This window comes from Ochotona princeps, chromosome X (genome assembly GCF_030435755.1).
Source record: "Ochotona princeps isolate mOchPri1 chromosome X, mOchPri1.hap1, whole genome shotgun sequence".
Classification (NCBI taxonomy): Eukaryota; Metazoa; Chordata; class Mammalia; order Lagomorpha; family Ochotonidae; genus Ochotona; species Ochotona princeps.
The window spans coordinates 55,194-123,134 of NC_080865.1; the positions used below are offsets into that span (position 1 = coordinate 55,194).

General features: G+C 45.7%; 2 protein-coding genes across 3 annotated transcripts; both read right to left on the bottom strand.

Moving 5' to 3' along the window:
• Positions 1-825: 825 nt before the first annotated feature.
• On the bottom strand, positions 826-29,455 carry ASB9 (ankyrin repeat and SOCS box containing 9). The gene is made up of 7 exons (XM_004597496.2): positions 28,964-29,455; positions 19,416-19,495; positions 9,070-9,177; positions 7,520-7,670; positions 6,165-6,299; positions 5,236-5,427; positions 826-950 (listed from the first exon to the last, which is right to left on the bottom strand). The coding sequence occupies exons 1-7, from the start codon at positions 29,055-29,057 to the stop codon at positions 826-828; spliced, it is 885 nt and encodes a 294-aa protein (XP_004597553.2). The 5' UTR covers positions 29,058-29,455.
• Positions 29,456-40,630: 11,175 nt separating this feature from the next.
• On the bottom strand, positions 40,631-64,260 carry ASB11 (ankyrin repeat and SOCS box containing 11). 2 transcript variants are annotated; one of them, XM_058658957.1, is made up of 7 exons: positions 64,094-64,260; positions 56,777-56,856; positions 51,383-51,490; positions 50,069-50,219; positions 49,205-49,339; positions 43,751-43,942; positions 40,631-41,211 (listed from the first exon to the last, which is right to left on the bottom strand). In XM_058658957.1, exons 1-7 carry the CDS (start codon positions 64,209-64,211, stop codon positions 41,087-41,089), a joined length of 909 nt encoding a protein of 302 aa, XP_058514940.1. In that variant the 5' UTR covers positions 64,212-64,260; the 3' UTR covers positions 40,631-41,086. The 2 variants fall into 2 exon arrangements, with proteins under 2 accessions (XP_058514940.1, XP_058514941.1); XM_058658958.1 differs by lacking the exon at positions 64,094-64,260 and adding an exon at positions 59,289-59,535.
• Between the last annotated feature and the right edge of the window lie 3,681 nt (positions 64,261-67,941).

Consider the following 67,941-nt stretch of genomic DNA (forward strand, 5'->3'; position numbering starts at 1 on the left):
TGGCAACTGACCTAGCAGAACAGGCTTGGTAAAATGGCTTAATCTCAGTGCACTTAGATTTTCCTAAGCAGCCCCGATGCACTAGTGCAGGGCTTCTCAGGTGTGGAGGCCACCCTGTGCACCGCAGAACATTGTATACAATCCCGGCCTCTACCCACAAGCAGCCACTAGACGCCCTCCCAGGTCATGACAATCAACGTGTCCACAGCCATTGTCAAGTGTCCCCTGGGGGCCACAGTCACATCCGGTTGGGAAGTGGTGCACCAGTAGCTGCTGCTTCAGGCACGCAGCCTTCTGTGGGAGGCAAGGAGCCTGCCCCTTCACCACAGCAGGGGTGCTTCTGAGACACAAGGAGGGGCTAAGCAACTAGACAACAAAGAGACATCTTTATCTTTCCTTCTCGTGCAGCAGAGATAGATCCACGCCAGTGACAGCAGAGCCTCCCATAGTGGAAACTCCCCAGGTGGGCCTCAGAAAGTCAATATTCCAATCTACGCTTCTGTCTTTGCGCAGGATAATCGGCTATATTGATCTCCCTGTATGCCCATGTCACGTCTGGAGGACAGTGGGTAGGGCCTACATGGTGGAAAAGGGACAGAATCCTCATGCAGTTCTGGATGCACACATGTTCCAAACAAGAGTTGTGACTGTGGACTCTCTTCCGTGCAAGACGCAAAGTCTTTCTGCCTTCTACCCAGTAATTCCACAGTAGCCACCGTGGGTCTATTAAAAATTAACAGCTCATTGAAAAAAACAACCAGGCTTGTACAACTCAACTTTATTTTTCAACTGCAGTGGCTATCACTCTCCCCAGCTCTGATGCACTCAGAGGTGAAGGAGAAACCGTTTCAGATGCGCTGGCAAGAGGAGCGTGCTGATGCCGTGATGCTGCCCAGCGCGGAAGCGCCTGCGGATCCGCAGGCGGCACAACTGCACCAGCGAGGGCGGCCCTGCAGGGAGACCCGGAGGCAAGTCACAGTTGGCTTTCGCCTCGCTCACACTGCTTTGCTGCTGCTTTGCTTTTCCTTTGGGGGGGGGGGGAGCATACAAGGCAGAATTTTGTTTTACCAGGGGGAGGGGGTGGGCAGAAAGAAGGGATGGTGCATGTTGTGGTATAACTACCACCTGCAGTGCCAGCATCCTGCATGGGCAATAGTTCATGTCCCGGCTGCTCCACTTCTAGTCCAGCTCCCTGCTAATGCACCCTGCAGAAGCAGCAGAGGATGGCCCAAGTCCTTGATCCCCTGCCAAGTGGGAAACTCACGTGAAACTCCTGAATCCTGGCTTACATCTGGCCGAGCACTGCACACTGTGGCCATCCGGGAAGTGAACCAGCAGGTGGAAGATCTCTCCCACTTTCTTTGTCTCTCCTTCTCTCTAACACTGCCTTTCAAATAAGTAATTTTTAAAATTTATTTATTTTTATTGCAAAGACAGACCCCCAGAAAGAAGGAGATACAGAGAGAATAATCTTCCATGTACTGGTTTACTCCCCAAGTGGCAGCAATGGCTGAAGCTGAGTCAATCTGAAGCCAAGATCCAGGAGCCCTCCCAGGTCTCCCACACAGATACAGGTCCCAAGGCTTTGGGTCATCATACACTGCCTTCCTAGACCACAAGCAGGGAGCTGGACAGGAAGTGGAGCAGCCGGGACACAAACCAGGCCCACATGGGACCCTGCTGCACGCAAGGCAAGGATTTAGCCACTACGGCATCGCACTAGGCCCTAAATAATCTTTTTCTTTTTTTTTTTTTAAACAGGAGATAATATGGTACTGCTTAAGAACTTCTGCTATATTTTGGTTAGTTGGTCAGTTGGAGGAATTTTTAGGCCATGTTCTCTTTTCTGGGACTTGTTGAAATGAAACTGTTGTGTTTTAATTTGTAACAAGGAGAAAGACATGTAAACTCTGGCCGCCCTAACAAAGGCCTAAGGAAGTAAACCTGGGAATTTCACAGCCAAACAAAAATTTCAACAATGAAAAAAAATTCATGTTTAATGGTATTTCTTGCATTTATTCTTAAAAAAAAAAAAACCAAGGGCCTAGTTCTAGGTGCAGCTTTTTTGATCTTTTGACTTCATAATTAGAACAATCTTAAGAAACACGAAGAGCTCTCAGTGAATCCTAGTAGAGTTTCCATCCTGGATTCAGAGCTATACCGTGTGTCTACTCTCTGGTGAAAAGCAACCAGCACATACAGGCTTTGTGCAAGCGGCTACACCCACGAGTTCACATCAGAAGACCATTGTTCTAAATAAGGGGCTCTGGCGGGGAAGGGAAGGAGGCCAGGGTATTTTGCTCCCTAGGGGATATTCAGCCCTGCCTGGGGGCCCTTTTGAGGAGGTGGTACATCTGCTGAGCAGCGGCAAAGATCAGGGGCACCTGCAAAACAGACTCCAACAGCTGCAAACACGGAGAGTGGCCCGACTGCAACACTGTGTTCGGGTGAAAGGATGGGGGGAGGTTCCTGTTCCCACCACCCTCTGAATGGGACTGTAATAGAAGTTCCCTTTGGATTATTTCAGACAATAGCAGCAGCAAAATTCTATCCTTCAAAAATTCCACAAGGCAGCAGCCCTTGGTCAGGTCATACTTCAGAACCACCAGGGGAAGGGTCCCCTTAGATGGCACCGTATCAGTCCCCACCCCAGGGATGCTGCTTCCATTACTGCTGGCTGGCGCCTGAGAACCTGAATTTTTGCAAGGCATGTGCCCTCTGTCATATTGTGCAGCCAGGGCCAAGGATACAACTGAAAAGCTCTCATGGCCTCGATTCTCTATAACATCACCGCAGGTGACAGGTGAAACTGAGTTGCATATTTCTTAAGGGGCTGAGGTATAAGGAAAGGTGGAAATACAAAGGAATACAATCAAAGACAGAAATGCACAATTTCTTTCAGGCCATAATAGTATGCGCAGAAGGGCCCTCGTCAGTGTTTAGGACCCCTTCCGGATGGTGTTCAGGGTTCTCAAAGCCTGTAGTAGTGGACTGCTTCTCAATGTACTCAAGCCATGTACTAACCTACCGACCTAAGGTACTCCATGGGGAGACTGAACTTCATCTGATCTCATTAAGGAACACTGAAAGGAGTGACTCACCACCGATGCTCCATCTAGCCAAGCGCAAATGTGAAGAGGCAGGGGCTGATGAAACACGTGGGGAGCAAGACCTCACAGCAAGTGGGATCAAGCATGACAGGAAGCAGGCCATCCTTGCGAGGCCACTGTCACTGGCCGGCCGGCAGGCTAGCTACTGTTTACTGCAATCAGGATGACATACAGCAGCCATGGAACCCGAGCACAAAGCAAACCCCAGCTTTGCAGGCACCCACAAACATTTGGCAGCTCGGACCAATAATTAAATCATCGAACTGCATATTTATAAACTCACATATTCCTCTGGGTCTCAGTTTCTTTTTGGCCCCTACACACTCACAGTGTCTGAAGGTCAAAGTGTATTTAAGACAATCCTGCTGTGCTGGGCTAAGACATTTTTCACTCCTCATTATGTAAAACATTGCTTTAGATTTTATAAAGAAGGGTGGGGTGGTAATACTAAAATCCTTTCTCCTTTCCTCTAAAGCAGAAAAAACCCTGCCCTTCCTAATGCCCATGCAAAAGCCAACACACACTGTGGTTGGGTCTCACCCAATGTTCTGTCATTTAATCTTAAGTCCCTTCCTTGAGCACAAAGAAACAGATGAAGTGAATTGCCAGGAGCACTCAGCAGCAGAAATTGCTGTGTTAAATCCACAAGTTGGGCTTTGTGCACCTGCCTGTGCCCATTTCCATGGGTGGGTGTGCAGCCTGTAGAGAGGTAACCACACCCAAACTCGAAATGCCACTCGTGGAGGCAACAGAAGTGGCACTTAATAAAACATCAGGAATCCTTATCTACCCTGTGCCAGTGTAACCTGAAGAAATGCAAAGTAACTCTTGGGAATTCACATGCAAGGCAAAAGCCAGTGTAGACAACGTGCAAATCGGAGGACTGTGTGCTGAAGAAGGGAAAAGAGGCAGCCCGTGTGACAATTTGAGGGGGCCTCGGGGTCTTCTTCCTTTGTAGATCCCTTTCCCAATTCAAAAAAAATGAAAATTGTATTTTACAGTGGTGTTGGAAGAAAGATGGATATAATATAGGTTGAGCTTTAGTTACTTTCTGCTTCCAATTTTACAAGAAATGAAGACATTTCTTGTGAGCCCCAAGGCACTGTGCCATCTGTGCCTGAAAGAGAAATCAACCCTGTATACATAGAGCAGTTTTTGAAAACAGGAGATCATCAAAATGTACAATTGCCCAGTGATTATTCCACTGCTGGATAGAAAAGGACCCAACCGGTCAGCTTGTTGGGTCCGGGCCAGTCTTCCCTGTACTCTCCCATGGCCTCACAGGGGAACATAAGCCTTGCCTGGCAATGCTTCAAGGCAGATGGCCACCCACAAACACTCTGGGGCAGTGGGGGATCACAGAAAAGCCCAGCTGACAGTTTTTGCCTCCAGCCAGCTGCACTTCTCAGCAAATAGGGAGAAAATAGGCAGATTACAAGACAGTGGAATCCTTGCCATAGAGCAGCCTGCTCCAAGCATCCTAGCAGCCCTACCAGTTAGTGCAGCCTACAGGCTGGAAAGAAAGCAGGTGTGGAGCTGGCTGCTCATGCGCCTCTATGGGCAATTAAGACAGCAAGTGAATTTTTCTTCAACCTGAGCTGAACCCTCAACACCCAAAGAATTTCTAGTGGCTTCTGTGAAGAACAGCCATTTTTTACAGATGAAAGAGTTACTGTTGGTTAAGCAAGAATCATACATTTCTTTGGATTGGTGTGATTCCTCAAAGAAATGTCTTACACTCTTAATTGGCTGCACTTTAATCTCAGAAACCAAATGCCCAAAAGTTTGGCCCATCTGTTAACATCCAGGGGTTTCACATAGCCCCCGAGAGGCTTCTCAATTCTTGGAAAACTGATCTACCCCAGGTAGGAATATTAGATCATTCCAAACAGCCTGTCTCCAACAGGCTAAACATCAGGACAGTCATTTACTACATAACTAGTGTTGTATCTCTTTTTGTTGTTGTTGTTGCATTTGTGTTGTATCTCTTTACTCAATTAGCTCAACTGCCCCATATTTGGTGCTAACAGAGAACTGGAAGTTAGAACTCAAAAAGTACCTGCCTCCTACTAAAGTCCATAGGCATCTAGGGTTGGGACTTAAGGTTCAGACAAGGGAGAGGCACCTTCTCTCTGCAAGAAGAGCTGCATCACTGGACTCCCCGGAGGCGCCAGCTCTGCAGGTCGCTTGCCCTCAGCGTTCTTGGCCTGGGGGTTTGCCCCGAAGTCCAGGAGCAATCTGACTAGCTCCACACTGGATGCCACGGACGCTGCATGAAGAGGAGACTCCAGACCTCGGCCCTGGTTCACATTTGCTCCTAAACAGGCACAGGAATTAAATGAGTCAGCGAGAAGCAGAGTCTAACCATGTACCTTCCCAAAGTCCCTGAGTCAAGGGGGTCCCTGCAGAAAAATGGAGATAACTTGATTCCATTTAATAATGTGGGCTTAGGCTACACATCCAATCCAGTGGTATTTTCCCCATATTATTAAATGCACCTTTGAGCACTATATACATAGACATGACAAATACAAGCAAAGTTGTGGTGACATGAAAGCTGAACATTTAATGGAACCAACAATGAGACAGAACCCAGAGTGAGACTTGATGGTAAAACTCATCTATGAGAGCAGCCAAGTTCCCACGCTGAGCAGTTGCCACAGCATTTACAACTTGGCACTTGGGATTCTGTGCTCTGCACTCTGAAAAGCAAACGACTCAAGGGGCAGCTCCTATAGTAGGCGGCTGATCCCAATGTCACAAAGCAAGTGGGCTTCTGCTCATCAGCATCCCCACCTAACTGTACCAACACACTCAACAAATTCTCCTCCCAGCCCACATCCTGGCTCTCCGTGGCATCTGCAGGTATGTGCTCTTCACCTTGCACACTGTCCCTCTAGGGAAATAAGAATCTGTGTGCACACAAATATAAACTGGATCAGTCTTCCAAGCTCTCCACTCCATGAAAGATGACAAACATTGAACTTGCCTGGGTAGGAGTTTAGATAGTGCTGTGTGTGTGTGTGTGTGTGTGTGTGTGTGTGTGTGTTTTACCTGACTCCAGGAGTTTCTTGGCACAGGCTAGCTGCTGGTTTTCACAAGCCAAATAGAGAGGAGTTCCCAAGTGACTGATGTTGTGGTCAATGTTGCCCCCATGAGCTACGAGGGACTCGATGCACTCCACATGACCTGCAGCCCCAGACAAGAGAAAAATAGTCACCATCCAAATTCTCTTGAAAAGCAAATCATCATCCCTAGGTTTTGTGTGCTTAAATTTGTTAGCAACTTTTCCAGGGACAAAGGCCATTTTCTTTACTTAGAACATGGAATGACTTCAGAGTACATTTGAGCTTGCTAGCCTCAGCAAAGAGCCAGCAACCACTGCCCTTTATCAGTTGTTGGGCTTTGCAACTGGTACCAAGTACAGAAATGGAAGAGGGAGTCGCAGAGGACTGGAAGAAAAGGGCCTGAAGGTACACTTGCTGAAGACCTGGGGGGACAAGGGGGCTGGTGACTCCACACCAAGGGCAGGCCTGGGGAAATGGACACAAGCCAGCCTTAGAAGGGCCTGCTAAGCCCACCACAAGTAGAGCCCAGTTTACCCAGTCAGGCTCAGTAAAGGCTGACTCACTCTTTTTAATCCAGACCATCACTGCTTCCAGAGTTCTTTTAGAATTCTTCCATCATTTCTAGGTGCCCAGCGAATCAGTGGAGTTAGCATGGCTCCTAATCAATAGCTATCAATGCTGTGGGAGTTCGTCACCACCTGCATTGGGCCAGTGAGAGAGGAGACCTTTCTGTGAAAACCCTCTGGCAAGGCATGGGGAGGACAAGGAGGATGCTAAACATCAGAGAAACGCAAAATTTGCAATTTTGTTTTTCATCTCCAAACTAAGAATATATATATATAAAATGGTGGCTTTATGAAAAGAATGATCTGAAAGTGTACACAATATCTAATGGTTCCAAAAGCTGAAGGTTTGTTTCACTTGGCAAACTTACCATGGCCCTTCAACAATGCTACTTAAGGCCTGAAAACAGAAGAATATAATTTGTTTTGGAAAAAAACAACTTGATTTTACTGGACTCCTAGGTTCTTCAATATGTTCCACAAGTACTGGTGGACAGTCTGCTCTGTTATGGCTTGGCCCAGGACCAGTATTCTCAAAGGAAGATTCTCAAATATACTGTGTGTCCTAGTCACCTGGAGGTTGCTAAATCCAACCCAGGTGACCTGCCATGGTGACTGACTCACTGCAGCTTGAGTGGGGTCGAGACGTGTGCATTTGCAACCCAGGTCGTGTTGAAACTGCTGGTCTACTGAAGTAGTCCACTGACTTCTCTAAAATACGTGTGCTGTCTCCCAGCCCTCCTGTCCCTGGTAGGTGTCCCTGGAAGGCAAGACTCACCTCTCTTAGCAGCTTCGTGGATCGGGGATGCCAGATCACTCTTGGGCTGGGGGCTGGCTCCATGTTGCAACAGCAAATTCACACAAGCCAGACTGCCACTGACACAAGCATTAAACAAGGGAGTGTGCCAGTCCGTGGTGATGCCATTCACCTGCAAAGAAAAGCTCCAGGAGGAAGACAGGCTGCAAGGGGTCCTGCCTTCAACCCTCAGTTCCCTCGCCTAGGAGCTATTAGGTAGCATCTCTGGGCCTTAACCAAATGACATATAGACTGCAAGGTGTCCAAAGCATCACCACATACTGTTTTTTCTTTATCCTTCCTGGGATCAAGACTCTGAAATTAGTTAGGATCATTTTAATAGCATATAAACCAATGTCTTTATTTCTAATTTCCATCCTAGACCTATCCCACATCAATGCAGTATCCTCAGCACAGCCAGAATCATCCAAAACTGCTAACAATTGTAACTTTTAAAGACATTGCTTAGATACAGCTGTGGAGTTTATACTTGTGAAAGATTTTATTCAACTCATCCTTTAATGGAAGGAGCTGGTAAAATGTCTAGGCACTGAAGTCCATTTTCAAATATGAGACGTTTTCAAGAAGTCGATGGAAATGTGTTTATTAAAATCTGTGACTAGCTTTCATTTCTTCAGCCAAAAGTAAACTTATCAAATAAATCTGTTTCTCCACGAACTTCTTGAAGTGCCTTCATAGATGCAGAATGGTTAATATCCTAGGACCAAACAGCCATGTTTGGGGCCATTTCTCCTAAGCTGGAAATCCTCAACACTTGTAAGCCAACATCTGGCCTCACAGCCTTAGGTCTATCGTCAAACCCTAACCAGCAAAGCAGAATAAAGGCGTATTCTTTAACGTCTTTAATTCTTTGGTGGCACTATGAAGGCTCTCTTGTGACCTCAGAACAAGGCCCGTTTCCTCAGTGTGCATGAGGCCGCTGGTGCTCTGACCCATCTAACCCACTCTACTCTCCTACCATAAGGGAGGAGTTGGAATTTGCTCACTTGCACTTCAAAGTATTTTCATTTGCTGTTCACAGTAGGCAGGCAGCCCACAATTGCCCCGGAACCACCATTCAGCACACCAACTTCAACAGGTTCTTTAAGCCTCAGCCTAGACAGTGGTTCTTCTACCCCAGGAAACATATCCCTTAGCAGCACACTGTGCGCCTCCTCCCATCGCCTGCCAATCCTCGAATCTGGGCATGCCCACATGACTTGCTGTGGCCAAGCAGTGACAAATGTGATGCAAGCAGAGCGCTCGTCCCTTTTGGCTGCTCTTGCAATCTCAACTTTCATGTGAACAAGCCTGGGCTGCCTACTCACAGATGAAAGACCACACAAGGATTTTGTTTTCCCAGACATTCCAGGCATCCCAGCCACGTGTCACATGCTTTCCGCAGTATTTTAATTCTTTTCCAGTCATAACAGTGAAGGCACAAGTCTACCAGCTATTTAGTAGTAAGTGCCCAATAGAAATTTCTTTCTAGCTCAAAACTCAGTATTTCATCTTATCCCTGGGATACTTACCTGGGCTCCATGCTTCAATAAAAGGTTTGCACACAGGAGATGGCCTCCCAGGCAGGCTTCGTGGAGGGGCGACACGCGATCTGCGGTGATGAGGTTCACAGGCCAGCCCTGAGAGGGGGAATGACTAGAATGAGGGGTGCGAAGCAACAGTGCCCTGCAACTGCGTGCTCTTCCGTCACAATCACATCTAACCTAGCTCCAAGTCTGACAGTAGGCTCAGGGAGCGCAATGAAAGAAAAAAAACAAAGGACCTGTCAGACACACAGCTTGGCAGGACACATTGTAGATCCCTTTTCAAAATGCTTGGACCAGATTCTGGAATATTGGCGTATACATAGTGAGTTACCTAGGGGACGCGGTGCAAGTCTAAACATGAAATTCATTTATGCTTATGCATGCCTTATTCCTATAGCCTGAAGGTACTTTTATGCATTGTTTTTATAATTATGTGCATGAACCAAAGTTTCCCAAGGTGCAGCTTTCCATGGATGGGCATTGTGTTGGCACTCAAAACATCTCCAATTTGGCAGCATTTGGGATTAAGGATGCATCAACAGGACCATGTGGATGCCTACAAACTGAAAAACTGGCTCATCAGTATAGGCATTCAATAAGTACTTTAAAAATGTAAGAGAGCTTCAAAACGTTTATGGAAAATATGTGATACGAAAAACCCTAGGGTCCAGCATGATGGCTCAACTGGCTAATCCTGCACTTCCAAGCAGAATTCCATGTCCCAGCTGCTCCACTTCCCATCCAGCTCCCTGCTTGTGGCCTGGGAAAGCAGTCGAGGACGGCCCAAAGCCTCGGGACCCTGTACCCGCGTGGGAGATCTGGAAGAGCTCTTGGCTTCTGGTTTACGACTGGCTCAGCTGTGGAGTGAACCAGCAGATGTAAGATCTTTCTCTCTTTTCCAAGCAACAAAGCAATTTTGTGTATATATAAAAGATCTTTCTCTCTGTCTCCTATCTGTAAATCTTCCTTCCCAATAAAAATAAATAAATCTTTAAAACCATCACAATGTGTGCATTTCAAAAAATTTTCTAGTAAAATATCAATTGAATGAATTTTCTGAGTCACCTTTCTATACAAGATATTCATGGAGGGCCTGGTGCAGTAGCATAGTGGCTAAGGTCATCGCCTTGAACATGCCAGGATCCCATATGGGCGCCAGTTCTAATCCCGGCAGCTCCACTTCCCATCCAGCTCCCTGCTTGTGGCCTGGGAAAGCAGTCGAGGACGGCCCAAAGCCTTGAGATGCTGCACCCGTGTGGGAGACCCGGAAGAGGTTCTGGGCTCCTGGCTTCAGATTGGTTCAGCTCTAGTCATTGCAGCCGCTTGGAGAATGAATCAATGGATGGAATATCTTCCTCTCTGTCTCTCCTCCTCTGTATATCCAACTTTCCAACAAAATAAAATAAACCTTTAAAAATTATGTAAATGCATCAGACAGGTGGTTGGGAGCCATGTCTGGGTTTGGATGTTGGGCAAAAGACAACCACATGCACAATTGGTCAGTGAGGCAAAGCAAGTGAGTGGCAGCCACAGCTGGGGAGGAGCACATCACCTCCAGAAGTGCACAGCTTCCCCACCCATCTCAGGGTGGCAATTTCTGCCAAGATTCCTCCCAGCTCTCCCCAGCCCAGCCAGCTCATCGAACATTGGGCCTTGTCTGATAGTGACATAGACGATGCGGGAGAGAAGAAAATGAGCTTCAATGACCTGCCTTGCATGTCTCTGACCTGGGAGATCCAGGTGATTCCTGTCGTCTTAAATTCACAGTCCCCCCACTGCTCCCCCACCTAACCCTGGGATCAACTTCTGAGGATAATGCGCTCTCCAGGCGACAGCTCATAGCTCAACCCCAGCAACACATGAAAGCCCTTGGAACACATTCTCCTTCGCTGCAGGACACTTGTGCAATAACAGTACTTTTCCCTGGAACTTTAATTGCATGGTTAGTTTAATTAATAATTCAGTAATATATCGCACCTTTTCTCTCCAGAGTATTTAAAAGTTGTCTAAAACCCTTCCAATACATTGCCTCACGCACCATTATCCCTGACACACATTATTGTACTTTTGTGAGCATTTATGACTCAGACCCCTAATCATCCTTTGGCTTTTGCCATGATTGGCAAGTTCACACAGTTTGAGACACCCAGTCATTCTGGCCCCTCACACCTGAATCTATAGGTGCTCCAATGCATAGCCTGTCCAGGGTTCTGGGAGCCTCGCCATATCCAGCTTGTGAAGCAAATTCCAGTGCTATCCACAGGGAGGGAAGAGACTCTTCTCCACCTCCATTGCCCCAGATCCCATGTATACCTGATGAGCAGTCGACAAATGCTGCCTGGCCCCCTGGGTGACTGCACTCATCCCTTCCCGAGCACTACACCCATGGAATCCGCAATGTGGCATCTGCTATCTTATTTTATTCTAGGCACTATTATTTTATGGTTTCACCAGAGACAGACCCTGCAAGATTTGTTCTCAAGTCTTTTTCATCCCCCTCACTGCTCTGTGCTCATCCAATCTCTTCCCCTCACTGCTAGAATACACACAAAATTCACACACGAAATGGTAACTGCATTTTTTTCTCTGTACAAAGGAAAATGTCCTTTAAGGAGCAATTTTTGTTGTTATTCTACTGTGAGATGTGTCCTCCAGTCATGGCCGCCATGTGTGAACCAACATTTAGATGTTTATATATATATAAATGCAGATGAATGAAACACAATAAAGAAATTATTCACAACAGATATCATGTTCACCTCACATTACATATTCCCGTTACAATGAGGCTCTTTTCAAGCTCCTTCTAAAAATGCAGGGCCTTATTTATAGTTCCCATCAAGCTACAGCTCTACTTTTTTATAGCTGTACTTTAAATGAACTTTGGTGATTTGTCTAAATTATTGACAAATCTAAATAATCATAAGGTACTCTTTAATCCATAGCTTCACACAGCATCCAGTCCGCAGAGGGTTCTCCGTTAAAAGCAATGTTGATTGACAGCTTATCTAATCTCATCCAATGGCCAGCAACTCTCTTGGATGGGTCGCTGGGGCTGGGAAGTATCGGAGCACCATGGGTAATATAGTGCTCATTCCACGGCCCCTTTCTTTCCCAACCTAAGATTCCACAACCACCCAGACTGGACCAGCTGACCACGAGCAAGATCAGGCTTTGCCCTTTTCCCAGTCCACAGCTGCTACTTCCTTCTGGAACTCTCACTAGAGAGGAAGTTTCTGGGCAGCTTCTCACTCACATTCTTCAGATGGTCCCACTCTTTCCACTTGACCAAGATTCGAGCCGTTTGATGTCCCATTGCTGTTTTCCTTAGCCTCACCTGCAAAATCCCTTCATATTTTCCCCAATCTTCTTTTTCTGTTCTCATTATTTTTTCTCATTACTTTGAAGGAGAAATGCATGAGGATGAGCCTTCCCAGCCCCCCTTCCCCGCAGTCTCTCCTCCTCCCCATGCTCTTCTGTAACCCATGCTCCCATGTGTTGGTGCCCCACACTTCTCTTCAGGCACAATTCACTATCTTTTCTTCCTTTCATTGGCCTTTCTTCTCAAAAAAAGAAATTGCCTAAACCCATGGTGTCTCCTTTCACCCACTCTCTCCTCATACACCCATACAAGCCTGCCAAACTGTGTTTAAAGATCACCAGTGAACTCCTCCTTGTCGAATCCCACCCACCTTGCTCTGCCTCTGGCTCCTTCTACCTCAGTTAGCCTTCTCTCGGTTTCCATGTTCTTAAACCCTGAGAGGTCAGAATCCTAGAATCTTTCCTGGCTTCCACCCAAGGATTCTTCGTCAAGTTACTAAAAAAACAGTTCTCACAATTCACTCAGCGTGAAGAATTTACTGAGAAACTTCCTAGTCTTGGCTATGCATTGGAACTGCCTGGGGAACTGTTAAAGTCCAGGTACCCAGGCTGTTTCCCAGAGCAAATGCAATGTAATAAAGGAGGCAGAACTTAGGCACAGGACGTCTCGGGCTTCCAAGTCTTGAGGAGACCCACCAAGCTAAGATGGCAGTGTGCTCAGGTGGTGGCCCACCGGCTTTCTGCTGACCTGAGACATCTCAGTATCACAAAGAAATGCACCTGTGAAATTACTCTACAGATAAAGAATAAAATGCTACCAAGCGAACGGGTTGTGTTCCATCCATCACGACCCATCTGGTTCCCAGTGGTGTTCACTAACTTCTTCTTTTTTTAAGATTTATTTTACTTTTATTGGAAAGTCTGATATACAGAAACAAGGAGAGACAGAGAAGAAAGATCTTCAGTCCACTGACTCACTTCCCAAGTGGCCGCAACAGCCAGAGCTGTGCTGGTTCGAATCCAAGAGCCAGGAGCTTCTTCCAGGTCTCCCACATAGGTGCAGGGTCCCAAGGCTTTGGGCCGTCCTCCACTGCTTTCCCAGGCCACAAGCAGGGAGCTGGATGGGAAGTGGGGCTGCCGGGATTAGAACCGGCACCTGTATGGGTTCCCGGCGCATTCAAGACAAGGACTTTAGCCGCTAGGCTACCATGCCAGGCCCCACTAACTGACTTCTAACACCAGATATTCAGCTTCTCTGGTTTTGAGCATTATGTTAATTGAAGCAAAACGTACAGGCTATTGTGTCTGTGCTTGGCTACTTCTATACATCCATTTTCATTGCTGCATAGTTTTTTTTTTTTTATGAAATAACGTACTTATCCATGTTACTTTCAGTGGACATTTGTGTTGCTGTTATTTTTTTACAACTGTGTATGTACCCAGGTCTATCATTTGTATTACATATGTATCCATACATTTATCAAAATATGTGTACATAGGTGTAAGGTGACACAGTGGCATAACACAATAATCCTCTATCTGCAATGCTGACATCCCATACAGGCATCAATTCATGTCACAACTGATGCATCCCCCGTTAATGGCTTGGAAAAGCAGTGGACGATGGTTCGAGTGCTCGAGCCCTGCACCCAGGTAAGCTCCTGCCCTCTGGTCTCCTGCTTCGGATTGGTTCAACTCCAGCTATTACGCCATTTGGGGAGGGAACCAGTGGAAAAACTTTTCTGTTTCTCCTTTTCACTGCAAATATACCTTTCAAACAAAAATGAAATCTTAAAAAAAAAAAACCATAAGTACATAAAGCTATTGTATATAAGCTTGGAAACAAAATCACTGAATTAGAGTTATGTTTTTGTATTTGTTAGCTTTTTAAAAATAGTAATTTGGGGGCTTGGCGCAGTGGCCTAATGGCTAAAGTCCTTACCATGCATGCTCCAAGGATCTCATAGGGGTACTGGTTCGTATCCCAACTGCTCCATCTCCCATCCAGCTCCCTGTTTGTGGTCTGAGAAAGCAGCTGAAGACAGCCTGAAGCCTTGGGACCCTGCACCTGCATGGGAAACCTGAAAGAGGCTCCTGGCTTTGGATCGACTCAGCTCTGGGTACTGCGTCTACTTGGGGAGTGAACATGCAGACAGAAGGTATTTCTCTCTCGCCTCTCCTCTCTGCAAATCTAACTTTCCAATAAAAATAAATCTTTAAAAATATATATTTATTTTTATCAGGTCCATTGTGATGCTGACATGGCAGACAGAGGCTTAGTCCACTATGCCATTGGGCCAGCCATGGTTTCTGTTTTTGTTTTCATTTTAAGCTTTAGTAGATGTAGTTTAATAATTTCCCAAGGAACTGGTGTAGTGGCATAGCAAGCTAATCCTCCACCTGCAGTGCCAGCATCCTATATAGGTGCTAGTTTGAGTCCCAGCTGCTCCAATCTAGCTCTCCCCTAAAGGCCTAGGAAGGCAGCAAAGGATGGTCCAAGACCCTGGGACCCTGTACCCACATGGGTGACCTGGAAGAAGTTCCTGGCACCCAGCTTCACAACAGCCCAACTATGGCCTCTCTCCCTCTCTCTCTGTACTTTGTTTAAGTAAAATAAATAAACCCTTTCAAACACGAATTTCTCAAACTGATTTGCATAATTTCCAACGTGAGAACTGCAGTCGCACTGCATCCTTACTAACACTTGTGTAGAAGCAATCTTTCTAAACACAACCTTGCCAGCAGCACAAAGGGCTACAATAGCTCAGACTTGTATCTTGTATTGCCCCAATCACTACTAAGCACATCTTGGCAGTTAATGAACATGTGGCTCTCCCCTATAAGATTTATTTTTTTTTATTGGGAAGTCAGAGATGCAGAGAGAAAGAGAGACAGAGAGGAAGATCTTCCATCTGCTGGTTCATTCACCAAGCTGCTACAACAGCTGGAGCTGAGCCAATCCAAAGCCAGGAACCAGGAGCTTCTTCTGGGTCTCCCACATGGCTGCAGGGTCCCAAGGATTTGGGCTGTTCTCCACTGCTTTTCTAGACCTTAGGCAGGGAGCTGGAAGGGAAGCAGGGCCACCAGGACACAAACCAGTGCCCATATGGGATCCCAGCACATGCAAGGTGAAGACTTTAGCCACTAGGCTTCTGCACTGGGCCCGATCTCCCCTCTTAAGAAGTACTAGTTTTTACGTAGGTGATAGAGGGCTAATCTCCAGAGTATACAAAGAATTACAAACAACCAAAACACCAAAATAAACAAGCCACTCAAGAAATGGGCACGGGAAATGGGCAGACACTTCACAAAGGAACAAACCCAAATGGCAAATAAACATATGAAAAAATGCTCAAGTTCCCTGGCAATAAGGGAAATCCAAATTAAAACATCAATGAGGTACCACCTAACGCCAGTAAGACTGGCCCACATGAATAAAAGCACCAACAACACTTGTTGGCGAGGTTGCGGGGAAAAGGGAACCCTACTCCACTGCTGGTGGGGCTGCAGGCTGGTACAGCCTCTATGGAAATCAGTATGGAGAACATTCAAACAACTCAAATTCAACATACCGTATGACCCAGCTACAGCACTCCTAGGAATATATCCAGAACACTTGTTCTATGAGAAACCAACATGCACTCCTATGTTCATAGCAGCACAATCAGTAATTGCAAAAACATGGAAGCAGCCAAAATGCCCATCAACAGAGGACTGGATAAGAAAGCTATGGTTCATCTACTCCATGGAATACTACTCAGCTATTAAAAAAAACAAAATGCAGTTCTTTGTGGCCAAATGGGCCAAACTGGAAACCATAATGCTAAGGGAAATGAACCAATCCCAAAAGGTTAAATACCACATGTTTGCCTTAATTTAAGATGATATGATGTTAAGCATAACATGTTATGTTATGGATATTATGTCATTTGTAGTATATAAACTAAAATTGAACTGTGAATGGGGGGTCACAGAAAGTGGTTAAGAAATCGCATTTATTTTTAACATGTTGACTGCTCAATACCATGTCAATTAATTCCAAAACGATGTTAATTGTTGCAGATGGTATATTAGTGCTTTTATTTGACCGGGATGATACTCTGCTGTCTCTGCCCTCAGACCAGAGAGGGTCTACCCAATAAGTAGTTGGACTTGACTGGACTATAAGATGTTGGACTCTATGCTTGGCATATACTTGCTGAGAGGGAATCTCAACTGAACTTGAACTATGGTTATGCAACAAGGTGGAGGAACCCACCATGGTGGGAGGGTGGGGGGGAGAATCCCAGATTCTATGTAATTACAACACAATGTAATTAATGAATAAATTTAATTTTAAAAAAGTGCTAGTTTAAGTATCTTGCTCATTTGTCTGTTGAGTTGGCTGTACTAACTGTAGACTAGGAGTATGAGTCTCATATGAAATTACTTCAAAAAGTTTGTGGAAAAGAGATTTTGAAAGGTAAGTTTATTTTGCTGCAAAAAATGTCCTACACCCACACATACGTATATATAGGATTCAATTATTGCAATTTTTTCCTCCTAGTCTGTGGCTTGTTTTTCCACTTTTTGAAATATTTTTCTTGAACAAGTTCATTTTACTTAACCTTTCAGTCCTTTTCTTGTAGTATTCCTTTTGCATCCAATGCCCCAATAGCTCCCAGAACGTTTAAGATGGGCTTTTGTTAAAACTGAACACACTGATTCCGAGGGAGCTTTTCAAATATCAATGCATGAGACCTTCTTGGCCAAACAAGGGTATCTGGGAGGTCCCAATATTGTTACTTTTAAAAAGCATTATGTCATGATATGCAACCAACAGAGGGACAGACTTTTCTGACCAAAGGTTGATATGCACAATACATTATCACTCCAAAAATTCAATCAAAGCAAGTGTGGTGTGCTGAAATGCACAAACACGCGCGCGTGCGCGCGCGCACACACACACACACACACACAGCCAATCCAGGTGAGAAAAGGGTAAAAGACCTGAACAGAAAGTTCTCAAAAGAAAAAATACTAATGCCCCCCAAATACCTGAAACCATGCTATTAGGAGCCTTTAGGAAAATACAAATCAAAGCCGCAATGAACTAGCACTTATCCCTGAAAGCATGGCTGTGAACCAAAAGAATACTTCTAAATCCAGCTTCTCCCTTTCTGGACTTAATCACATTTGGATATTTTATCTCTCTCCTCTTACTAAAATGTGCATATTTCATTTACTAAGTGTTTCTCAGTATTCTTTCATTATCGAAAATGCCAGATAAATTAGAAAAACATTAAATGCCATTTATGATGACAATAGCTAAGTAATTTACAGATGTTGTCACTTCAGTTACAATTCCTTACTCTCCTATAGTAATGCAATACATTCTATGACCTAAGAGTTGGCCAAATACATGGCTTTGATCCTTGACTCCGGATTTCATCACAACTTTGCTTTGATCAGTGGGTCATTAGCAGATGTGAACGAGGCACAGTGTGAAAGCATTCTTGCAGGGTTAGGCTTGCCCTGCTATATTTCAGTCTTTGTGCAGGACGGGAAACTTCCTTAGGTGCCAGCATCCCACACAGGGTGTGTATGCATCATGGAGTAATGTTCAGCCTCCCTCCACTGACCCAAACACTCATTAGCAAGCAATAATGGCATGTCACATCACTGAGTTTTGAGGTGATCTGGCTCCCAAGTTTGGAGGTGAAGCGAAGCACGGAGGTGTTAGACTGCTCATGTTATACTAGAATCATTGCTACACGATCTTACTTAAGGAACTACTTTTAAAGTCCACATATTATGATGCCACACATGTGTTATAGTGGATGGATAGGTTTCATCCACATTGTATTTTATACATTAAAACTTGACTCTAGGAGAGGCTCAGGGGCACCTCCAGAGCCGTAAAGGGATTCTGACACACAAACGGCCAGACGGCCCTGGCTTTAAAAACCACTGTCTTTTCAGAGAGCAGAGTTACGTGACGAAAAACTTTATTAGGATTTTGATTGGTGATTTAAACTGTTCCCTTAAAAATACCTTGGTTCAGGTCTCCAGTAATTAAAAACCAGCATAACTCCAATCAATGTGCGCTTTTATACCCAAGGAGCAACGAAATGAAAATGGAACTGTTCAGAGCTACTGCCAACTAGGGACCCAGCACGACCACAAATGGCTTTGAAATTATGACTAAATTTTAAAAAAGACATTTCCATGTATTTCTTTTACATGAGAGGTTTTTAAACTCAGCACTGCTGACATTTGGAACTGAAATATTTTCAATGCGGGGAGCTGTCCAACGCGCTGCAGCTGCGACGGCCCCAGGCTCTCCCCACAAGAAGCCAAGCCACTGCCACGCACCTCCCAGCGCAACAACCAAACGCATCTGCAGACATCTGGCAAACGCCAGCAGAGTCATTGTCGCACAGCTATTTTTAAAGACACAGTCTGTTGAATAAAACAGTGGCAACATGAATGCACTGACTTACAGGCCATTGATTCAACTGGTATAGAACGTGTTCTGTGGCAATCACTGTATTTTTTTTTAATTTTTTATCCATTTTAATTATTCATATAGTGACTCTTTAATGGAAACACCATGATTCTCTCCACCAATCTTGAATTCTTTCTCATTTCCAACTCTGTTACTTCACCTGTTCATTCTAGAGACTTACTTATTTTTTTTAATCTTTATTAATATTTTGCATTATGTGACAGTTTCATAGGCTCTGGGAATCCCCCCACCCCTCCACTTCCCCTCCCCCCTGGTGGATTCCTCCACCTTGATGCAGTATTACAGTTCAAATTCAATCAAGATTCTTTCCTTGCAAACATATATTAAGCATGGAGTCCAGCTACTTATTGTCCGGATGGGTTGAACAGTTTCTTGGGGAGACCATTTCTGGTCCGAAGTTAGAGCTGGTAGAGTATCATCCTAGTCTACTTTTTTTTTAAATTATTCACTTAAAAGGCAGAGTTACAGAAAAGGGAAAGAAAAGAGGGAAACAAAAAGCTACCTGGCTGATGAGGTTCCTCAGAGAGAGCACACGTCCGTGAACAGCAGCTTCATGCATAGGAGACCAGTCAGACACCGCATCTGCAGGCAAGCGGAGGCATGGTTACATCCTAATGCAGCTAGCCCCTGTCCCGTCCTGAGCTCCTGCTGGGTCCCAGCAGGACACCTGGAGTCAATCAGCCAGAATCCCCATCAGAGCCCCAGCATCTCTCCCCTCTGCCACACTGTCGTGCACTTCACTAGCCGTGTATGGATACTCAAGAAACAACAACCCCGAACTGAGGACAAAAGAGGTGGAATGGTACGACAGATGACTAAACTACGTACATGCTGGTTTCAAAGGCAAATGAGCCATGTAATTGAGTGTGTCACCAATTATTGGCATGAATGCATTTGGCTGTGGTTGCCAGTCTGATTTCCTGAATGAAACACACTTTGGCATTCTCAGTAATCAGTACCGTACACCAGTAAGTAGTCATCATGTAATTACATAAATCATTAGGTCTGGAATCAACCCTAAACAGAACCATATCTATTCATAAAACAATAAAATAAATGCATTTAATATGTCTTTTAAAAAGACAGATACTAAAAGAACCATATCTATTTATAGATTACTTCCTGTCCTAACATGAAGTGCAAATCAGAGTTCATTCTGACCTTGAGGCAGGGTATTATCTACCCCCAAAGGCAGCATGCCATATGGTTAGGAGACTGAGCTGACTTTTAAGAAAGCCCTGGTTCTCACTTACCTCCTCTGTATAACGAGAACAGTGATATACTTACCCATGGCGCAATACAAGCTAGCTACTACCATCATTCAGCTCTAATTCAACTAGTCTTGAATGGAGTTCATAATCATTGCTATTTCAAATTGTAAAGCTGTGCTACAGCCGTATGGAAGGAATACAAATTCTCAGCAAAGAGCCCTGTAACCCTATCTTCACACATTAAGCTCGTGCGCTCTGTGTCTCTCTCTCTCTCTCTCTCTCTCATTGGGTGTGGATGTAACCAAACGCATCATAGACTTGATTTTTTTCTTATCTCACACTCCGTCTAAATTCCTATACAGATAGATACGGAAGTCGGAGTGTGAGCAGGCTTGCCTGGTCCCGCCTCAACGCTCACTCCACCACTTTGGTAGAGACAGAACATACAAGTACAAACAAGGCAGCCTGACCCGAAACCAGCCAAGCCAGCCAAGAGCACTGAGCACTCCTAAAAGCTGGACAGCCCTGGAGCAGCAGGGCGACCACTACCACTGTCACCAAAAGGCCGTGTGTTTAATGCCTGCCTGCCACCCTAAGCCACCAGTGCCCTGCAGTAGTGTCCTAGTGAATAAATGCACATCCTTCCAGATGCACTCCAGAAACGTTGAGTACAAAGCACGAAGTGGGATGAGCCTGCCCACAGCACACATGGCACACTTCATGCTGAGGCCTCAAGGCAAGGCACCTTGAGCAACATGGTTTTTGGCCACTAGCCAAACCTGACGTCCAATACTCCTCAGTGTCCTCACGCTTCCCACTGCTCTCAGAAACAAAGTAAAATACTGCTGCTCCCAGAGAATGCACTTTATAATGCAGCCTACAAATATGGCAAGGTTCACCTCCCAGTCAGAATTGAAAGAACAACTAGTTCCACTCTGTTGGTACTGATAATGCAAAATACAACTCACACCAAATCGGTAGTGACAAGAAGGAGCCACGAATGGAGAAAGCTTTCGAAAACCAGTGTGAAATAAATGTGTAAATGTACCTTAATGGATCACCATATGTGTGATGATTAAGCCAATTCTTCTTCCAAGTGCTTAATGTCTAAAAAATTCAGCTGCCACATTCCCCAACCTTTCTTTAAGCATCCTGAGATTATTGAAGTTGACAGTTTAGGACCCCAATTAGCTGCCTAGATTATTTAAAGTGTAGCTCTGTTCAGATTTCACACACACACGCAAAGATGCAATTACATTATCAAGTACAGAAAAAAATGGTGCTTACTCTCTACTCATTCACTATGCAACAATTACTTCCTTTATTCAGGGCAAGAAATGAAATTTTCCAACCACAGAATACAGTCTGCCTGAGGCTTGGCATCCCCATGCAATGCACAAACCCCCAGCCTCTTATGGAAGTCAAACATTGCTGTGGTATGCGGAGTAGGACGCTGTGATGCTAACACATCATTGAGATATTCAGATGCATGCAACTGGCTCGTTTAAAATCTGTAATGCAATGGTTTCCAATATAGTCACAGAGTTGAACAACCAACATCACAATCAATTTTAAAATAATTCTTTCACCTCAAATCCCGATTAGCATTCACTCCTTAGGTTCACCCTCTCCAGCACTTGACAACCACCAATCTCCTTACTGTTTGGATGCACACATTCTGGGCATTAAATATAATGCATAAACTTTTCAGACTATTTTCCAAAGTGGCTGTACCACTTTAGACTCCCACCAACAATGCATGAAGCAGCCTAGATGAAGACATACAGAATCTTTCAGGCTACCTCCATGTTAAACGGCAACAAAGATTTCAACCTCAGCAGGTCTCTGAGCAATGTAACGGTTGCGCAAAAAAATTTAAATAGTGATATCGAATAAATTAACTTTTTCCTAATATTCAGGGAATAGACTGAGTTAACACACACACAAACAGAGAAAGCACAAAATATTAGAAGAAAATGGAACTGAAGGATAATGAGCATTTTGCATGAACCTTTCGAAGTCTCTCCATATGTACAACTTAGCAAACATCATAGTTTGGGACAAGGATTAGTCCACACTCTCTCTTCAATTCTGGAAAAATCCTGAAGAGATAGCTGAGACGTAACCTTGTGCAAAGGCGGGTCTGCCCAGTCATTGAGGTACAAGCTCAGCCTGTACCTATTAAAACGCAGAAGTCACTTCAACCGCCTCTCCTACCTCCTGGCAGCTAGAAAGTGCAGAATCAACAGGAACCGGGACCTGCGCGCCTCCGGGGCCACACGGATGACTCTCAGCAGCCGTGACTGATGGATGAGGCAGAGGCTCAAGGACACAATACTCTTTCCCATTGCAAAGTCTTTGAAATTCAAGGGTCATTATCTCTAGATACCAACACACAATCAAAGACACTTGACAGGTATTAAGGATTCTTTCTCACTGCTTGTTCAGCTATGGTCTATTTATTTTGTTGCCAAAAAAGAGGGAAAAAATGGATGCCAAATGAGATCCCTGGCAATAAATACCTTGGATCCAACAGTGTAGCTCTCATTTAAAACAAGACAGGGAGTCCCTTTTGTGAGACCACTCCACAAATCCTCCAGTTGGTGCTATTAAGCTTGCCTTTCTTTGAAACTGTGTCTCTGGACCCGGAGCAGTAGCCTAGTGGCTAAAGTCCTCACCTTGCACGTACCAGGATCCCATAAGGGTGCTGGTTCAGGTCCCGACGGCCCCACTTCCCTTCTAGCTCCCTGCTTATGACCTGGGAAAGCAATAGAGGATGGCCTGAAGCCTTGGGACCCTGCACCTGCGTGGGAGACCTGGAAAAAGCCTCTGGCTTTGGGTCAGCTCAGCTCCAGCTGTTGTGGCCACTTGGGGAGTGGATCCGAAGAGGAAGATCTTTCTCCCTGTCTCTCCTTCTCTCTGCAAATCTGTCTTTCCAATAAAAATAAGTAAATCTTAAAAAAAGAAAGAAAAAATAAATTTTGTTTCTATCAACCTGTGGTACATCAGCAAGGTTGCCATCTCATTTTTACTGCAATTTCTGGAATTATTTTTCCAATGTCCATTATTTCGGAAGAGATTTGAAATGCACTAATTGCTTCACTCTGAAAAAAAAAAAGGCTATTAACAAAGCTCTGAGAGTCCCAGTGAATGCTGGGCAACAAGACAAATCCATCTTGGGCAACATTTTGCAAAGTCAAAAAGACAGAATTCACACTGAGGGACTCCGAGGGGACTAGATGATTTGCTTCTACTCTTTGGGACATGATAAAGAACAGACACAGTGGCATGAAGCAACACTACCAAGGATCTGGGTGCTGTGTTTACACTCAAAGGAGACTTTGCCTCGATTCCAGGACAAACAAAAGGAGGAGAGAGAGATGGGCTCACGGTCAGAAAGAGGCAAACAGGAAGGTCTACTGAAGCAGCTTCCAGGCAAGTTTATCCTGCCCCTGGTAATTCTTGGATTCCATCAACAGCCGCTCCTGTCCCCTCCTCTTCCCCACCTTGCCCCTCCCAGCTCTGTCTGCAGGGTGACTCTCTCCACAGGGATCTCATTAGTACCCATTCTAGCGAAACAGGCAGTTTCCCTCCAGAAAACAGCCCTGCTGAGGGACCTAATGTCTAAAATTCACCACGAGAGGACAAAATTGTTTCTTTTCAGTGATGTTCTTGCCTGCCTCCTTGTGTAAATGTGATGCTCTGAGTGTGCGGTCAGTTTTGTGAGGAAAGGACGATCTTGTACAAGCGTGCAGGTGAGAACCACAGCAGAGGCGTTGGCCACATCCACGACGGCTCCGTCGGGGCTGCGGCTCCCGCAGATACTGGATCCCACAGTGAATTTCCCCAAAGTTTCTTGCAGTAGATATGAGCTGGCTTCCTAAGCATGCCATAACCAAGCTGGGTGGCTCCAAACAACGGAAAGTGATTGTCTCAGTTTTCGAAGCTGGGCTGGAAGTCTGACGGAAGTCCACAGTCAAGCTGCCAGAGGGCCAGAAGGCTCCAGAGGGAATCCTTGGTCATCACTGCTGGCCTCTGCCAGTGGCCAGCAATTCTTGGTGTTCCTTGGCCCACAGACGCTCCACACCACGTCTGCCTTTGTCGTCACACAGCATTTCCACTGAGTGGGAATTTGCCAGGCAGGCAAGGAGGAGCTGAGAGAGCCCCAGGTAGCCACGCCTCCGCACTCCTCCAGAGCTTCTCTTTCCTTGGCCCTGTGTCACAACATCAGAGTTGTTTCAGCTTCCCTGGGCAACGCATTGCCCCGGTGTCCTGGCCGGAGGCCCGCCCCAGCGCTCCTGGACTTCCAACCCTTTTTCCTGCCTGAGCTTCCATCACCCTTCCTGGGCAGATCATTGTGACGTCTGCCACGCCCAGCCTGCACGGCTCCCAAGCTTCAGACTGTCACAGCCTTGTGCTAAGTACCAGCAGGCCCGAGGCACTCACCTGCTCCACTGTTCCACCAGAAGCTCCACACTCTCCTTTCCTCTCTGCACTCTCAAGGCTCCCCTCTGCCACCTCCTGCCAATGGAGTGCTCTCTGATGCTAGAAAACATGATCCTTTGCGCTGCTTGCCCTCCTTTAACCCTTTAATCAAGGCCCGGTCTGACTTTTCTTTCCTGAGAACTTCTCACCTATTCTGTGTTATCTGCAGAGTTTAATCCAAACCAAAGCCTCATAGCGTAATCAGGGCAGGATTTAAAAGGATTTCAGCATGGGCCAGGGCAGGGCCACTCCCATCACTGCCTGCGGCAGCAGCATTCAGCATCCTCAGTGCCCAGTGCCATTAGCACTGCACACCCTGCAGGGGCTGCGGCACGGGTGGGGAAGGTTGGGCGTGTGGGAGCCTGAGAACCAGGGAGTGGGTGCCACAATCTCCTAGGACCCCACTGCCATGCACCCCATGGCTAGCAGATTTACTTAGAGCTCTCACCATCACCAAGTGTACCCCAAGCAGCAGCCCCCGCCTCCTGGAAGCTGTCCAGCTTCCCCAGCCAGCCATGCGCAGATCTCCGCCCACGTCCTCACTCCCTAGGGCCCCACATGCTGGCGGAAACAGTGCGCTCACTCACCCAACTCCACCCACCAGGCCTAGCCCCATTAGGGTTGGCTTGGGACCCTCAGAAAACACAGTGCAGGGTGCAGGGCCCCGACATAGTAGGTTAAGCCCAGCTCTGGCCTTTGTGACCATTAGGGGAGTGAAGCAACAAACGGAAGATTCTCCCTCTCCTTCTCTCTAGAAATCTGCCTTCCAAATAATAAATAAATAAATCTTTTAAAAACTAACAAAAGATGTGCCCTAATCAACTATGTAAAGATCAAAATAAGAGAATACTAAAAAGACATGTGTGAATTTGTCCAAATACTTGTTTATTTCGTAATTTGTATGAAAAAAACAAGACCCCCCTCATAAAACTGTTAATATACCCTGACAACAAGATACTAGATTCTGGGCCATTTTGTACCATGACCCATGTGCAGAGTAGAATGTTGGAGTCATAACTACAGCTGAAAGACTGTGTCATTCTAAAATACAGGGGACAACGGGGGGGGGGGAGGAAAGGGAGGAAGTCCTATGCTTGCAAAAATGCACAATGGAAACAAGAATTTCAAAACTCACAAAAGCAAAAGAAAAAAAATCCACTAAAGTGGCTGGCACTGCAGCTTAACACTTTACTGTGACTTGGTTACTGTTCGCTCTCCTCAGCATGAATATCCCACGTGGGCGCTTGTTCATGTCCTGGCTGCTCCTCTTTCCATCCAAGCTTCCTGCTAAGGCACTGAGAAAGCAATAGAAGATGGTCCAAGTCTTTGGGACCCTGCACCCACTTGGGAGACCCGGAAGAAGTTGGAGCTGAGCTGATCCAAAGCCAGGAGCTTCCTACGAGTCTCCCATGTGGGGGCACAGTCCCAAGGCTTTGGGCCATCTGCCACTGTTTTCCCAGGCCACAAACAGGGAGCTGAATGGGAAACAGAGCAGTCGGGATACAAACTGGAGCCCATATGGGATCCCACAGCTTGCAAGGTAAGGATTCAGCAGTTGAGCCATCACACCAGCCCTGAAGATAAACAAAAAAATATTTTTTTTAAAGATTTATTACATTGGAAAGCCGGATATACAGAGGAGGAGAGACAGAGAGGAAGATCTTCCATCCGATGATTCACTTCCCAAGTGAGCCACAACGGGCCGGTGCGCGCCAATCCGAAGCCGGGAACCTGGAACCTCTTCCGGGTCTCCCACGAGGGTGCAGGGTCCCAAGGCTTTGGGCCGTCCTCGACTGCTTTCCCAGGCCACAAGCAGGGAGTTGGATGGGAAGTGGAGCTGCCGGGATTAGAACCGGCGCCCATATGGGATCCCAGCGCGTTCAAGGCGAGGACTTTAGCCGCTAGGCCACGCCGCCGGGCCTCCCAAAAATATTTTTTTAAACAAAGAAAGAACTATCAAAACTGCTTGAGCAGGACCCTTGGAGCGTGCCCCACATCGGAGACCTGGGATGGGTGGGAGGCTGGGTGAGGCTTTTCCCTTTGTTTCTTCCCTGACCCCAGATACAGGGAAAAAATGATGATATTAGTGTGGAAACAATCGTATTACCCACTTTCCTGTAGCCCTTGACCTTTTGTACGCTAATCAACTAAGTAGGATTATTAATTTAAAAAATTACGGTAAAAAAAACCCACATACATAATAAAGTTTACCATCTTAGCTGTTTCTGAAGAAAGAAAAGAAAAGAAAAGAAAAGAAAAGAAAAGAAAAGAAAAGAAAAGAAGAAAAGAAAACCCAGTGAAGGGACTGGCACTGTGGAGTAGCAGCTTAAGACAAGGCCTGTAGCACCAACAACCCATATACACAGCGATTGTAGTCCCTGCCACCCCACTTCCTTCCAGCTTGTAGCCTGGGAAAGCAACCAAGGATCACCCAAGACCTTGAGTGCATGCAGCCACGTGGGAGACCTGCAGAAGCTCCTGGTCCCTGACTTTGGTTGGCTCAACTCATTCCACTGTGGTCATCTAGGAAGTAAACAGTTGATGGACATTCTCTTGCTCTCACTCTGCTTTTCAAATAAGTCAAAAAGAAACCTGTATTATTGTCATTATTTTCCATGATACGGTTTGTGGGTATACGGCTTCCCCCATCCCTCCCTTCTCCTTCCCCCTTTAGCATTCTGCTAGCATATGAGACTGGAGTTCTTTGCTTCCTGGTGCTCAGGTCTCCATTACAACACTCGTTTTTGAGAATATAAGTGTACACTTGTCTATTTTTGTGGTTCTTCTTGTGTTTTGCATGGAAGTTGCTTTATATCAGAGAGAACATATAATATTTCTTGTTTGGGGATTGGCTTATTTCATTGAGCATAATGGTCTCTAGCTGGGACCATCTTGCTGCAAATGGTAGAATGTCATTATTTTAATGGCTGAGTAATATTCCATTGAGTAGATTAGATGTGCCACAGTTTCTTTATCCATGCCTCTTTCAATGGGCATCTAGGTTGTTTCCATGTCTTTGCAGTTGTGGACTGTGCTGCTACGAATATAGGGATGCAGGGTGTTTTCTTGCATGTAGGTGACACTTCCTTTGACTATGTTGCCAGGAGTGGGACTGCTGGGTCATACGGTAGATCCATTGTCAGTTTTCTGAGCACTCTCTATACTGACATCCACAGTGGCCGCACACGTCTGCAATTCTACCAGCAGTGGAGTAGGGTACCATTTTCTCCACATTTTTGCCAGCAGGTGTTATTAGATTTCTGTATTTTGACTATTCTAATTTGGGTTAGGTTGGACCTCAGTGTGGTTTTTATTTTTATTTCTCTTATTGCTGGGGAGCCAGATACTAGTTTAAAAAAACAACTCTTTTAAACAAGGAAATCCAGTGAAAAACTGGCACTTTCTCCTATGTGGAAAATAAAACAAGTATAACTACCGATTCTTTTCATAATAATTGGTTTGCTGATTTTAAAATACACTTATTAAATTTGTTTTAAGAAACACTTTGTGACACTGCCCCTCTTTCCTGGTGCTGATACACCTGCTGGTCAGTGCAGTTCTTCCCTGTGGCTCCAAAGCCTGCTTCGCAATGTGTGCTCTGCTCACGTCATAGAGAGAAATGCACACAGGGCCCGGCTCGTGGCCTCCACCACAGGGAATACACGTCTATTTCTTCCGGTTTTTTGCTTTCAAGTATATGTACAGTAAGAGATTAAAAAGGCCTCTCTTTTTGATTATCCCTCTGATCAACAAGTGTGGTAGGCGGTCTACCACGGTGTTTAACCTCTTCCCCCTGTCGCCTGGAGCAGCCAGCCAGCAGGCACCTGCTAAGTGCTCACCTTTAGGTGTGGGGTTCTAGACATTAGCAAGGGTATCTAGCAGGTGAGAACCATACCTGTAAGACGCTTCTCCAAAGGTTTAAGTCTCCCCCGCCCAATGTGATAAAATCAATGTCTGTCCATCATTTTTAAGGCCAGCTCCATCTAAATACCAAATGCCTGAAGACTTGTTAATGCGACACGAAACCATTGAATATTAACACTTTCCTATTTATAAGTAAATGTAAACCTCCAACTTAATAAATCACCCCCTTGGCTCACAGGGAATGATTCTGTGGAGTTTAAATGTTTACTGGAGAAAAGCTCCGAACGAAGCCATCTGCGTCCTTACAAAACTCTGCAGAGAGAGGTAGAGAGCACGTCGGAACAACAGTATCAAGGGCACAGAGCAGCGGACACACGCATCTGTCCAGTAACGGCCCCGCAGACACATTTTGGCCTGAGCTACTGAAGCGGCCCAGCTCTTTCTTCTCTCCAAACCTCCCACACCCCCATTCCCGACCCCAGTAACTCACCCCCCATCAGTGGGTTTGAAAGAAGCCTAGGGTCCGGAATGTCTTCTTGCCCCAGAGGCTTGCTGCTGCGGCTGCCCGCTTGCTCCTCGTCCATGCTGTTTTCCTGGGCCAGCAAGGTCCACGCTCCGGTTGCTCAGTAAAGTCTAAATTCCATGTTCCCCCTACTCCGGGGAACGCGCAGTTCTGTGGCTAGCTAAGTTGCACGCGTTCTGCTCTGACTCCCGGACATGACAAGCGGAGGGCTACCTGTGGTCAGGAAGACAGGCAAGCACGCCCACACACGATCCACCTCGCTGGCTGCATGCCAGCCAGAGGCCACAACAGCCCTCCAGCCCCAGGTCTGCAAAGTTGCTGATGTCACGTCCTTTCCAAAACCGAGGCCAATCAGTGAGAAAGCCTTGGAGTTTATCAGGAAGGAAACTCAGACTTTGTAACTTTTGGGCGAGCCGGGGGAGCCGCGTGGGGTGAAGCAAACAGCTCTCTGGCGGGAGGCAACGTGGCCCCCCGCCCCCCGCCGAGATCCCGTTTGTTACGTGGGGCTTGCTTGTTGTTGAGACAAGCCCAGCACCCAGGAGCTAAGCAAGCTGGTTTTGCAGCAGCCCGGCTGCACTGCGTGTGTGGTAACACGCACTGGCCATCTGCACATGTGGTTTCAATTTTGCTGGGAGTCCCTTAGTGGAAAATGTGTCTTTATGTTACAAAACCGCACGTTTGCAAAAATATTTCTGTCTTCTTCCTTTTACCTGCAAGGATTTCGTTGAATGTCCTACCTCAGCCTCCCTCCACATAACTGGCTTTAACTTCTGGGTAGATAATGAAGCCTTGCAATTGGAAACATGGTTTGCTGGGTGTTGTGGGGGTGCGGAAGGAGCCTGTTCTTTCTCCGCTGTTACTCTTTCAGACGGATAGTTTTGTTTCATTAAGGGGGTCAGCTTGCTTGACAGCTCCCTGCATCTGTGTCTTCAGATAAACCCTGTTTCCACGGCCGCCTTGGAGAAGGGCTCTGAGTTAGACTCGAACACTCTGGCTGTGCAATGGTCGTAGATCTATTTTAATGCCAAAGATCTTCCATTTATGGGTCTTGGAACATTTGTAACCACTGTCAGCAATTGAAAGAGTCTTAAATGCCTGTGTGTGCGGTGAGGTAAGCAGCTAGTTCAGGGTCACGAGCTTGGAAGCCACTCTCCCACCACCTAGGCGTTCCCTCCTGCCCACCTGTGGTGCTCACCTGTGGTCATCTGGAACCTGAGAGGGGGGAGTATTGCATTACTGTGTAACCACGCCCCCTCACAAGCCCTGTAAAGGCTCAGGAGAGGCTGGCTTATTGGTCGTGTGCTTCCCTCGCTCTGGCACTCCGACTCTTGGCCTCCCCAGTACCTGCTTGTTGTCTGGCTTCCCACGGACAGACTCTGCGGACAGGTGTCCCCTGAGCATGGCCCCTGTGTGTCTGTATTCCTCACCCTCAGTTCTCTGCTTGGGCGGGACAGTGCAGATAGCAACGTTAAGATGTTTGTTTCTAATGTGTGTACTATCAGGAGTTCCAGGAGGGGTGAGGCCTGGCAGTGATGGAATGTGGGCAGAGAAGCCAGGGAAAGGTGAGTGTCTGCAGCTTTGTAAGTATGCCCAGGTTACTCGCTGCATGTCTCTTAGGATAACTTATGTTGTTGGGGAAGCTGGGACATAGGTGTTTAACTTAATGGATGGACTTCAGGGTAATGACCATTTATTCCTCTCAGGGTTTTGATTCAGACTGTGTTGCCATGGGGACTTGTGATTTGCAATTTCTAGTGGGCCCTGTTATCACCAAGCTTGGTTAATAAAGACTCCTTAATAAACCCTAGACTTGTCAGGTGTGATCTCGCTCACACCCCGCAACAATATGCACATGGGTCTGCACATTTATTGCCCCCTAGTTTCTGGGAAATGTTTTGTAGCAACCTATATTTTTCCTATGCCTTTTACACTGTTTCTGTCTGGGAGAGCTTACCATTCCAGCTTGGCTCTTTCTTTGTTCATCGCTGCATAGCATTCCATTTCTGTCTGAAGTATCTGGTTATTGCCACAATGGTGCAATCACTGTGTGACCATGTACTTCACTAGCACAAAGTGCTGAGATCCATGTTTTAGATCCATGGCTTTGTGAACATCCGCAGTTTTGGAGACGAGATTCCTAAGTGTGGAAATGGTAAGTCAAGAGTATGCAGTAGCCTAGTGGGTAAAGTCCTCACCTTGCACACACCGGGATCCCATATGGGCGCAGATTCTAATCCCGGCAGCCCCACCTCCCATCCAGCTCCCTGCTTGTGGCTCCTGGCTTTGGATCGGCTCAGCTCCGGCCATTGCATTCACTTGGGGAGTGAATCATCGGACGGAAGATCTTCCTCTCTGTCTCTCCTCCTCTCTGTATATCTGCCTTTCCAATGAAAATGAAATAAATATTTTTAAATAAGAGTATGTTCATACAGTCAAGATATTAGTTTATAGAACAGTAGACACACACACACACCAAGGGTTGTGTACAAGCAAACTGCGGGATTCTGAACAAGACTGGAAGGATGTATCTATGGTGATGTGCTGGTTGTGAAATTACATTGTACTTTGGCAAGAAGTTACCCCTGAGCAAAGCTGACAAAGAACCTGGAAGAGTTCGCTCTCACTTTGGACAACTGCTTGTGAATCTGTGTTCTGAATAGAAATTTCAGGGTTCCGAAGGAGGTGGCTCTGCTGAAGTCGGGAGAGCCACTGCCAATCGCCCGCCTTCTCCACTTGCAGGGTTAACCAAGAAGACCACTCAGCTTCCTTACTACCCCAATGGGAAGGAGCTGAAGAACAAGAAATCTGTGTTTCACCGAGAGTGGGAAACTTGCTCTCAAGACACACCAGAATAGAAGCAGTTTAACTGAAGCACACGCTGCGGAAGCTGCAAACGCTTGCCTTTTAATCGCAGCAAAATCGCCTCTATTTTCTTGTAATTAAATTCCAAGCTGAGATTTTTTTTTTCTATATTCAAGTTTAAATGCCAACATTACAGGAACTACGTCCAGGCTGTTACCATCATACCTGGGATGGAATTCATTAGCGTTTAGTCTTGTTATTATATTTACAATATTGATGGACACTAGTGAATATGAGAGTGGGAGCTAAATATTTCTGAATGTTTAACAACAGTTAACAGAGGAATTCATGGCTCTTTAGTATAAGGATGACATTAAACCACATGGCTGGTGATTATGTAGACGTGTGTGGGCACAGCATGACCCAGAGAGGAAAAATTGTCTCAACTTCTAATCAGCCTTGTGAGCATTGTTATGTGTCTCTGGATAGTTCATGAACTTGGCCCAGGTTAGGTAAGAAAATAAAATGGCCACTTGAAGCAGGTCATTCCTTGCCACAGGCACAGTTCTGGGTCAGAGCCTGCCCCCCACCCAATGCCCCAGGCCCACCTTCTGAGGTCTCAATCCGTCCAAGTCAGCTCAGTGGCTGAGATCGCCTGGCATTCCAACTGGTGCTTTTTCTAGCATATCTGTAATAGCTTGGAATCTCCACTTCTCAGGCAGAAAGCCTATCTGTTGTGGCTGTTGTGTAACTGGTTCTGCTCGCTGAGCCATCTGACACGCCTACTTCGTCAGGCTGTGGGAGGGCACTTCCAATAGTTCATGCAAAACACCATGAAGAGATACGTTTATCTTTCAAGCTTTTTGAAATCTGTGCATAAGAGGAATCTTTAAAAATTCTGCAGAAAATGTGTACTATCACAAAGTATACCCGTGTTTCAAATTGTTTGCACCCCAATAAACATCTTGTAATTCCATTTTCTCATGAGTCTTTTGAAGTATCTTTGTACAATAAGATTCAGACAAGGACTTGCTGTTAAAATCCTAGCATAATGCAATATTCTTGAGAAAACAATGAGTGAAAATTGAGAGGCAGTCAGCAAATGAGTGGGACTGGACTCTTCAAAATACCAGTGATGTGAAAGACACAAATGAGAAGGGCAGACTTTCTAGCTGAAAAGGAAACAAGAGAGTTGGTACCAGCATGCACTGCATGACCCTAGATTGGATCCCAAATGGTGCAACAGACGGCAAATACCTCAAAGCCACCACTGTGGAAACTAATCTGGACCTATACTGGACAGAGGTCGTGTGTCTGGGTCTAACTTTCCATGTGTAGTCACATACCAGGAAGCATTTAGATAGGGGATCCCCAGGTCAAGAAGGAAATGCATGCCCGCAGACATGTGCATGGGGAGGCGGGGGGAGTGTTTATGCTTACACACAGAGAAGCTAATGTGGCAAATCAACCAACATATTAAGGTGATGCAACTTTTCTGTAAGCTGGCAAATTATCAAGCTGTACTCATAATGCAGGAATAAAAATGACTAAATGGATATAAAAATGGCATACACTTTCACAGGCTAATTTCATTAAAATAGGAAACTGTTGTTGAGTGTGAACCTGGTACGGACTTTGCTGAGGGCAGCAGGAGATATACTAACACGCAAGTCGATCGAGGCGCTGATTTTCCTTGAAGAAAACGTGAGCTCCTCATTGTGGACAGCATCCTGCCTGACAGGCCGTGGCCATCCGGCGGCCCAGCCCTCGCCAGGGCAGCTTCAGGCAATGTGTCCAGTGGGTCAGCTATTCTGTCTTCAGTGCGCGGAATCTTCTCAGCCGCAAGCACTGTTGCCGAGAAGAGATTCCTCTACAACCTGTGTTTCTTGAACATGGCAATGTTAGGAACAGCAGCGAGGAGTACCACTTTGGGAAAAACTGTTCTTTAATAAAATGTAAGCCAAGGGCCCGGTGGCGTGGCCTAGCGGCTAAAGTCCTCGCCTTGAAAGCCCCGGGATCCCATATGGGCGCCGGTTCTAATCCCGGCAGCTCCACTTCCCATCCAGCTCCCTGCTTGTGGCCTGGGAAAGCAGTGGAGGACGGCCCAATGCATTGGGACCCTGCACCCGCGTGGGAGACCCGGAAGAGGTTCCTGGTTCCCGGCTTCGGATCGGCGCAGCATCAGCTGTTGCGGCTCACTTGGGGAGTGAATCATCGGATGGAAGATCTTCCTCTCTGTCTCCTCCTCCTCTGTATATCTGACTTTGTAATAAAATAAATAAATCTTTAAAAAAAAAAATAAAATGTAAGCCAAGAAAAGACTAGATGTGCGCTGAAAATCCCAAACTTTTAAAGAATTTAGGGAATGTTAAAAGCATTGAGGCTTAAATATCCAAGGTGCACAGACAAGTTCACTTATTTTAAGGAGTCAGAGTGGATTATATGTTGGTATAGACAGATAAAAGATAGGTGATTGATAGATGCTAGAAGGAAGACAGCTGGTATATAAACATATTAGGTGTGTGAGAATATCTATGCATACTCAATTATATTATGAATACATACAGACCGATGGTATATAAGCAGGTAGTATTTTTTGGGTATGGAAATACTTTTCCCTTAAAATGATTCATTGTATAAATATTTTAAATTTTTATCTTTAAATAGCTTTTTAAGTATGTATAACATACTTCTTCAAGTCTTCTAAGAAGTACTTCCAACATTTTTAATATCAGAGTTCACCATCATAGCAAGAAATGAGAAATAATCTAAGTATCTAACAATGTGAAAATAGTTAAGGAATACGATAGAACTATTTGAAAGGTGAGTCTCGAAAGGTTTAAAACTTAGAAAATCACACCCTACCGTGGGGGTGGTAACCCAAGAGGGAAGAGTCCCCTATTTCCCTCCCAGGCCACTTCCACTCCCAGATTATGCACTCTTCAGGTGGTTCTGTGGTTTAATTGGACAGAACTGGCCCTCCAGTGTCAGCTTCTGCCAGCTTCTGCTGTGGCTAAGCCCCAACAACCCTCACCCACTCTAATTGTAGATTGCACCAGTAGGAACAATCAGTCCAGCCTGGCTTTTCCCTGATCTGGTCCACATGAGGCCCACAGGTGTTGTAGCCCTGCCTGGTAGGGTCTGCCCCCATCCCAGCTCAGGCTCTCCAGTGGGAGTAGCTGTCCAGCAAGGGAACCACCCCTTCTTCCCCTACCGGTTCTGCCCCCTCCCTTCCTGGTTCTCACGTGTGCTGGTTGGGTGCTGCAGTCACATCTGGCACAGGCAACCTCACCTTGGCATTCCATATTGTGCACTGGTTTTGTTGCGACCAAACCTGGCTCGACCCACACTCTGTTCCGGTGTTCGGATTTGCCAGTGGATGACGTGAACTGGTTCAGCCTGGTCTGCCCCCGATCCATGCCAATGGGACAAGGTTTTAATACCCATTGACATGTATGAGAGCAGAAGGGGATATGGGACAGACTGGACTAGTGTGCTACACATACTGGCAAACCAGGGTAGGGGGCACGCCTGGTTGGGGTTATTGTGGGTCGCTCTGACTAGGCTGGGCTGCAGCCCCCACTGGTTGATGTGAGGGCCAAGTATGTGCTGGGCAGAACCAGGCTGGATGCAAACACTCATTGGTTCCAGTGGAAAACAGGGATGGAAACAGAACCAACCCAGCAACTGCAACCACCAGCTGATCGGGGCAATGGACTGTGCCGGGCCCTGTGCTTACTAGTACATACAAGAATCTGGTTTGGGAACACCTCACACAAAGTTTCTTCTGGGATCCCCCCAATCGAGCTTTCGGTCTCTGAACGCTAAACATCAAAAGACAGAGGGCAGAACAAGTCAATCAACCACCTCAGCTATATGTTGGCAATGAAAAGACTGGGCAACTGGAGACTCTATGATGGACTATGTCAATCAGTGGATTCTCCAATGACCGCATCGTGCTTGGAGTGGTGAGAGTGGCAATAATACAGTTCTGTGGAACTATCAAAACCACCCTGCCGGCTCTACCTTCAGACCAGAGATGGTCTACCCAAGAAACTGATGAACTTATCTGGACAATAAGATGCCGGACTTTTTGCCTGGTATATGCTTGCATTGAAAGAATCTCAACTGAATTTGAACTGTGGTAATGCAACAAGGTGGAGGAATCCACCATTGGGGGGTGGAATCACAGTGCCCATAAAAGTGTGTCACATAATGCAATGTAATCCAAAAAAATAAAATACATAAGAAAAAAAACTTAGAAAATCATTAAAATGGGGTTTTTAGGGAAAGTGGGCATCACATATACTTTTATAATAGAGCATCTATGTGGGAAAGACAGATAAAATGCACATGATAATACTAAAATTACACCAAAAGAAACCACTAAAGCCTAAACAGTAAAAATTTACTAACAAACATTATATTCATCCACAGATATTTATCTTAATATTGAGGTGCCTTGCCAGGAACGTTGCCTAACCAGCTATTCTAAAGTAGTAGCTTTCCACCATCAGTTCTTACCCTAAACCTCTTAATCTTTCTTCTTATCCCTTCAAAGAGTTAGTCCAAAATACATATTATGAAAAAATGATGAATGAATTTCTAAAATTTTTGCACCAAAAGAAACTTGCCGTTTAATTATGCTTTTCTACTTGTAGGCCCCTTATTTATTTATGTATTGATTATTTCTCATTGCCCCCACCAACACTTGAATGTTACAAGCACACGCATCTTGGCTGTCTCTCACACTTCCACAGTGCTTGCACATCATGGAAGATGAGTAAAAAACGTGTTGAATCAATTGAGTGGTCATCTAAGAGTGCATCAAATATGACATACATTATAAAAATTATACTATCGGGGGAGTAAGATATCCTAGATTGAGTAAAAACGAAGTTACTTGAGTTAGTAGTTAAGAGTCCCAAACTTCAAATGAAACAATCTCATAAAAAGCAGATGATTAGTCTGAAGGTCTAAATATGACTTCAGTGAAGGTAGGACTGGACAGGAATTTAGAGATTGGCTTGTGCCTAATAGAGTACTTCATGCAGAAATCATAAGACATCACCAGCCCACTGCAATGCTCAAGATCTGGACCATCAGCTTAATTCTGATGAATGGTGTCCTAGGAACCAGGTCAGGGTTTGGCTTCCCCCACCCCCAGCACATGCGTACACACACACACACACACACACACACACACACACACACCATTTAATTGGGAGGTATAGAAATGATTTAAGGGATCCATGTTGCACAGTTTCAGAGCATTGATGTTCCCTCAAGTCACAGTTTGAATATTCTTAACACAGAGCTCAGACATTCAGCAAGATCACAGTTGCCCAAAGAGAACATACTCAGGAGCACTTCATTCAAGCCCGAATGTTCTCTCATAGGAGCCTCTCCACTCTTCCCTCCTTGGCGTTTCATTATTACTAACAGCTCAAATGGCTCCTATATGGTTTCAATTCAATCCTTTCTCCAAAACAATTTTTCATCTTTAACTTCTTTTTAAAAAAGGATATTTATTGGAAAGGCAGATTTACAGAGAGAAGGGGAGATAGAGACAAAGATCTTCCACCTTACTGGTTCACTCCCTAAATGGCTGCAACAACCAAAGTGAGGAATCAGGAGCCAGGAGCTTCTTCTGGATCTTCCAGGCAGGTACAGGGTCCCAAAGACCCGGGCCTTCCTTTGCTGCTTTCCCAGGCCATAAGCAGGAAGCTGGATGGGAAATAGAGCAGCTGAAACACAAACAAGTGCCCATATGTGATCCCGGCACTTGCAAGGGGAGGATCGAGCCATTGAGCCATTGTACTGGGCCATATTTTTTCTTATGGCTATTTATTTGGATGTCAGTTTTGAGAAATTTTCTATTCATTCCCCTTACAAATATTTCTATTGAACCTATATTATTCCTTTATTGAATTAGTAAGAGAACTCTATACATATTGAACTGTAAAAACCATCTGAGATGATTCTGCCCTTTAATATTTGGGGAGGATTGAATTGAACTTTCTTCTATGTCTTTTGGGATATCCTATACCTTCTCCAAGATTTGTGGAGATTCTTCAGGAGTTCATATTTTCCTTGTCACAGCTCATAGAAAGAGAGGTGCCACACCACACGGAACAGTCCAGTTTACAAACACACCAGGTCTTGCATGTTTACTGCAGTACTGTTCATACTAGTCAAGATACGGAATCAACCTAGGTGTCCATCAACCTAGATATCCATGAATGGACAAAGGAAAAGTGGCATATATACATAATGAAAGATTATCCATGCATAAAGATCAAAATTCTGTGATTGTCACTAGCATGGATATACTAAAAAATGTTATGTTAGATGAAATCTGTCCCCCAGCTATAGGCAACTGCCAAGGTTGACTTATCTCTAGGCAATTGTCAGACTTCTGGGAGAAACTCAGCCAAGGATGATGGGCATTTTCTGGCCTGGTTAATACCAAATTTGTGTTAACGCTGCCATGTGCCAGCATAGTTGCCTATTCTGTTCAATTTTTCTTTTAAAAAAGATATGTGGACAATAAGATGCTGGACTCTATGTTTGGTATATGCTTGCAATGGGGGAATCTCAACTGAACTTGAGCTGTGGTTATGCAACAAGGTGGAGGAATCCACCATGGTGGGAGGGTTTGGGGAGGGGTGGGGAGAACCCAAGTACCTATGAAACTGTGTCACATAATACAATGTAATTAATGAATTAAAAATAATAAGTAAATTCAAAAAAAAAAGATATGTGGGGAAGGTGGGGAATGCTAGGCCAGGCCACGTCAACCTGGCCTCCACATGGTGGCTGAAGATTGCACTTGGAAGGGAGTCTGGGGAATGTGTTGGAATGGGAGGGGCTGAGAGCATGTTGACCAAGGAGGAATGACTTCTAGTGACTTCCACAGGCTGGGCCACTGCACTTGCAGGTAGACACGGGAGCTGAGATGGAGTGATTTGGAGGGGGAAACAGGAGGGCATGTCTGGGTCACGCCAAGGCACCTGCCCACATAGGAGACCTGAACTAGGTTGAATAGCATCTCCTGCTGCCCACTGGCACACGTAAAAGCTGGGGTAGAGAGGCATGCCTAGCTGGGCTAGGCTACAGCACCTGCCTGCAAGTGTTGGAGCAGGGGCAGGCCATGTCAGGCTGGACTGCAATACATACCAGAACACGAGAGAAACAGATCTGGGGCAAATTCTGTAGCAGAACTGTGAGCTCACCTCTGTGAGACTGCAGCACCTGCCAGTTTGTGCAAAAAGTTGGGAGCGCTCTGACAGGCCCAGCCAGGCTGGAACACAGAACTCAAGGAGAGGCGCTCACCTGACACTTGCTGGCGCTGGAGCCAGGAGGAGGCCAGGCTGGCTTAGGCTGCATGGGTGTGCCTTAGAGCCAGATGGCAGGCTGTAGAACATGACAGCACATGTAAAAACTGGGGCTGGAGTTGAGCCTGGTGGAGGGTCACCCCAATTAGGTTGTGACATCCACTAGTATGCATGAAGAACAGGCCTGGGCTGTGCTGTGCTGGGCTCTGCTGGGCTGGGCTAAGCTGCAGCTTCCATCAGTTCGCAGAAAGATGGGGCTGAGGGCATAAGGAAGCTGTATCCACTGATATGTGCATTGGCTTGTGTAGGTGATGGACTGAACCAGACCCTGTACTGGTTGGCACACACAAGAGTCAAACTTGAGGTCACCCCAGGTAAAATTTATTGGGGAACTCCCCAAATAGATTGTTGGACTCAAACCCTAGCCACAGGGAAAATCCGAATACATGTGGTCTAACCTTGGAGTCCCTGTGTCAGGAGCGGACTTCCTCAGTTGCTAATGCCTTTGAAGTGGTCAGCATGTCCAGATGCACATGGGTCCATGACAGTCAGCTCACTTAGGCCAGCAGAGGACGTTGAGTGCCTCATCAGAGGACAGAAAGCAGAAAAGATGGGACAACTCTTCTGGCCAAGCTTTGCACTATCTTCCTGGGCCTGTGGCTGTACTAAAGTGGACTTGGACAGCCAAAAGATCTTGGAAAGATTTTCTCAACCTGGTGCACTGAAGTCAATTTTGTCTCAGAACTATCAAAACCACTCAAGTAACACCTCAGAACACTCTTTCTTTCCCACTTTGGAGAATCTAAGATGTCATCAAATGACCTTCTCCCCCCCACTCCCATCCCTGGATGCTGATGTAGTTTGACAGCAAAGAGTGGCCTACTCTTCTTCCTTCAGGAGAAAAAATAAACTGTAACATTTGTCCCATCCATTTAACTCCATACCTCAACTCTCCCCACCCTAGTCAGAGGGCCACATGGGTGTGTATCCCTCTCAACTATGTAAGCAATGCTAAAAAGGAAAAAAATCAGGCATGGAAAACCAAATACTGCATGCTGCTGCATGCTGTGTCTTCTATGGGGAAGGTAACATTGATACTAAAGAAGAAAAGGATGGAAGAGTGAGAACCAGAGTCAGTCAACCCATATCCCAAATGATTCAGCATGAAAGCCCATCCTGGTAGCTACTACCAATGAGTGAGTAATCCTTTCAAAAACTTTGAGGCTTTTGACTTTGATATTAAACCACTCTTGGGTTGCAGTATGTATCAACCAGTGTCTGTAAATTCAGGTTATTGGGATACCCAACGTTGCTCAATGCCAGAGCTGCTTACTTTCAATAACAGAATTTAATACTAGAAGCAATAAGCAATAGATTCCAACTCTGAATGAGCAAACATCTTCCAAAGTCTCTCTTACCAACTAAGACCTCAGTAGTTGGAAGGCTCAATTAACTGTGATATTGTCAAAGTATTTAGCTTTAAAAATCAGAGAAATCAAAACTGTAGCATAGGTTTATTGAAGGAAGCAAGAAAGATAAAGTGGGTTAAAAGGGTATTAAGTCAGGAACATATCTTGGAGTACTTAACATTCATGATCATCTTATCCCTCAGATTTCCTCGTGTCCACACAACGTCCAGAACTCTGACTCCTGCACTGTAGGATCCTATATCATCCTACATCATCCAATGGTAGTCAATTATTTTCACTCTACAGTATTCTTAAATGTGTTAACAAGAGTTAAAACTAAAAGGTTATGATTGCCGCTTGGTTAATGAGAATATTACATAAGCCAGGAGTTACCACTCCCCAGTGTTCCATTTCATCTATTCTAACTGGCTAAAGTCATGTGAATATACTGAGAATCAAGCCATTGGTTGTCTACTCTAAGTACTCTAGGTACAGCAGACAGCAATCTACTAATTTAAACTATCTTCCGTGGATAGTTAGAACTACTGATACAGGAGGAATCTCTCGAGAGGCTCTGGTAGATGCAGCTGGTAGATAACTTGGTGACAGCCTCGGCCCAAGCACTTCCGGATGCACAGACGACAGAGCTGAGAAAGAGCAGGTGGTCCTGAGGAAGAGAATCAAAACAGTGTTAACCTCATGGTGGTGGATAGAGAAGGTCAGAGATCTAGAAGATCTAGAGATCAGAGATCTAGAATTTTTCAAAAACAGAAGATAGCCAGGACTGCCTAAATGAATGGCATAGCGAGCACAAAATTCAGAAAGGAGATGGCCACATAGAGAGGAACTTCAAAAAGCTCAAGGAAATGGAATGGAAAGTGTATTTTGCCACAAAAAAAATCTGAACTCCATGCATGTTTTGCATCAAATGCACTCTCCAGAAACTTTCTGACAACCCCCCTATTACTGATATGAAAGACAAGATGGGGAGAAAGTGGGAGATCTGAAGGGGATGCCTCTGCTTCCAGTCACTGTGTGTGCCCATGGAAGGGACACAGTGACTGGAGAGAAAACACAAATGGCAACAGTGAGCTTGCAGAGCCCTGGGAGGCATGGGGAGCAGAGGGGACTCATGGAGAGGATGTGAGCAGATGACAAGATCACTGTGGACATGTAGGCTGTGTTCAGTGCTGTGCCGGGAGCCAAATAACCATCCCCAACGTTCTGATGGAACTCAGAGCTCTGGCTGCCTGTGGGATGGTACTGACTGCATTCCAACTTACACCAAGAAGGGCCCCCCAACTCTCAATAGAAATTTGGAAAGGAACTGACTCCCTTAGATGTCGTTATCCCCTGAACCTCAGTCTCATGCTCATCAGAGGCACAGTTTCGAGCCATTAAGGAAAATAATTGGATAATAATTTGAAATATGTTCGACCAGGATGAATGAACTTTTGGACTGAACATTAGTTATGTGGGCCATTATTATTGCATTCTTTGCTGAGTATACAGACTCAGTAAACATCTTTCAATCTCTGGCCTATACAAAGTTTGCCTTATTGCGAGAATTCTACTGAGACAGTCTTCCACTCTGTGAAAATGGTGGGCTGCATATGTCCGCAACCTGGTAATACTTGAACTAGTACTGCCAAAGGGCCTCCCAGAGGGCCCCAACAGTCACCTTTAGTTAAAACCTTAGGAAGAGAGGAAGAAAAGTGCCTCTACCTGTTGCCAAACTCAAACTCCTCTGCAAAATGGTAATGCAAAGTGCCCACTTTGTCTAGAGCACTTCAGCCTCCAGAATGAGCGCTGATTGAGTGGTTCAAGATAGACCCAAATCCTAGACCTGAAACCATCTCTGATGGAAAGCAACAGGAACTGTGAAGGGCGTTCTTAGGAAGCAGTGGCAAATCTGTGGGCTCTTTCCAAACGAGGATCCTGGCTACAGATGCAACTGTAGACACAACAGTTCATGACCTTCACTGCCGGATATTCTCAGCTGGCAGTACTCAAAGCACGCTTCTCCAATCAGCAGCAGCAGCGTGAGATGTGTCCTGCTGGACCTGTAGTCCAGGGCCCTACTCGTGACCGCCTAACTCAGAGTCTGTATTTGAAAGAAACCCCCAGATGTTTGGTATGTAAGTAATAGCTTGAGATGAGTGGATTTAGAGATGGCACACCTAAAATTGTTAACCCAAGCATTCCATTGTGTGAAATGAAGCCAGTAAGGGAAACAAGACTCCTCCTGCCCCACGGGAATCACTTCAGAAGGCTCTGGAATGGGGCCTGTCATGTTGAGAGTGCAGGTGCTGCTGTTAGATGTCTTGGTGAGATTCTTAGGGGAATTTCTTCATCCTTTTGTGACCTTCCACAATCCAGAAACTGGCATAGGCATCAGCTACCATAAATTTCTTAGAACTCTGTGAGATGAGTGAATTTTCACTCAGTACCTGGCACATGGCAAGCTTCTTATCTCTCCTATTCTCCGGTCCACACAATTGATCAATGCATGCCCAGATAAATCTTCTCTTCCTGTACAGATATGACATGTTATCTTTTGAATTTAGGCTATGAAGCATTCTGGAAGCTGCATGTTTCTCCTGTAGCAGCTGCAGTTGCTCTAACTGCCCACTGTGGGAATGAGAGTGCGGCAATGAGGAACACGGGCCCACCTCCTCTAAACGATGATGAAGGAATTTCAAAAAGTTGGGGGTGGGGGCAGGGATGAATGAAAAGGTAAGTTTATTTTGGTGCAAAAACAGCTTGAAGTCCATGACTAGTATTCTCACAATATGTATTTTCCATAAACTTTCTGAAGACGTCTCATACGCATGGATTTAATTGTTTGCACCAACACATCCTTACCTTTTCAGTCCATTTTTGTAAAACATTCTCCAAAGTATCCTTACACATACTCTGCCCGTTGCCTTCCACTTGACAAACCAGTGCTTTCCTTGCGCCATCATGTGCTGATGCCAAGACACACGTGGCAGCTTGCCCTTTTCAGGGGGAAACATGGTGTGTGATTATCTCGTGACCAAGGAGATATCCTTTGGTTATAAGTGAATAAGCACAGCTAGGACTAGTCACTTCCTAGAATCCTAACCACCGCTGGCTTAAAAGAGACCAGGGAGATCTTGGGTTGAGCCAGGCAGCAGAGAGTAGTGTGCCTACAGCAGGGGAGGGGAGGCAGGGCCGCTTCTTACCTTCATGCATCACAAGTGCCTGCTCCACAAGGCTTTTTGGAGCTGCCAGATCAAGTGCACTCTTGCCCTGTGCGTTTCTGAGCTTCACGTTAGCCCCATAGTCAGTGAGCAAGCGAATGAGCTCCACACTGGCCTGCCTTGCAGCGGCGTGGAGGGGTGTGTCCAGCCACTGCCCATGGTCGACATTGGCTCCTTAATAAAACAGACAGCCACAACTCAACACAAAGTGGTCATGTAAAACACAGCGAGCCTGAGGCAAAGTCATGACACATTAAAACACCCTAAATGCCACGATATTTTTAAAAATATACCTGGCACCACAACAGAGGACAGAACAAATCAATCAACTACCCCAGCCATATATTGGCAGTGAAAAACTGGGCAAACGGAGACTCTAAGGTGGACTAAGTCAATAAGCGGATTCTGCAGCGACCTCATCATGCTTGGAATGCTGAAATTGGTAGCAATTCATAATTGTTGAACTATCAAAAACACTTGAGCAAGACCCTCGGAGCATGCCCCACATCATGGACCTGGGATGGGTGGGAGACTGGGTGGGGCTTCTCCCTTTATCTCCCCCTTTACCCCAGACACAGAAAAAAAAGTAGAAATAATAGTCTTTCCCACTTTCCTGTAGCCCTTGAACATTTATGCCCTAATTAACTATGTAAAGATTGTCAAAAATAAAGGGAAAAAAAGCTTATTAAAAAAATAGAACTGAAAGATAAGTTTACTTAGGTGCAAACATTTTTTTAAACTCATGCATAGAAGAGAACTTCAAGGGCCCTAGTGGCTAAAATCCTCGCCTTTCACACACCAGCATCCCATACGGGCACTGGTTATAATTCCGCAACCCTGTTTCCCATCCAGCTCCCTGCTTGTGGCCTGGGAAAGCAGTGGAAGACGGCCCAAGGCCTTGGGGCCCTGCACCTGTGTGGTAGACCCGGACGAGGCTCCTGGCTCCTGGCTTTGGATCAGCTCAGCTCTGGCCATGGTGGCCGCTTGGGGAGTGAACCAACGGATGGAAAATCTTCCTCTCTGTCTCTCCTCCTCTTCGTATATCTGATTTTCCAATAAAAATAAATAAATCTTAAAAAAGAAATTATATAAAACATTAAAAATAAGAGATATTCAAAAAGTTCATGGCAAATACATATAATATAAAATACTGCTTGGTTTGAAATTTTTTTTGCACCATCTTATCCTTGCTCTGTATTTTCCTCAAATATTTGGATGAACCCTCCTATTTGGTAAATGCTACTAAGACTCTCTAAATGTTTGCTGAGACAAATGAAGTTAGAAATCTTTTGCTTATCTTAATTACTTTGCTGCTTTTACACATGTATTGTGCGGCATACAAAAGAAAATAGTTGAAATTGCTGTTACATCGTTTTTTGGGGGTATTTTTGGCAAAGGGTAAAGCTAAATTCATCTAGTATTTATATTCTTTGGGGCTCAAAAAAATACTTTCAGATTTATTTAGTCATTTATTAAAAAGTCATAATGAAAAGGGAAGTGGCAGAGAGAGTGAGGTCTTCCATCTTTACTCTCCAGATGGTCACAGCGGCCAGGGCTGAGCCAACGGCATCATCTCGTCCTCTCTGAGGAAGGCAGGGACCCTGCGTGCCATTTTGGCAGGCCATTAGCAGGGAGCTGCACTGGAAGCGGAGGAGCTAGAATACAGACCATCGGCCACAGGGGATGCTGCCATCCCAGGCAGTGCCTTGCCCACTACATCACAATGCTGGCCCCTCAAGGAGGTTTTTGGACTTGGTACAGAAAACAGTAAATGAAAGGGAACAGGAAAGAGGAAAACCTTCTTGGAGATAAGAATTTACAAGTAAAGATTTTTGGAGAATCAAGATGGCGGAATAGGGTAAGGACACATTTAAACAGAGAAACATTTAATCAGGATGAAGCAGAGGGCACATTCCAGGAAATAGGAGAGGACAGAACAACAGCAGAAGGGTACCTGGAGACTGACAGACACAGGAAAGCAGCGGACACAACGGTGTGGTGTTGCAGTGACTGATACTCCAGTGGCATTCAGCTAACGGCGATCTGAACTCCACCAGCAGCCGGAACTCCACCAGCAACCAGGGACTTTCACTGGGAGCTTAGGAGGTGAACCCAGACAAAGAACTGCCTGTCCTGCTGGTCTGTTTGATTTGACCAGGAGCAGAGACAGAGCAGCAGATCCCAGACGGGCAGTGCGAGAACAGGGTGGATTTCACAGCCCAGTCAGCCCCCTAGAGCCGAACTGGGAGCCTTTTGGCTTAAGGAGGCAAATGCAAGGGAAAGGACTGAGCATGCGCTGAGCTGGGAGTGAACTCATTTCTGACCCAGTGAACTGCAACGACGTGGCATTCTACGGGTTCCACCCAAGACAGGTCTGGGTAACCCTCGGATCTGACAGCCAGCAGATCAAGAACTGTAGTGGTGGTACGTCAAGCGCCATTTTGCACACTGTAGCAATAGCTTTGGGACTGCAGGGGACAACAGAGAACTGCGCATGTGCTGAGCTTGCGAGAACTTGCTGAGTTCACTGGATTGCACTGGTCCCGCAGGAAAATAATACCAACTGTGGCATCGTACCAGTCAAAATAGGTCTGTGAGGCACCCAGACCTAACGTCCCACAGGTTCTGACAAGATCAGTGCCACCAACAACCTATATAGATAGAACACCTGGTGTCTCTCTAATCCTGGGATCTGCTCCAACTGGAAGTGGGAGAAAGGTTGCAGAGACAATGGTGCAGCCTCAGCACGATATCACAGGAGGTGGAGAGTGGTGAGCTAAGAGCTGGGGCTGTGGAGACCACGGTGGAAATCTGACATAAGAACCCAGACCTGGAACTCGCTGGAGGTTGTGGCACAAGTGGCTGCAAGCAAAAAGGTGTGTACCAACTGCAATAAGTAAAATCGCATTGTAGACCTGTGGGTGACACAGCTTAGAAACCTGCCCCAAGAAGACTCTGCTAACCAGAGGTACAATGACCAAGAGCAAAAGAAGAGGCAAAGGCACAATGAATAATACTGAAAACTCCCCTGCAAAGGAGAAAAACCCTATGCCAACCTCAGAGTTAACTGAGGAAGACATCGAGAAAATGGGGGACACAGAATCCATAAGACTCAGTTTAAAGATTCTGATCAAAAATGAGAAGTTCATGCAAGAGTTCAAAGAATTTAAGGAAGCAATGTATCAACTCAAGGCTGGTATATCAGAAATTAAGAACACAGTGGAGCAAATTAAAGGTACAGTGGAGAGTCTCCAAAATAGAATGAAGCAAGCAGAAGAAAGAATCTCAGAATTGGCAAATATTTCCTGTCACCAGGGGGAAGCAAACAAAAAGCTGGAAGCAGAGCTGGATCACGCCAAAAAAAGTATTCAAGAATTGAAAGACACTATTAAGAGGCCAAATATAAGAGTTATGGGAGTCACAGAAGGTATAGAAAGAGAAGCTGAGTTTGCAAATGTATTTAATGAAATAATAAAGGAAAGTTTCCCTAATCTGGAGAAAGAATTGGGAAACAACATCCAGGAGGGGCACAGAACTCCCAACAGGCTTGACCAAAAGCAGTCTTCACCAAGACACATGATCATCAAGCTCTCTTCAATTGAACATAAGGAAAAGATCCTTAAATGTGCATAAAATCAATTGACATATAAAGGAAAGCCAATTAAACTCACAGGAGACCTCTCACAGGAAACTCTACAGGCCAGAAGAGAATGGAGTGACATATTCCAGATTCTAAAAGAAAAAAATTGTCGGCCTAGGATAACATATCCAGCAAAGCCTTCTTTTGTCTTTGAAAATGAAATAAAATTCTTCCACAGTAAAGAAAAAAGAATTTGCCTCTTTCAAACCTGCCCTACAAATGATACTTCAAGATGTTCTCTTGACAGAGAAGAGGAATAGCACCCACCAAAACCAAAGGCAAACGGCAAGAACATCCCAGTAAAATGACAACAGAAGACTAAACCAATGAACAACCCATTCCTAAAATGACAGGACCAAAGTACCACCCATACATATTAAACTCTGAATGTAAATGGCTTAAGCTCAATCAAATGCCATAGATTAGTAGACTGGATTAAAAAACAAAACTCATCTGTTTATTGTCTGGAGAAGACACTTCAACAAAGATCAGCGGAAACTCTATCACATGGGTTTTGTTGTTTTCTGTTGGTTTCATCTCTTCAAAATACTTCTGATTAAATCATTCAATGACTCATAGATCATGCAGTAGCATCATTTTCTTCAAGAAGGTTCTTGATTTTCATTTCTTCAGCTACACGTTAGTCATTTAGTAGCATGTTATTTAACTTCATGGTGGTGTTAATTTCTTTTTTCTCCCGGATGTTGATTTTGTTTTGTGGCTCTTAATTTGAGGGGATGTATAGTAGCTGTGTAATGGAGACTGTCATATCTAGCAACATGTCATTTAACTTCAGGGCATTGTAAATGTCGATTTTTCTTTCTATTGTTGATTTTGTATCATGACTTTTCATTTAAGCGATGTACAGTAGCTGTGAAGTGGAGAGTAACATCCAGATATGAGGATGCAGCGTAGTATGCATTTCTGCTTCCAGACAAAGATGGACTTACAATGAAACTGTTTACTCTATCTTGACAATAGGATGCTGGACTCCTGCCATTGTCCATGCCCGCAATGATGGACATATGACTGTGTATGAAGAACTATATGTTAGTAATGATATAGAGGAACTAGGTGGGGGTGGGGGAAAATTGGGGAGGGGATAAGGGAATATGGAACTGTATCATAAAATGATAATAAAATGTAAAAAAAAGATTTTTACTTCAACCTTCATTTTTATGGCAGTAATTAATTTTGTATTACTTTTATCAAATAATAATTTTGAGACATCTTACTTTCCTCTGTAGTCTTGGTGCCTATATATAGCTTTTAGAATTCAAACATGACAAAATAACAGAGCAAGATAAATGGAAAGGGTTGGTATTAAATGCGTGTTGTTTTTGCTTCTGGCATCTTCCTTGTATTCACACATCCTTTTCCCTCCCAGGATTTACTCTCTTTAGATTCTCAGTCATGTGTTACTACAGAAGATTGAGAACTTCAGAGAAGATTGGAAGGAGGCCTAAGCTAACCAGTGTATTGCATCCCTTTGACCATGGTGATTGGGTCCTAGATGAGCATGTGACTCAAAAAGAGCCAATGGATGAGGAGGGTTACAAGCCCAGGTGCTAGTCATCTGAGACCAGTAGGGACAAGCACTTCAAGTCAATGGGGTCGACTTAAAGGAAGTAGGACTGAGAAGTGAAAGCACTCATTTTCCCAGGAAAGTTTTTTCAGCACTCAGCCATCACATGCCATCAGGTTTTGTTTTGGTCTGATGAACAACTTTATCTTTGAAGCGAAAGACAACCAAAAAGTTTAGCAAGTTCTTCTCATGAAAATATTCTGGAAATTACCTAATTCTAGAAGTTTCTTCACACAGTCTACTCTCTGGTAGTTGCAGGCCACATAGAGGGGGGTTCCCAGCTGAGGCACCTCGTGGTCAATGTTAACATTGTTTGCCAGCAGAATCTCCATGCACTCTCTGTGACCTGATAGAACAGAAAATACTCCCACTCAGATAAGGAAACCAGCGGGTGCTGACAGAATTGCAGGCATTCTTATCTGGAAAGACCTTTAAAAAATAAATCTTTCTCGTTTCATTTTCTTTTGGCAACTTTAGGTAGAAAGCCCTGTCGTGCCTTTCCAGAGGCCTCTTGCTCAGGTCTAGTCCATGCATGCAGTTTTTACCTTCCTTAAACTTCCTCGCTCCTTCATTTCAAAAGCAGCCATCAACAGGGCATTTAGTTTCCCATGCCTATTTACGTTTGCAATTCTGTGCTGATAACTATCACCCTGAAGTCAACAACTCATCTACATGCTTCCTATCCCAAGACAGTATTAACTTCGACCTTCGGACCTATCGTGATTTCTTCTCCATTAGGGGTTTGTGCTCGCTGAGCTCAGGGGCACGTGCTGTTCTTTCATGATAACGAAGGCGACACATGGCCAGCATAATCCACCCAAACACCAGTGAGGCGGCTCCATTCCTGGGACACCTGGGACAGCTGGACTTTCTCAGTCTGTAAGGCTGGCTCCAGGGCACAGGCATTTCCTGGAGATTTGAGTCAACTGAAATGATTGTTGTGGGATTTGCAAGCCATGCAATCTGGGAAGGTGAGGAAGATCAGGGCAGCCCTGGCAGGATGAATTTCAGTCTGAGTCCCATGCCTGGGTGTGAGTTCACCAGTGTCTGCTGAGCATCTGGGCGGCTCACTTACCTCTCTTCACTGCCTCATGGATGGGAGAAGCCAGGTGCATCTGTACGTGGGCCGTGGCTCCAAATTCCAGCAACACGCTGACACATGCAGCACTGCCACTGCAGCAAGCATTGAAGAGGGGTGTGGCTCCGTGGACTGTCACCCCATTAACCTAGTTATGGGAAAAGCGAGACCAGTGCATTTGCTGGTTCATTCTCACCATCACCATGTATGTATTCCTTGTCTGCCTGAGCAAACCTCATGCAGCTCAGTCTGTGAGGAAATTCCACCTTGTTCTAGAATTAGGAAACCTCACATGGTCATTGTATGGATCAAGTGAGTTACTATACATTAAATGCTAAGAACATCATCTGGTGCCTAGCTACCACTTAATATTTACAACAATGGCCATTTTCTATTTACGTGGAGCTGGATAAATTAGGTAGCTCATGGATCCCAGCCAAAGATCTCCTCAGCTACTCTACACAGTTCTAATGTCTTTGTTGCTACGTGTTTTCCATGCTGTCTATCATAATCCATACAAATTGCACATGCCAGCTGTGACTCCCAAGAAGATCACAACCAAGTCACTGACACACAGAAACTAGGCACCAACACGGTATCTCTAGGGTTAGAGGAGGCACGTGAGAGTGAGCAGGGCTGGGTGTGGAAACGACATCAAGGGACCAAGACATTCCAATGGGGCAGCTTTGTGTGTTGAGCAGTTTCACGGGCCCATGGGATTTCCAGTTCTGGGGACCTTTCTACTGATCAACTTCTTACTCCTGCTTGCATTCTGATTGAAATATCAAGTGATACAATACAAATTTACTGATTTTTCCCATACAAAATGGTTAAAGGCAGGGACCACAGCCTCACTCTTCTTTTTGTCCTCTCTCGCCTGCCACTTGATCCTCTCCGGCCAGTCAACTGCCCATGACGCCAGTCATTTACTTGGACAGCAAATGAGTCGCATGTAGCCACACCCTCATCATTACCCAGGAGCCGGCAGGGACCTCTGAGAGAGCGCACACCTGACAGGAAGGCTGACCTCAAGGACACAGGGAAAATCAGTTTGTGCAAGGAAGATTTCTTTCCATTTAGTTCTGTATCTAGAAACTCAAATTCCACATGAAACACAAAGAAAGTCTTCAAATTGCTATTTATTTAAAACTCACTTGCCTTGATAATTTTGCTCAATAAAAACAGTTGTTGATTTAGGTGCTGAATTCGGATTTTTTTTTAAAGGTGTGTTCTCTTTAATGATTTCCAGTAAAGAGTTGTTTACAGTCAGCATCACGAGTTTGTTCACAGGTGGGCAGGGATGGTACTCACATGTGCGCCACTTTCCAACAAGGCCTTAGCACAGGCCACATGTCCTCCCAGGCATGCCTCATGGAGGGAGGAGACGCGGTTAATTGTCACCAGGTTCACATTGATGCCCTGCAATTTGGAAAGAACAGAGTTAGACTCTGGCCTTGACACAACAGGGAAAGCAAGGTTGTTTGGCTTACTTGGGGAGTTCCCAATGCCTATGGTATCAGCATCACACAGAGCTAGAGGTCCTGCCCAGGGGGCCCTGGACACAGTGTCGGGGCCCCAAACTCATTTATCCAACAAAGGTCGAGTCAGCATTCTGGACCCAGGGAACTGCTAGGGTCTCAATTTTGACACATGGGTCTCTTCTCCATGATCCAAGTCAGGAGGCAGACAAAGAAAGAAAACAACCAGATCGCTGTAACCACCAGCATGTTCAAATTTTAACTGGGAGTATGAACTATTCTTGGATCTGACACAGAGCATCAGAAACAACGTAACAAATGAGGTGAGAGCTAAGCATGGCTTGAAGCATAAGAGACTTCCGAAGGCACAGGCAGGTACACCGTTAGAGGGAAGCGGACACGCCAGCGCAGGAAGCAACAGCACGCAAGAGAGGTGGCTACTTGGATACAGAAGAGTCCTAGTGATGGCCAAAGGGGAAAGAAAAGGAAGGAGATGAGGGGAGCTACTGAGGATGGTGAGCTGGAGCCAGATTAGGAGAGGACTTCGTTTCCAACCAGGGAGTGCTTGTCCTGTAGGGAATGAGGCCACTGTGCAGCTAACAGGGGCATCGCACATGGGCGGCAGCAGAGCGGGCTAATGGCAGGGGCATGGCTGTGAGACACAGGCAGGTAGTGCCAGGGAGCCAGCTCTGTGAGTGCCAGCTAGGCTGCTAAGGGTCTGCCGCAGGCATGACAAGCCAGGAGTGTGAGGCAATGGAGCCAGAGGCGAACACAAGGCAGGACATGCATCTTGAGCACACAGCTGACTTGCGAGCAGAAAGCCAAGCCGACCGAGATGACAGGACAAACATGCTGGCCCGACCCTGGCACTTCACATACCCATCCATCCAGTGGCATCACGGCTTCCCCTAATACCCCTCTCTCCATCCTGCTTTACCCTGTTCTAGCATATTGCCCTGCCCCAGAGTGCCAGGCACCGCCTCCTCCATGGGGCAGAGGGCAAGGTCGGCCTACCTACTAGACAACTCTGGCCCCAAACCCTGATGTTTGCAACTTAGCCCTGACCAATTCCCTATTACCTCTTTGTTTGAAAAAGGGACGTCAGTCCAGCTGAATCCAACTGTTGGTTCCCTGCCTTATGCTTCAGCTGCCAAAAGCTTCCCAAACCTAGTGCCATGCTCCTGAACCCCAAACTCGCGTCTAGGGCCACCCTGTCACCTGCCATATTTCTTCAGTACTGGCTGCAGGCCGGCACTAGCCAGCAGCCGAGATGCCCACCAAGTGTCTGGCCCTTTGTCCTGAGGCCTGTCTAGGGCAGTTCTCATCTCCTGAGCATGATGTCGTCGCTCGAGATCTGTGCTTCATAGGCGCATTCTCTATGGAACATATCCAGAAAGGTCTTTGCCTTTGCCTTTTTCCCATATAGGAGTTCCTTATTTAAAAAAAGAAATAAACAGGCTAGTCCACAAGGTGGCAGCAGTGTGCTAGGAAGAAAAAAAAAAAACACTTGAATGGGGGCAAAATCTCAGACAGCTTGAAATTTTGTGGGACTGTAATGCTAGACAGTACCGAAACCTCATCTGAAGCAAACTGCCTCAACTGTGCATGAGAAGGTGCAGAAACAGAAGGATCCGGTTCCAGGCAGGGCTGGAGGTGTGGAGGTGCACAGCTGCCAATGACCGGCGGGTAGCATGCCCCTAGGAACTCAACTCCTGAACCTCAGTTTCATGTTTCCCTCACCCTGATCACGTGATCTAAATGTGAAATAAAGTTTTAAAAAGTAGAGTAAGCAGGGCTGACAAGATGGCTCAACTGGCTAATCCTCCAGCAGCAACATCCTATATGGGCACTGGTTCGTACCCCAGCTCCTCCACTACCCTATGGCCTGGGAAGGCAGTGGAGGATGGCCCAAATTCTTAGGTGGCTGCACCCAGATGGGAGACCCATTGGAAGCTCCTGGCTCAGCCCGGTTGTTGTGGCCATTTGGGAAGTGAATCAGCAGGTAGAAGTTATCTACCTGTAACTACCTTTAAAACAAATGAATACACCTTTTAAAAAGCATAGAGCAATACAGGTTTGACTAAATTCAAAGAAGTGGAGGTAGCAAGAGAAAGAGTGCTCCATTTCATCACACGATTGAAGCTATTATTCTTATAAAGAATAACTAAGAAAAAAGGCATGGTAATGTGTTATGGGTATCCAACATTGGCTCCCAGAACAGAAAAGGACAATGGAGGGAAACAGTCTATGTGAACTTCACAGTAAAGGTACAGTCACAGGGAGAGAGGGAAAGACACAGATCAATCCTCCCATTTGCTCATGACTTTTTCCCAGTGACTGCAGTGGCCGGAGCTGGAATAATCCAATGCCAGGAGCCAGGAGCGCTTTCCTTCCCAGGCCACAAGAGGGGCGCTGCATCAGAAGCAGAGCAGCTGGGACTCCGATGGCGTCCGTATGGAATGCCGGTGTCGTAGCTAGAGGCTTTGCCTCTTCTGGCACTGTGTCACACCCTAGTGGCTAACTTCTTACTTCTGACAAATATAATGTGGCTCTATAATAAGCAAACATTGGGAGAGTTGGGTGCAATCTTATTTTTTAATGTATTTATTTTATTGGAAAGGCAGATTTACAGAGAGACTGAATGAGAAAGATCTTCCATCCATTGGTTCACTCCCCAAAAGGCTGCAATAGCAGGAGCCAGGAGCCAGGAGTTTCCTCCGGGTCTCCCATGCACGTACAGGGTTCCAAGGCCTTGGGCCATGCTCCACTGCTTTCCCAGGCCACGGGCAGGGAGATGGATGGGAAGTGGAGCTGCCTAACATGAACCAGCAGCCATATGGGATGGCAGCAAAGTGAGATTTGCCAGTTGAGCCCTGCATCAGCCTCGAGTTGGGTATAGGTTATCTGGGAAATCTTTGTGCTATCTTTGTGAATATTCTCTCAAAATTATCCAGAAATGTGGGTCCCGGCGCAGGAGCCTAGTGATTAAGGTCCTTGAATTGCACGCGCCTGGATCCCATATGGGCGCCGGTTCTAATCCCGGCAGCTCCACTTCCCACCCAGCTCCCTGCTTGTGGCCTGGGAAAGCAGTGGAGGACGGCCCAATGCTTTGGGACCCTGTACCCGTGTGGGAGACCTGGAAGAGGTTCCTGGATCCTGGCTTCTGATCAGTGCAGCTCCAGCCGTTGCGGCTCACTTGGGGAGTGAACCATCGGACGGAAAATCTTCCTGTCTCTCCTCCTCTCTGTATATCCGCCTTTCCAATAAAAAAATTATCGAAAAAATGTGAACTTTAAAAAAGATACTGGCAAAAGTCTTTTTGTGAGAGACTGAGGAGGAGGACTTTTTTACTATGTCCTTTTTAAAACTTTAGTCTGATTTTTGAGCTGGGTGAATGTTACATATTAAAATCACCAAATCAGGTGAAATGCAAAGTACTTAAAAAATAGGCAAGCAACAAAATCACGTGCCCAATCCATTTAATCATTGTTTTCCCTTTGCCTCTACTTTCTTAAAAAGTAAACAACTCACAGAAGAGAAGGTCTGAAAAACAGCACGCGTGAAAAGCTGTCGAAGTTCAACACCGCTAGGAGGCCGACGGTGAGAACGTGGGAGAAGGACACGATGACTCACCTGCTCTGTAGGTTCTCAAATAAACAGAGCAAACGGAGCGTGCACACTTCCCTTCATGCATTCACAAATATTTACCAGGCCGCCACTCATTCCCCAAGGTGCTGGGGACACAGTCCTGAAACCCAAGGGCCCTAATCACTGAGGCTTTCATAAATCTTCCCCACAAACTAAGACTGATCCATTGTTCAACCTAGTTTAACACTTGTCCTTGCACTAGAACGTCACTGGCATCACAAGCCTCCCCGAGGACACCCGGTGACTCCTCTCAAAGAACCGCTGCTCCGCCACGGTGAGCTGTACTTACTGACGGGTGTGGAGTGAGAATACAGCAGAAGGCATGACACGTCACCTCAGAGATTCGATTGTGAAACACCTGGGACTTCTGTCTCAGATCCTCTCTTGCGCCCGTTCTGAGACAAAGCAGCTGCCAGTCATGACTCAGCTTGGGAAGAAGTGCAAGTGGCCAGGACCTAGACTTCGCTAATGACCACTTGAGTGTGTTAGAAAGTAAGCCCTGCCAGGGGCTGGAGCCATGGTGTTGTGGATAAAGCCATTGCCTGTAGTGCCGGCTTCCCTTATGGGTACCACTTCAAGTCCCTGCTGCTCTACTTGCAATCCAGATCTCTGATAATGTGCCTGGGAATGCAGTGGAAGATGGCCCAAGGGTTTGAGCCCCTGCACCCACATGAGCCATGTCTGACAGGTGACAGGAGGCCAGAGACCTCGAGGCACCCCCAGCTAAGCTGCTGCTTGGCGCACACAGACATTGGGAAGCGGGCTGTTCCTTGCTTTCAGCCACTGTGCTGTGAGCTGTTTGTTACACAGTAGTAGCTGATGAGAGCAGCTTCAGCACCGCCATGGCTAATACTCGCCAGCAAAGTTAGGATAAGATGGATTTGAGGGCCAGCCCTCAAATCCTTCAGATAAAACCTCCCTGTGATGTCAGGTGAGGTCCAGAAGGGAGAGGCAGGCGGATGAGGTGACAGCTTCCCAGAGCGAGGGAGCGGAAAGAGAGAGTGAGGGGCAGAAGGACACCCCCACCTACACAGGTTAGTGTTGTCGTCTAGCTTTGGGCCTAATTATTTCCTAGCTTCCTGCCTCTTACTTAAAAAGCATTTTTAAGCACATGCATCAACACGACTTTGGCAAATTTATTCAGAGGGTGAGGAATACAAACGCCCGGGGCGTTCAAGGCGAGGACTTTAGCCACTAGGCCACGCTAGCTCTGTCCTCGGAGTCTACCTGCAGGAAGGAAGCAAGGGGGCAGGCGGGCACACGAGAGGCCGAGAGGCTGAGCCCCCTCCACAATGTGGGTTTTCAGGGGGTTTGGGAGGGCAGCGGTTAGCCTACACCGCAGCACTACCCCCTTCAGGTTCCAGGTGATGATAGGTGAGTGTCGTCTGACTCACAGGCGGGCAGAAAGGATTACAGAGGCGGGGGTGGTGTGGCCTCCAAGTGTGACCCAGAATTAGCTGCCTAAGACCACCTCACTAGGACACAGATGGGCAGGCTAGGTCTCTGCTACCTCCACAGCCAGTCGAGTGGTGCTTAACCACAGGATAAACACAGGAGATCAAAGCTTCAGTTTACTTACTTGTCTAATTAAGGTTTTAAGCGCCAGTAAGCGCCCCTGGGCCGCAGCTTCATGAAGTGGGGATCGATCAGCCCAGCAGTCTGCAACATAAAGCAAATTCAGGGTCAAGATCTGGACACCCCTCTGCCCAGTGAATTCCTGCTCCCGAACCGCTGCGAGAGGACGCTGGGGCCAGGGAGGCACGCAGCTACCCTGCAAGAGGTTCTCTCTGAGCCACCTTCCCAGCGGCAAGTTCCTGAATGCAGGCCATTCATTTGGTGGGATGTCAATTTGTTGGCTTTTGGGGGGGCACTTCTAATGGGCAAGAAATTGTTCCCAGAGACTCTGAGAGCTCTATGTAAGGCCAGAGGAAGAGCAGACCACACGCCTGAGCTCCCCCAAGGCTCCTCAGCCTGTGGCTTGTGCGGGAGCCCCAAGGGACGTGGGAAACTTCGGCTGGCCACACAGATCTGCTGGAATGCAAATGTAGCTTTTCAGATGATAAAGTCCTCCAGAATTTTTCCTTCAGCAACTTTACTGGTGGAAGGTTATCGTGATGCCTCCTGCCTGGGTTCAAGCCCCTCTTTGATACACACTCTGGCCACATCAGCAAGTTATCAAACACATTTGAGCCTACAGTGACTTCTCTGTAAAAGGGCATGTGGCCATCTAGGATTTGGCAAATGCTTTGGTCCTCAAGCAGGCCAATATCAGCCAACTGTGATAGCAGGTGGCCTGAGACCATTGATGATGAATGGGTGTACACATGGCGTGCCAGTGCTCCACCAACAGCCATCAAACTGTCACAGGAGCGTATTTCTCCCATGATTACTTATCTGTAACCAAGGATAACCAGCAGATGGAACAGCTCTCTGTCTCTCCGTCTCGCTCTGCAACTCTGCCTTTCCAGTAACTACATCTTTTTTAGAAAAAGAAATGTAGAGTAGTGCAGCCAGCCTTAGCTTAGCTCCCCCCAAAATAACTAGTCCCTCAAGAAACAGGGATCATTTTACAGTGAAACAAACCACTTTGCCAGCCAATTGTCTGTATCAGCAGTTTCGGGACAATCTGGCCCCATGTGTCAGCCGAGAGATGCTGCGAGTGATTTCAAGCGCCACTGAAGGGAACACACGGCAAGAACACGCCACTGCTGCGTGAGTGTGAGGATGCAGTGAGCCCACTCCAACTGAGGGGGCGCTGTGCAAAATCCCTGGCTGGCAGCAACTTGAAGGAAGGCCACAGGGCTGGGCCCAGATGGAAGACACAGCTTCTAAGGACAACAGCTGACCCTGGCAGGATCCTTTTGCTGGTGAGGCCCTTAAAGGAGGACAGCAGGCTATACATGACTGAGCAAAGAGAACCGGGAATTGTCCCATTCCTGTCACTTTTCTGTTGGTTGAAACTAATTCCAAAATAAAAGGTTAAAAAAACAGATAAAAGCATTTGGGATCCCACATTTTTGATATGAATGTGCAACGCTTTTATAACAAAGAAAACCAGATACGATTTTTTTCACATGAACATATATATACTGTGTTTGTATCTCCAATTGCTCCAGGGTCTGCTTCAAGACGCTAAGTGCACTCTTAAATCTCTTTTGGACATTTTTAATTTGCTCAAGCTACAAATAATGAGAAAACATATGCACGTGGTCCTCAGCTGACCAATCGGCCTTGGTTTTCCCGCAATGCAGCGCCATCTCATCCCAGATGACGTGTGCTGCAGACATGTTGCCCTCGTCCCGATCTCGGCATCCAACCCAGGCCCGGGAGGTGGGAGCTTGGTCCTCCCCCAGGACTGGCAACTCCACAGCGTGGCAGACAGAAGCCAAAGCACAGCAGAGTGTACCGCTGCTGGCCAGCTGGCGTCACCTGGCCGGAACACAGGCCCGGCCTCTCCGAGCTGAGCGTCCAATCTCCAAAACGATCTAAACCCAGCACTATTTGGAGAGATGATATGAAGCTACCACACACACAAAATTATTAGAACTATTGCATAAACTTACCTTTTGCATAGAGGCCTAACGTACGTAGGAAGCATGACAGAATTGTAGGGTCACACTGTGGTCCCAACCCCAATAAACCTCATTCTGTGCATATAAACATGGCAAAATCCACCTGGAGCTGAAGATCAAACGGTTCAAGTTCCAAGCATTTCAGACAAGGGATGCTCCTTGTGTAACTATGTGTTATGCTCCTTGTATAACCTCATACATCTATTTGACTCAGAAATAAAAGCAACCTCCAAGTGGCAATTCACTGTTAAGGGTTAAGACGGGATAGCAACAGGAGTTGGCTGTACTAATTCTGAAACTTGCCTGCAGCCTGCTACAAAGAGTCCTTTCCCAGCACAAAGCAAGCACCTAGCACACCTTCCTCCTCCATCCGACTTGCAGCGAGAGCTGAGCCTGAAGCACTGTGCAGATCCATCTCCCAAGCCCAGTGTTGGGGCAGCGAGTTAAAGAAACCAGACCTGAAAGACCCTACACAGTGCGACCCCGGGGTCTACGAACACAGAAGCAGGACAAACTCACCTTCCCTGAGAGAAGCCAGAAGCTGGCTGGGGCTGGGCATGGAGGGGCCCATGCCCTTGGCTGCTGGTTCCTGACTGTGGTGGTGTTCACTGTGAAAAGCTCTCCAGCGGTTTGCTTGGGATGTGCGCACTTCCCTGTGTTTGGGTCATACTTCCCTGAAGAGTTTTTTCTTTCTTTTTTTCAATATCTAAGTCCAGCCCCCGATCAAACTGTAATCTTTGATCGTCCTCGCAGCTCCTCGCCTCCCCCACTCCCAAGGCCCAGCAAGCAGCTGGGGGCGAGGAACAGCGCGTTCTTCACACGCCTCCCACCTCCTCCCTCCGAGGGCCAGCTCCCGTGGTACTGTGAGGGCTGGGAGAAGCCAGCCACGCAGGCAGGCTGTCCTCCCCATGCCTCGGGGTCAGGCCAGCTTGGCCAACCTCCAGGGCAGCCATTATTGGGGGTTTAAGCCTTGCCCTTCCCGCCAGTTCTCCAGGTGGGAATCACAGACAGCTGAGACGCCTACCCGCCTGAGGGATGGCTAGGCCAAGGTCGAAGCAAACACTGAGCAGAGCTAGATAAGAGCTGAAGGCTGCGCAGATGTTTGGCCCAGAAGGGAAATAGGCACCCTTCCGACCCGGTCCGCCACCTCCAAGGCAACCTCTTGCGTGCTCAACTCCCACCGCAGGCCCCGGAAGTCACCATGACAAGAGGGCAGCGCCATCTTGTACGGCAACAAGGAGGGACTGAGGGCTGCTCTGGCTTCTCGCTTCTCTCTGTGCTTACTCACAAGCTGTCTAGGGAGACTTGCAGCTGGAGAGAGAAATACCAGCACCCCCACCCCAGAAGCTCTGTGTTTCCCAGAGCCCCATCTGAAAGCTTTCCAGAGAGGAGGCAAAGGTCTAGCTTCCTAAGAACGCCCCAGAATATACAGCACCATGTAGCGCGTGACGTGTCAGAAATAGGCCTGAAAACCAAGTTTGGGGAACTCCAAACATCTCATTCTGGTTTTCAAAGATGTGTTGGTTTTAAACCCTGCCCATCCCTGAGGTAGATAATAACAGAAATAACTCAGCTGTGTTGCTTGAAGTAGAAGCCATTTTGTTTCCCAACTGGAAAGAAAATGACTGAGCAGTCACCAAGGGCTGCCGGGGTGTCCCCAGAACCCTTTTCCAGAAACTGCCTGGGAGCACTCTCTTGCTTTTCTATTATATTCCCCTGAAGTCTCCACCTCATTATTCTCATTTTGTAAGTCTGAGCTAATTGTGAGAAATGAACGATAAAAGTATTTTGGCAGTTGAGGAGTTTTTCCGTTCCTTTCAGGAAATATGCAGCGAAGCTCTCCAAATCAATGAATGCCCAAGTAGGAGGCAGTCTCAGAGGCGCTGTATTTTTAGTTCTCTGGCACACTGCCTGTGTCACAGGGCTGCGAACACATTAAGAAGGCAGTTGACTCTACAAATATTGTTTGCTTGCTCCTGATTAGGTGTGTGGAAAACAGAGAAGTACTTTTTCATTTGCCCCTTTAAATTTTTCTCAGAATGTAATTTTTACCCCTAGTGCTCAAATCCTTTGAATAACAATTTCTCAACAACTTCTGCAACTATATCTTTCAAAAACAAAATTGATTCAGATGGGATGTGGTTGTCTAAATTCCAGATGTTAAGATAAAAATGATTAATTATCTTTGTTTTTGCAATTTTTACCCTTCTAATTTCAACAAATATTTGAAAGACCACCTAACTAGCTCTAATCCTTGGTGCACAGGAAATGATCTTTATTTTTGTTTTTCAAGTTCCGAAATCATATGAATCAATATCGTCTCCAGCAGCATTTATAAAACAAAATACATAATTTTGAACCAAACTATAAGCAAGAATCTAAAAGAATAATGTTTTAAGTATAATAAAGGTAATTAAGGAAATAGGATAATTTGGAGGAATATCTAAAATATTATAATAAAACTTATTAAAATTCTATTCTTTCAAACATCCACTTCTGGACAAGACATGAAACTCAGGCAATAAACTGTATTAGACACAGTGACTTTTGCTCTAGCGTGTGAGCAAAGCTAAGCTTTCAGGAGGCTAGGAACTGCTCGTTCCGACCTGGGAATCACAGACTCCACAGATGCCTAGGCCAAGGCCTGAGCAAACATTGAGCAGACCTAGATAAGAATAGAAGGCTGAGTGGACAAATGTGCGCTAGAATGGAAACAAAAGCAGGAACAGCTTATTAGAACTAAAAGGGCAAGAAAAAGGAGTCCGGCTGATGAGTTAGCTAGAAGCATGGCTGTCAGACCAAGGTCAGTCCCTTGCCTTAGAACAATGACTAGCAATTTGAAGCCTAACACTTGGAATTAATCTTTTTGTTTCAAACAGCTATCATTTTAAAGATTTATTTATTTTAATTTTTTTTTTTATTGGAAAGGTGGATTACAGAGAGGAGGAGAGACAGAGAGGAAGATCTTCCATCTGATGATTCACTCCCCAAGGGGCCACAACGGCTGGAGCTGAGCCAATCTGAATCCAGGAGCCAGGAGCTCTTCTGGGTCTCCCACACAGGTGCAGGGTCCCAAGGCTTTGGGTCGTCCTTGACTGCTTTCCCAGGCCACAAGCAGGGAGCTGGATGGGAAGAGGGGCTGCTGAGATTAGAACCGGCGCCCATATGGGATCCTGGCGCGTGCAAGGTGAGGACTTTAACCACTACACTATCGTGCCAGGCCCCTAACAGCTATTATTTTAAAGAGGGACAGTTCCATAACTGTCACTGGCAATGGTAATGTCCCTCACACTCTGAAATCCAAGCTTTCCCTAAAATTTTGAGCAAATTCCTTTAGCAGCAAAGCATGGCCCCATGTTTTGATTGGGATTTTCACTTAAATGTAGGCTAAAGAAAGTGCAGAATGTTTGCTCCCGGAAGGCAGCCCCAGGCCCCAGTGGGAGTGCTGTGTGATGCACTGTGTAATCAATCTTTCTACAAGCGAAAGCTCCTGATTTCACAAGCACACCTGCTTCTAGGGTGATGCGGAACATCTTACAAACTGTGTCTGCACCTTATTTTCATCAACTTTGATGGGCAGGTCACGGTACTAAATTAAATTTAGTAACTAAATATTCAAAGGTTCAAAAACCGTGCATGTGACTCAGGAGAACTATAGCACAGGACTGTCCACTGGCTTCAAGTGGGATCTCACATTACATCTGGTGCCCTAGACATAATGTCATGAGCTGAAGAAAATGGCACACCAGCACAAACACATTCATATATAAAATGTCTATCCCATGGTGTGGTACGCTAAACCTACGCCCGCAGCACTGGCACCTCACAGGGGCATTGGTTCCTGTCCCAGCTGCTCTACTTCTAATCAAGCTTCCTGCTTAGGGCCTGGGAAGACAGCAGAGGATGCTTTAAGTCTTTGGGGTCCTGCACTTAAGTGGGAGACCTGAAAGAAGCTCCTGGCTCCTGGCTATGGATTGGTTCAGCTCCTGTCACTGTGGCCACTTGGGGAGTGAACCAATGGATGGATGGAAGAGTTCTCTCTCGCGCTTCTCTCTGTGTTTCTCCTGTAAAATCTTTCAAATAAAAACAAATCTTTAAAAAGAGTTTGACTAAAAACACGAAGATTGAAAATGTAGAATTATAAGAATACTGTAAATGGTATACAGGAAAGCAGAATTAAAGGGATGTTACAGCACAAGAAATTGGGAAGTTGTCTATGTGAAGAGTCTTCAAAACCCTTATGGAATATGCACATTATGAAAAAATTATGCATGAATTTCAAAGTTTTTCAAAGCCAGCCATAGCTTAATGCTGATGAGTTATCTACAAAGGTGATAAACAAAACCACAAAGACATAGCAAATAATGTATTCCAGATGAAATTGCAAGAGTAACAAATATTTTCCAAAAGGATACACAGCCAAAAATAGGATATTTAATAAGATATGTGACATTGGGTGGAGCTTTCAGAGAGGGCTGCGACCTACGGCAGTATAAAGCCTGTTCTGGCTGAGGTTTTCACTCTCCTCCCCTTGTTTTTGACATTGCTGATGATAGTTTACAAGAATGAGATATAGTAAGTGAAATCCAGAAATTTAACCTGGGGAATTTTCTAAGTTAGTGACTTACTAATTAAATGTCCTGACAAACCTTTGTCTGACCAATGAACAGTGAAACTTACTTGTTGTTTAACACTTCCATGCAATTTTTCTTTTTCGTTTTAAAGAAATATGGCTTTAAATATCTCCTATGTAACTGTGCCAGAAGAAAAAAAAGACTGTTGCAAATGCGTGAAGATTCCTGGCTCTGGTATGCTACTACCATGTTATTATAGAAAGACGCCTTAGTCAAATCTGGAGACAGAAGCGTCTACGTGCGGGGTTGTGGGGATGCACATTTTTGACGTTGTAAAAATATGCTCCTTGCAAACTAAATAAACATTATCTGAGGAACTTAACAGTCAGATAGGTACATTGGAGCTAAGAAAGTGAATGAATTCCGAGAGAGTCATACCCTGGCTCCAGACTTACATTTCAACTATTAGCATAAAGCCTTTTGAAGTGTGTACTGAAAGACCAGAAAGACAGCAGGGACAGAAGCCTTGTCCAGGAGTGCCAGGAGGAGTCACTCGGAAAGCCCTCTTGTTAGGCTTCAGCTCACTTATCCCCTGAGCAAGACGGGTCTGTGAGAACCTCAAAACCGTTACTGAAAATCTCCAAAAACCTCCACCCAAATTTACAAATTAACTCACAAAGCAGCTTTTCAGATCACATTTAACATGAAACTAAAGAGAAGCATTCATTTCTTTCAGCTAAAGTAACATACCTCCCTGAAACGTGTGACAAATATAATCCCCAAAAGAAATCTCTTTCCACAGTCCTGGCCTTCTGACACTTTCTGGAACTTCAAAGTCCTCCTTGTTGCCCTCACTTAACTGAAGCATTCTGCTGCTTTTCCTCTGGAGGACTTGCTGCTTTGGGTGAGACACTGTGTCTAGTGTCTCCCAAGTTGCCTGGTGTATCGGAATCATAGCCAAAGTCTATTTTGAAATTGAATCCTGCATGCAAATTGAAATGGATATGAGATAAAGAATGATGTAATCCTGGAACCCCTTGGAACGCTAAAAATACAGAGGGAAATTCTGAAAACTGTTTATGAATAACTATTCCTCTATTTAGCGACAATCCCAGAGGTGAGAGGGATACCTGATTCATTTAATGTTTTAGAATCTCATTACAATTGAAGTGAATCAGCGACAGATCTCTATAAAGCATGAAACTTTTAAAAACTTTTATCCAACTCCTGGCATTTTGTATTATAATAACCTGCATGATGGCACTGGCAAATGGACTTAATGATGGGCTTTTTTGCTGACGGTGACAAGTGGCTAAATCCAATTGCAAATGCGCATACGATACATACATCATATATATTATATGTATATATGTAAAACATATATAGAGAGCATGCCATGTTTACTGCTTTAAATCAAAGTTATCAATGATTCTATTTCCCGAGTAAATTTCTTCTTGTCAGAATGCTCTTCATGGTTAAAAGTTTGGTTAAAAACACTAAAGGAAAGAAAATAGTGCTATATATGTCATTGCTGGGGCCAGAAGAAACGCAGTTTCTCAGAATACTCTTAGAAAGCCATTCTCTATATACATTTCAAATAGTGACTGCTAACAGATGTACTTGCTTGCAGAAAGTAAAACTGAAAATCCCTCAAACGTGGTACAGGTGACACCATTTGCTACTTTAAATGACAGAGCATTTTTAAAACTACTCATTGAAAACCAAAGTCTGAATAAAAATTCGTCTTTTAGAAATAATATTCCTAGGAACTACCTTGGAGGGCTTTCTTTCTTTAAGTATTGGGAGTAAATGCATGTATTTTACCTGAAATTCCACCATAGATCTCTTCTGCTATCCTAGCCGCTTCTTTTCTATTTCCTTTGATGATATAGAAATGTGTAAGGAGAGCCAAAGAAACCTTAATTAGAAGCTTGAAGAAAAAAAGGTAGCAAACATTGTTAAAAAAAAAATGTTTTTAAAGCCATAGAAAACAGGACCATCTTCCATTTTGGCTTACGCTCCGTACAGGTTGCCAGGACTGTAAAATTTCCCTGCGATATAATTGGTATCATATGACATCTATTTTAAACTTCTAGCACTTGCTGTTCCTGTTACCAAGAACTCAGTGTGTAGGTTCTAAACTAAGTGTGATGTAGTCACTGCATATGTCCACATCCACGATAATGTTAAGCAAATTAAGGAAATTTCCTTCTAACCAGGAACATCCAGTAGTTTCCGAACTTTATCACTTGGTACTTTCTAACAAACCGGACTTGTGTCTGGACCCTTTATATTCTCTAACGTTCTTTTTGGTACATCAATCTGGAAGGCAAAGTTGGAAAGATGAAAGAAACTTCTCAGGCCTCAAAGGGACAAGAGCAGCCATTCGGTGTTCACATAAAGAAGTGCAAACACAGCCACATTCTTAGTAGGAAATCCTATTTTTACAAGCATTTGCTGTTCTCTCCATTCTGTAGCATATGGAGGACTAAGTCTAGAGCTGGAATGTTTGAAAAGCTCATTTGCTCCACAGCAGTGCTTACGGAAAGACTCCATCTTGGAAGCCTGTCTGTACAGCCAAGCTGAAGTGTAAAGGGACCACAAGTGTGTTCATTTCATCTGTGACAAGTGCCCCACCGCCAGGCTCCTTCCCCACCACTTGCTTCCACGTCAAACATCAGCAAAGGTGGGCCGCTTTCTAGAGAACATACTTGAAATCATAGTGAAATGGATGAAGGAGGCATCTTATGATCTGGATTAAGCTCCCTCAAAGATTCCATGAACCAATATCTTCTCCAGTTACACAATATTCTTATCAGTGGCCAACATCAGTAAAATTTCTTTTTCAGTTCACCCCCCCCACCGCCTGCCCGTGCCAGGTCTCCTTCTTTACTCTTGGCTATGATCTTCCAAATTTCATTTCTTTTTTTTAAGTTTTATTTATTTTTATTGGAAAGGCGGATACACAGAGAGGAGGAGAGACAGAGAGGAAGACCTTCTGTCCGATGATTCACCCCCCAAGGGGCCGCAATGGCTGGAGCTGAGCCAATCTGAAGCCAGGAGCTCTTCTGGGTCTCCCATGTGAGTGCAGGGTCCCAAGGCTTTGGGCTGTCCTCGACTGCTTTCCCAGGCCACAAGCAGGGAGCTGGATGGGAAGTGGGACTACCAGGATTAGAACCAGCACTCATATGGCATCCCAGCGTGTGCAAGGCGAGGACTTTACCCACTATGTTTTCGCGCCGGGCCCAATCTTCTAAATTTCTAAACATACTAAAAAGACAAAACAAAATTATAAGCACATGCAAGGTAAGCCTTATTTGAAAAATGCATTACGCAAAAATAGGAGCTTCTCTGAGTACTTAGGCAAAGTAGAACGACTATCTTGTGACTGGCATTGTGGCATGAGTTAAGTCACCATCCACTTTGCCAGCATGCCATTTGAGGGCCTGTTAAAGTCCTGCCTGCCCTACTTCCAACCTAGCTCCTGTTAAACGGCCTGAGAAACCAGCAGAGGACGGCCCAAGTAGTTTGGCCCCTGCCACCCGAGTGGGAGATCCGGATGGAGCCGCAGGCTCCTGGCCTCAGCCTGGGTCAGCCCTGGCTGTTGTGACCATTAAGGGAGTGAACCAGCAGATGAAGGTCTGTCTCTCCCTCTCAGACACACTGCCTTTTAAATAAACCTTACACCTCTAAAAGTAAAAGGGAAAATAAAAAAGGAAAGGCAACTTAACCGCTTAGAAGTGCAATGTAACTGACACATGAGAATACAGTCCTGGCTCCCACATTATAAAGCTCTCGAATTGCTTCCACTCTCAAAGCCGTATTACCAGACAAGGGTTACTCTGCTGATCTGAGGGTACCCAACAGAACACCGACGTAGCCCACTGCGAACACCAGCATTTTAGTTCTTTCAACCTACTTTCCTACATTTGTACTTTAACCATTCATGAGATACACTGCAGTATAGTGTTATTCAATCTTCTTTCAATTTTCTTTAAATATTGTCCTGTTTACACATCACAAAAATTGGCCCCCGAGAAGCTAAACTTTTTCAAGGTTCTAATGGACATCTCTTATTTCTGAGCATACATTCCCTAAATCTGGACACTACACTACATCGGGACAAAGGTTACTGGTATACAATGTAAGAACAACCTAATTCATGACTTTTTTTTTAATATTTATTTTATTTGACTGTCAGATATACAGAGAGGAGGAAACAGAGATCTTCCATCCTTTGATTCACTCCCCAAGCGCCCACACTGGCCAGAGCTGTGCCAGTCCAAAGCCAGGAGCCCAGATGATCTTCTTTATGTGCCCCTGTGCAATGGTCTAATGGCTAAACTCTTGCCTTGTACACGCTGGGATCCCATATGGGCACTGGTTCTAACCCCGGCAGCTCCACTTCCCATCCAGCTCCCGGCTTGTGGCCTGGGAAAGCAGTCAAGAACAGCCCAAAGCCTTGGGACCCTCCACCCACGTGGGAGACCTGGAAGAAGCTCCTGGTTCCTGGCTTCGGAATGGTTCAGCTCCAGCCATTACAGTCCTTTGAGGACTAAACCAACAGACAGAAGATCTTTCTCTCTGGTTGTCCCTTT

Coding starts and splice junctions, on each gene's coding strand:
- ASB9 (XM_004597496.2), bottom strand. CDS start 29,057: ATGGACGAGGAGCAAGCGGGCAGCCGCAGCAGCAAGCCTCTGGGGCAA. Junction 9,178..19,415: donor TGAGGAACCTCATCAGCCAG/GTAGCTTTTTGT, acceptor TCCCCCTCTCAG/GGCTGGCCTGTGAACCTCAT. Junction 6,300..7,519: donor CCACGAAGCTGCTAAGAGAG/GTGAGTCTTGCC, acceptor CTGGGGCTGCAG/GTCATGTGGAGTGCATCGAG.
- ASB11 (XM_058658957.1), bottom strand. CDS start 64,211: ATGCTTCAGTTAAGTGAGGGCAACAAGGAGGACTTTGAAGTTCCAGAA. Junction 56,857..64,093: donor TTGTCACACGTTTCAGGGAG/GTATGTTACTTT, acceptor TTTATGTTGCAG/ACTGCTGGGCTGATCGATCC. Junction 41,212..43,750: donor GGCACTTGTGATGCATGAAG/GTAAGAAGCGGC, acceptor TCTCTTCCTCAG/GACCACCTGCTCTTTCTCAG.